The sequence below is a fragment of the Nymphaea colorata genome, chromosome 2 (genome assembly GCF_008831285.2).
Source record: "Nymphaea colorata isolate Beijing-Zhang1983 chromosome 2, ASM883128v2, whole genome shotgun sequence".
Taxonomy (NCBI): Eukaryota; Viridiplantae; Streptophyta; class Magnoliopsida; order Nymphaeales; family Nymphaeaceae; genus Nymphaea; species Nymphaea colorata.
Genome location: NC_045139.1, coordinates 35,850,237 through 35,921,794, shown reverse-complemented (window position 1 = coordinate 35,921,794; position 71,558 = coordinate 35,850,237). Strand labels below are relative to the sequence as shown.

The window sequence follows — 71,558 nt, the reverse complement described above, 5'->3', positions numbered from 1 at the left end:
CTGGTGTTTTTTTAAAAGACGTGTCTAATTGCCATTTTATACTGCTTACTTATTTTCCGCGTATTGTATGTGTTTTTTCAAAAAAAAAAAAAAAAACTCATTTTCTGTGACAATGCTGAAAACCTGAGGCCAGAAAACTGAAGTCAACCAATGCTGGAATGCATAATGGATTGGAGACAAAGTTGAAGATGCAGGGAATTGAGAAACAGGAGGAAGGATGAGCCTGTTTTATATTTACGTTTTTTTCCTTAAATGAGATCCTCCAAATTCAACAAGGTTGGACTCTTTTGAATTTGAATTGAGTCGAAAAAGGGACCAAATAAGGTTGGTCTGTGTAGGATGCACTCGGCATGGTCAATGCACAGCGGTGCCTGAGCTGGTCAATTGTTCATTGCATGATTTCCTAGTCCTGTAATACATTGAGGACATAGTCCATTTCATTATTGTGTATTGAACTTGCTTCTTATGTGAGGGGTCTTTTCTGTGCTGTGCAGGGAGTATATGTCGATGAACTGGAGCTTGACAACTCAGAAGATGAGTCTAAAATTTCAACCACCAGGAAAATTGAGGCAGAAAGAGGAGATATTAATGCATTATTGAAGCAGCAAAAGTACCTTTCTGGTTTAACCGATCATGCTCTTGGGAAGAATCAGCCCTTGATAATACTAAATCTAATGCATGAGAAGGATGTGTTGATGACCGCTGAAGTTAATGGCACGCAGAGGCTAGAACAGATCTGCCTACAAGCTCTTAGCATGCGGCCGATGACTGAAGGCATTTCAATCGACATAACAACCAATTGGGAAAGATGTGAAGATACATGTACTCCTAATATGCTGGGCAATAACAATAATTATGCTGCTGTCGCCAATTCTTTACAAGAATCTGATTTGCCTGAAATTGTAAGCCTATTATTTCATTGTTGAAGTTTGCTTGATGTTTTATCTGAAAACTATTTGGGTTTTTACTTATAAATTTTCTAAACATCGCCAAACATTGTCTGCATCACTTTTTTTACACTTTGAGAGTATTTTGTTGCTGGGAAGGGGATTAGTCTTTATAGTTCCAGCACACTGGTCCTATTAGTTTGTTGGGTGGTCTATTTTAATGAATTGATCCAACTAGGTGGAACAGCATATGAACATGTTATCCCAGTTGACTTGTTCTCCACTGAAGTGATACACCTACTTTGCTGATATTTTCTGCAAATATAGCAAGCCTTACATTCTAACATTTACATGTAGTCGATGTCAAAATAATATGTCTTCTCATGTGATATCAAACTGCTAGTGGATCAGCGAAAGACTTGAAAGGAGCATTTTCTCCTGATGGATTTGGTTCTCTTTCTGACCCGCTTGTCTTGCAAAATTTAGGTATCCTCAATCCAATCTCATTCCCATGGCATCAATAAGGTGATTGAATCCCTGCAAAAGAAGTTCCCTTCTGTGCCGAAGGTACACTTGCGAAGTAAGGTGAAGGAGATATCAGAATTTTCTGACAACCGCTGGCAGGTTGGATTCCGACTCCATATTTATGTTTTTTTTTCCTGCTAGATATATTAATAGGGGGCTTAGACATTGCTTTTGCTTACAGGTTAAGAAAGATATCTTGGATAAGCTTGGGTTATCAGCATCTCCAGGTATGATTTGTAAGCAATTGTCCCCCATTGGTATGCTAAAGCTTGGAGTATACTGAAACTTATCTGTCCCTTTTCACAGAAAAACATTTTATGAGATCAAAGGGAATTGCTACTTTTTTCAAGAAGCGATGTTTGCCACCAGAAGGTGAATTTGCAAATACCATGGGATCCCCTCTACAGCCGTGTGAAAAAACTAATACTGTGCTTGGAAACCCTCGCACTGTATCAGATGCACTGTGATGATTGCCATGCAGATTGCGTTTGGTTAGCCTTCTGCAAGTTTGTCTTTGTTGATTAATCTTTGTGCAAATTCGAGCATTACATGTACAGCCACTAATACTAGATGCTTTTTTGAGCAAAGCAAACCATCAGAGACCTCAACTGCTATCAATATAAGCTTCAAGAGGACTACTTTCCAATGTAATCATTTTTTGAGCCATGCTTTAGCTGGTATATGATATATATGATTTGGTTATCTCTTTTTTCCCCTGTTCATGAATAATGAAAAGATTTGAGCATTTCTGGAGCAATACTTCTTGAGGATTCTATTTTTTTCCTTTTTTGGCAACTTATCTGAAACTTAAGCACCATTAGCTAAATTCTACAGTTTTGCCGCATGGAGTATTTGGTACATTTGTGCTGCTATAATTACTACTCATTTTGGTGCCTTGCCGATGACTCCTTTAGAAACATTTTATGTGCCATTGGTGGTATCGTCCCATATCCATGTCGGCCATCTTTTGAACATTTTAAATTGAAAAAGAAAAGTTAAAAACAAATAAAAAGCTTGAAATGAAACGTAAAAAATGCTGCTTGTAGTTCAAACCCTTCGTTTAAACCAATGCCACGGTGTCCTGCAGTAACGCCTCTTCCTCCTTCCATGCAACAATGGCATCTTTTTTATATTTATGTTATTTTTTGTTGTTGATTTTATATATATGATTAATTAAAAATATATAACTATCGCCGTACCGATTGGTCAAAACGCCTGTTACTTTTTTAATTAAAATATGTAACTGTAAGAAACACGTAAGTTCTATCTTGCTGATCACTCTTCCCTTTCTATATGTGAATGTGTGTATTTTTGAAGAGACGACATCGAAAATTGTAAGAGTAGCCTTTTTCAGTGGGGTTCTTCCATACATAAGATATTATTTACTCACTGAATTCCATTCTCTCTTTTTTGAGTTCGATTATTTCAGGGAGCGGTGATCGCAATCTTGTTTTCACTTAAAATTCATTGTTTTGGCCTGAACCAAGAAAACACTAGGTTCTTTGGTTCAGGGTGAAGATAAATGTCAAGATTAAGGTGGGCATGCTTGGCTTGGAGACGTTAGATGTTGGTGGATGGATGCTTTTCCTTTAAGCCTTTTTTAAATCGAATAGAAAACTGATTATATCTGATTATATCTGCGCAAATGAGAGGTTGACAATATACCGCCCATAATAAAGGTTCGAGGGTTTAGCATTCTTTCTCTTTTCAGGGTTTTGGGCTGCGTTGAGGCTTGAGCGGATAGCTGGCTGCCGTCAGCTTTATGGAGCATTCTCACCATTTTGTGGCATAGGGCAATAGCAGATGGGAATTGACGCAAAGATGCACTGTCCATGTGTATACTGCCTCACCTAGCTATGCTATGCTCTTCGAGACACATTTGCAATTCTTTAACATCTTAATGAAAAGAAGAAAAAGATGAAACAAATAGTTAAAACTTAAAAGGAGGCGTTTGATTACCTTGGTTTTTAGATTGAACGGCATGTTTTTTGTTGATGCAGCCAAGGATTCCCACTAAAATCTACAGTTCATCAAACCAGAACCCATGTTTGAGATTCTCATTTTATGTTATTTTTGCACAAGCAAAGTGCCTGATTTAAAATTGGAGGGGGTAGAATTTGAGGTTTAATCTATAGGTACCAAATTAGGTAAACACATACAGACCCCCACCCCTTCTTTCCTGCGCAGGCGACAGCCTATATTTTACCTTCACAAACCCTATCTTGGGCGTGTTCAGGTAACATCAGCAGGTGCATTGGACTTCTCAGACTCATTTACTTGCATATGAGTACATGAATATCTTTGATTTGTTGTATAGTTTGCAGTGCCTTAGGGACCGTCCTACCAGGTTCTCTGTAACTTGTTCGCATTTAACAATGTGAAAATTGTTTTTTATATTACATATAAAGTTGATGGGAGCTCATAAAAGGGAATAATGACAGTCACATAAGCATGTGAATCCTGTTATAAATAAAGGAGAAAATGCATGACAACCAATTATAAACTTATAATTTAACAGTTTTACAAGGTATAAACCTATAACTCTTAAAGGGCCAATTGGAACAAAATAGGCGGACAGTCACGGTCAGAGAATAAGATGCCAGCAACGTAAGAGATGTAGAAATTAGAAATCATGCAAGCGATTAAGATGACCTAGGTATCACAGAGGAAAGCCAAATTGGCATATGTCAAACAAATACCATTGGTCATACTATTTGTTGGTGGGAGCTTCCTCTGCATTTGTGTAGCTGATAGTGTCTGCCAGTGTACGCCTTTCGGATGAGGTAGCAGTGATAACAGGCATCCACAAGTCGGAAGTGCTCTGTAGTAGAGTCTGAACATCTGGGTCTGCAGCCATGGCTGAAGAAATCATTGCGTCGACATGGTTCAACTTAGCAGACAAGTTATCCAGCTGCCTGGCTATCTCCAACTACAAAGTTTAAGGTAAAGAATGTTCAGTAGACTAAATTGACCTTAAAAGTTTTGCTAATAATTCTTAGCCATTGGATATGAATATTGTGCGCACTTCGTCAAGCTCAGCAGCTGATTTAGATGGCACTTTTGTAACCTCTTCACCAAGAGCTTCTATTTTGGCTCGTAGTTCAACTTCTTCTTGATTACTTTCTGCCTCCACCTGCAACGTAGATGGTCAAACCCATGTTACAAATAGTAGAAAAATCACAAAGCAACGTCTCGGACAGTTCAAAATACAAGAAGGCATCACCACCCCACATTTAGTAATAATAACTTACCAATTGAACCTGAGTTGCCAATCATTGCTCAAAGTCCTAATGGTTTAAATTAAACAAGTCAACTAATTTTTACTTTAGTTTCAAGATTCCAGTAATTAACAATCAACAAGCTTGGATTAAGCCTATAATGCCCCCAAATCTACAAGCTCCAATCTTCAGTGTTTGTGGCACAAGGTGTTACATGTATTTAGCATAACCTAAAAAAATCTTCTTGCACTTTTTTGGTTAAAAATTATAATATTACGAAAGAGAAAGCTAGAAATAAGTTATTAGGAATAGAGATTAAATATGAGTAAGAACAGGACACAAGGGAAAAATTATATTTCCTCACGTGCTAAGAGCAACAGAGACCATTCTGCAACTAGCTGGCAATATAAAAAATCTGCAAATCTGCAACAAGCAGCATAGAGGGCATCCCCCTTAGAGTTCACTCTCTAACAACTGTAAATGAATTGCATTAGTTGCAATAGCTGAAATGTATCTTCAACTACTGCCAGCCAGATCAAGGGAAATGGCTCATGTAACTCAATGAGGAGGAACATAAAAGGGGGAGACTACGCGAAGGAGAATAGTCTTTGAAAAAACAAGAGGCTGCTGGATGTATCTTTAGAGTCTTAGCTTACACACGGACCTTATGTGTGAGGTATATGAATAACATGGATAACCTTCCATTATGTCTCTTTTGTGTGAAATATCTGATTGTGTAGGATTCACAAAAATGATACATAAAAGGCAAATTCCCATCTAGAAGACAGTTTAAAAGGAAAAAGCAAGCTTAGATGAAATAGTCAACAAGACAGTCAAATCTGGACACAAGGTGCCCTCAGATAATTTAGATAGATGAGGCTCATTATCTGAATTAGACAATGTCCTTCCAAAAAAAAAAAAAAACTGCATACACTAATAAAGTTACTCAGATGTGCTATAACGATCTAATTTTCTATGAAGCATACAGAGAACGGGCAAGCTAATGGTTAGCAACTTTTCACAATGGTGAACTCGTTAGCCTTCACTTCTTTGTCATGGTGAATTGACGAAAAAATTAACACTGTGTGGCCTCCTTACAACCACGAATTCTTCAGCTCATATAAGAATTATTCGAGAGACACAATTTCTTATGCAAAGGCGCAGACATTTCAGTTTTCTGATCACTGCTTAGTCATGCAATGAACTCATGATAATTTGACATTGTATGACCCCATAAAAACGTGGATTCTTCCATGTGAACCATTCTGAGAGATTACCCAAATGCAGGAGAAGAACATCTGAAATTGCTGATACACTAATTGCTTAAACAAGCGACGCAATAACTCCACGAGCAAGGCATTCCAGATTTCCACAAACCAGATACATGTTCTCTTGTAATTGAAGACACGGACAATTATTTAAACACTTATATTAAATGACACGGCAGTATCACTCATTGGGGATTGTTGCTATTCCCAAGGATGACCCTAGGGATTAATTTCATCGATCAGCAGTTGCTAGGGTTCATGAGCCATCAATCAGCGGCTCCCTGAATACGCCAAACAATACCGAACGAATTTGAAGGACAAAGGAAACCAACTTCTAAGAATCCTAATATTTACCATTTAAATAATAGAAATTGAAGGATCATCAAAGTTTCTATCACTATCATCATCATTACACACACACAGAGAGAGAGAGAGAGAGAGAGAGAGAGAGAGAGAGAGAGAGAGAGAGACCTTCTGCAGGAGGTGTGTGAGAAGATCGAAGAATTGGTTTTTCTCTGCGCCTGCCATCGCTTGGAGGTCGGTTCAGAGAAAACAACGACGCCACGACCAGGGAACCTCTTTTCTCTGCCGTATGGACGTGGACGGGTAGAAGATTGGCGAGACCCATTTCCAATCCGTATCGGGCCAGACAGGGTTCGGGTTTTTCGCCACAGATCCGATCGAGTATTTAACTCAGACCCAAATCCGACCCAAACCCGAACGAATAGGGTTTTGTTGTGTTTCGAAATAAAATAAAAGAGATCTGACCCAAATTCCGGACCCGAGGTATGGTCGGATTTAATATATAGCTTCGGAATCTTTTTGTCCAAAAAGAGTTCCAAGAAAACCATATTTCTTTTAGGCACTCATCTTTAAGACGTTCTACGAAAGACTGCTCAACTTCCGAAACCAAACTAAATTGCTTTTAAAAAAATTGGACATGTAAAAAATAAATAAATTGTAGTTCGATCAAGAAATTAGATAAACTCGGATTTAAGAAACAATATTAAATTCAAACTTAAATAAATACCCGATCACATTTGGGTTCAGATAAGATTTAGTCTTAAGTGAATATCCTATATCTCTCATGCACACATTTTGAAAGTCCGGTCTTAACATGCAGTTCTGTTTCAATTTAAAAGTCGGATTCACATGCATACGTGAATTTAAAAATCGGATTTGGATTAAAATCCTAATTCATATCCAGATATAGCACAGTCTTTTTTATTCCTTTGTATTCAAATTCAAAATTTCAAGAACATATATGGTTAAGATTATATCCTATTTGGCATCTGTTCTAATATCAAATCAGATCTATTGACATCCGTGCCAGTAACTTTCTCCCTTCCTCTTTAAAGTGTTATGTTTTCATCTTGTTCATTTTGTTTTTTCCTTTATATATATATATATATATATATATATATATATATATGACTTATTTATGAGAGTTATTTCATCAATCGTGATGAATGATTGAGAGAAAAACAAAGAAAAAAAATATGAGCTAATACTAAATGATGAAAATACCCATCATTTTTTTTTTGTTTGTTTTCCTATTCACCGTCTATCACCATGAATCAAATGACCCTAAGTAGCAGGAGTCACCCTTGTCGTTGTTAAAAACACAAAGTCCAAAACATTAGTAATAATTTATGGTATAACAATGGTTTATAGTGCGTTTAGGACCGTTTTGGTGTTCTCAAGATGAGTTTTAAATATTTAGCCATCTAGCTATATGCTGATTTCAGTTCTTATATATATATATATACACACACACACCAAATTCATGATGAAAGCCAAAATATGAAAAATGAATGAAAATATGTGAAACAAGGGATAAATAAAATCGGATGTGTGGATAAAAATATGATTATATATGAGATGAAATGGCTATGATTGTTACTTTGTAAAACCTCATAAAGTCAAATTTAGATACCTGATGTTGATCTCAGTTTAGGGAATCTTGTAGATCTTTGCATTTTGCATGTATTGTATTTATGAAAAACAATGTCAATAATACTTGAAATTAAGTTCACAAATGTGTGTATGTGTGTGTGCATTATGTATATGAGTAAAAGAGAGAGCAAAAACTCCGAAACAAACTTTTTCATTAGAAGAGTTCCACAGTGCAGGTTGAGTACATCATGTAATAGAGCTAATATTCTATGTAGCTTGAATTTCCCTCCCTCATAACCCTGCTGTCACGTGTTCTAGAGCTAACGGCGAATCCACAGGTCCACGGAACATAAGGTGTTTGATTGAGTGAGCTAGAGAGTACTACGGCTCATTCTTTAGTTTCCACTCGAGGGTGCGCAGCTCGTTCCGGCTGCATTCGCATCGTCTACCGGCAAAGTGGTGGTGGACGGTGCTGTTCCAGAATTAAGCAGGTAATTTTCCAGGATCTGGCCAGTGGGGGAGCCACATGGTGATTGGTGTGGGCAACTGCCCACACCAGTCACTTAAAATTTCTTTATTTCTAAATGGGTATCTTTAAACGTTTATTCTTATATATATATATATATATATATATATATAAAGTGCCCAACCAATATGAGTAATTTTAAATGAGTGCCCCTCCAACCAAATTTTCTAGCTCCGTCACTGTATATGGCAGATTCTTATCTGTTCATTATACAATTCCAAGCTCAACAAAGTTTGAACAAAAAGTGAAACACCAAACTTCCCTTCATTCTTTTATTCTTTTGGACAATTTAAAGAGAGTGGAAGGCTTGTTCTTCCAAGTTAACTAATCAATTTACTTTCTAAGTTATCAAAGGCAGCCCAATGCCACCTTCTATCCTACAAAAATGAGTGAACGAAGGGCATGTTGGTAATTTTTGAAAAATGACTTTTTTGGTCTTTTAACTTTTTTCATTACCACTTTTGTCCTCACAAAAATTTATCCTTTTTACTGAACTAGGGTATTTTGGTCGTTATATGCTCTAGTGTGTAATTTCTTGTTTACCAAAAGGTGCATGTAACCAGCTTCCAATCTTTACTAGGGGCATGCAGGGTGACACCCTTAACGAGCTGTTGAACAGTCGTAACAAATTGTTACTAGTCAATTATTTTGCTTTAAAATTTTCGTTAGATTCATGAAACACTACGTTACAAGGTTCTACGAATGTACCTAAATATATGTAGGGTTTGCATTAAGTGGTGACCAGCTCGGCCGGGGGAATGGTCATGTAGGCTTTAATTTTACTATTTAAAATGTTTTCTTTTTTTAAAAAGTAACCTCATTGATATGATGATAATAATATGTTAATGCAAAACATATATTAAGTGGATGTTTTGTTAGGCCTTAATTGTGTTTTTATAATAAAAAAATTGAATAGTCCACATAGCATCAACATTTTGATAATAAAAAAATATACTTTTTTCATAAGAAAACTTGAATAAAAGCATGTTTTATATTAAAATAATTTTTATAAATACATTAAGATGTTTACATTTTAGTAAATTATTTTTTTAACCAGAAATTAAAGAGTCCTGTTTTTCTCTCTGACTTGGGTGTCTCGTTTCTACTAATCTCTCTCTCTCTCTCTCTTTATATATATATATATATATATATATATATATATATATATATATATATATATATATATATATATATATATATATATGACATTATTGACCTTTGACGATCACCAGCCCGTAGTCGTTTTGGTCTTTGTACAACTTAAAGGGCGATACGGTTCTCGGATCGATACTTTTGACTCGAATTAGGATGTGTGTTTATGCTCTTAGAATTGCTTAATGAATATAAGAGAAAAACAAAAATGTTCAAGAAGATTAGAAGAAAAAAGCAACATGCGGGCACGACCGCTACGTCGGGTTGGGCAGCCTGGGCCAACATCCCGGGTCAAATCTTATGCATCCGGTCCAAAACTCGGGTGCCCAGGGCCATGACTCCAAGCTATATATTCTGCTCTGGACCAGGTGACGTTATATATAGCCCGAGTTACTAGGTCGGGGTAGAATAAAGATTGTATGATTTATTGTATCCAATTTATCATATATTTACGCATTCAATTCAATCTCAATTCTCAGTTGGATTTTTTTTTGTTTTTCATGTAGGACTTTTTTGAAACTTGATCGGATATCTTAACCGAATGCAATCAATGTCCTTAGATATGTCAGTTGAGCATCTCAGAACATGAATAAAGAAATAAGTTTTTTTCGTTCAAAATCATTTGAGAAAAACTGGATGAGTCGGGGAAACATGTAGACGTTGATATGGTGAAGACGAGGGACATTGTATTTAAAGCACTAAGAGCTGTATTTAAACTAACCCTAATTAATATTCTGTTGTAAAATAAACATTCTTGGCCTGTAAAATGGGGTGCTAAGAGACAAGTTTCTCAATATCAAGTTCAGTTTTATTCTCTTTTCTTCAATGACAAGAAACTAGTGGACTAAAGGTAACTACTATTTTTGTAAACCAAGATGATTGCAAATGGAAAAGGTACTATTTGCATTAGTGATCACTTGCGGTCAATAGAAGCTGCGTGTGGACAAACAAGATGCATTTGGTTCTCTTATAAATGAACTATTTGGAGGAGTGTTTTTAAGAAGAACTTGCATCAAGTTATGCACATAAGATAGCATACTAAAAGTCCAAGTCCTAATAATATGGCCGTTTCCTCTTGTTAATAATATTTTATAATTTTTCTCTTCTTATTCCTAGGTTTTGCCTTTAGCCTCTCATCCTTTCATCTTTTCTCTTTTAGGGCTCTTTTCCTCACCCAATCAACTTTCTACACTTCTTGTTTTCTTTTTTTCCGACCTAATATTCATGTATGTTGGTTCTCCCTGACTTACCTTATTTCCTTTCATTCTATCCCATTGAGGTGAGTCTCGTTATGTCCCCTCTCTATCTCTTTCTCTCTCGCTAACTCAACTCCTGAAACCCTCCACCCCAAACCTCTTTGTCGAGGCACAGGTCTCTACAAAGCCTCCACTTCAAAGCTAAGGGTCGAGGAAACCCCCTGCAAAATTCCAGCAATGTTCGGGAGGCTGTCCGGCATGGGGATCACTTGCCAAAGAAGGGCAAGCCACCGTACCACCCAATTGCAAGCAGTTCCTATTCCTGAGAGACTTTGCATCTCATACGATCTTCCACTACCGAACCGAACAACACTTTTGTAACAGAGCACGATGTCGTATGGATGATTGTCTCAGCGTGCAAAGAATCTCTGACGCGTGCTAAGAATGGCATGGTGGTACCTTGATACGACCTTCTTTTCTCCTTTTTTCATGCGAGATGCAATTGATCTCTCCCTAAACCCTTATCTCCCGTCCGTCTTTACAAATATTACTGCATGTCGATTATTTGACGAATTTTTGCTCTGTTCTTTTTTTCGAAGACGTTGGAGCAAAAACTTATAATTGTTCATTAGTTTGTCATGGTAATACAAGCGATCTCATTTTTTTTTGTATTTCTACTCCATTGGATATTCTGCACAGGTGTTACTGGTTTTTTCTACTGTTTGGAGGGCATTGAGTTCTGCGCCAAAAAAGGATGAGGCACTGAGTGTGAACTTTTGTCGTACTAATCCTATCAATTCTGCGAGAGCTTTAGTTTTTTTATTAAAACTTATTGTTTGTTTTGTGTTAACGGATCTAGGTAATATTTGGTATACCTTTATTGTTGAATTTATGATTATGCTTTTAAAGCTCTTAGCTAAAATATTAAGTTATATGAAAGATATGAATGATAATATAAAAGAAAAGCACGGTCAACAACAAGAGCATGGTCAACATCAAGAGCAGAGTGAGCATGAAGAGCCTAAACCCCCAAACGAAGAATAAACTTGAATAAGAGGAAGAAGAGGATAAGCTATTTGGGAGGTTGTCTATCGTGAAGATCGTTCATCAAAGAAGAGCAAGCCACCACCACGGTACTACCCAATTGCAAGCTGGCCCTATCCTTGAGAGGCTTCGAGTCTAATATGCTCTTCCACTTTCGGACCGAACAATACTTTTGTAGCAGAGGACGATGCCGTATGAACAATTACCTAAACGTGCTAAGAATCTCTGACGCGTACTAAAAACGACATGGTATACCTTGATACGACCTCCTTTTCCTTTTTTTCCATGCGAGATGCAATTGCTCCCTCCCCAAACCCTTACCTTCCATCCGCCTTTATAAATATTATTGAATGTTTATTTTGTTTTTGCATTTCAGGTCATCATATCGATTATTTAGTGATTTTTTGCTATGTCCTTCTACAAGCCGCTGGAGCATAAACCTATAATTGTTCATCAGTTTCCCAGAGTAATACATCTGAACGTATTTTTTCTGTCTTTCTTTTCCATCAGGTATGTTGCACAGGTGTTACTGGTTTTTTCTACTGTTTGGAGGACATTGAGTTCTATGCCAAAAAGGTATGAGGCATTGAGTGTTAACTTTCATCGTTTATTGTTTTGTTTTGTGTTAACGGGTCTAGGTAATATTTGGTATACCTTTGTTGTTGAATTTATGAATGTGCTTTTATAGCACTTAGTTAAAATATATAAAAGATATGAAACATAATATGAAAAAAAAGCACGGTCAACATCAAGAAGGGCACAATGTACATCAAGAGTCTAAACCTTCAAGTGAAGAATTCAGTTATAGAAGAGGAATAAGAGGAAAAACTATCTACCGTGGATATCGCTCGGCGGAGAAGGGCAAGCCACCAAGGTACCACCCGATTGCAAGTAGTTCCTATCACTGAGAGGCTTCGAGTCTCATACGCTCTTCCCCTATCAGACTGTATGATACTTTTGTAGCAGAGCACGACGTCGCATTAATGATTGCCTAAGCTTGCTAAGAATCTTCGACGCGTGCGAAGAACGGCATGGTGGTACCTTGATACGACTACATTTTTCCTTTTTTTCATGCGAGATGCAATTGCTCCCTCCCCAAACCCTTACCTCCCTCCCGTCTATAAATATTACTGCATGTTTATTTTGTTTTTGCATTTCATATCATCATGTCGATTATTCGGTAATTTTTGCTATGTCCTTCTTTTCCACGCCACTCAAGCATAAGCCTATAATAGTTCATCAGTTTTTCAGCGTAATACATTTGATATCATTTTCTCTGTCTTTCTTCTTCATTGGGTATGCTGCACAAGTGTTACTGGTTTTTTCTACTGTTTGGAGGGTGTTGAGTTTTGCGCCAAAAAAGTATGAGGCACTGAGTGTAAATTTTTATCGTACTGATCATATCAATTCTGCAAGAGTTTTGGTTTTTCTAATAAAATTTATTGTTTTGTTTTGTGTTAATGAGTCTAGGTAATAATTGGTATACCTTTGTTGTTGAATTTATGACCGTACTTTTATAGCACTTAGCTAAAATATTAGAATATATGAAAGACATAGAACAAAATATGAAAGAAGAGCACCGTCAACATCAAGAGCACAATGCACATCAAGAGCCTAAACCCCTAAGTAAAGAATCCACCTGAAGAAGATGAATAAACAGATAAACTATCTACGGTGGAGATAGCTCACCGGAGAAGGGCAAGCCACCACCAAGGTACCACCCGATTGCAAGTAGTCCATATCCCTAAGAGACTTCGAGTTTCATATGCTCTTCTACTACTAGACCAGACGGTACTTTTGTAGCAAAGCACGATGCCGCATGAATGATTGCCTAAGCGTGCTAAGAACGGCGTGATGGTACCTTGATACAACATCATTTCCCATTTTTTCCATGCAAGATGCAATTGCTCCCTCCCCAAACCCTTACCTCTCTGCAATTGCTCCCTCCCCAAACCCTTACCTCTCATCCGCCTTTACAAATATTACTGCATATTTATTTTGTTTTTGCATTTCATGTCATCATGTCGATTATGCGGTGATTTTTTGTTATGTCCTTCTTCTCCAAGCCGCTCGAGTAGAAACCTATAATTGTTCATCAGTTTTTTAGAGTAATACATATAATCTCATTTTTTCTGTCTTTGTTCTCCATCGGGTATGCTACAAAGGTGTTAGTCGTTTTTTCTACTATTTGGAAGGTGTTGAGTTATGCACCAAAAAAGTATGAGACATTGAATGTGAACTTTTATCGTACTGATCATATCAATTATACTAGAACTTTGGTTTTTCTAATGAAATTTATTGTTTTGTTTTGTGTTAATGAGTCTAGTTAATAATTGGTATACATTTATTGTTGAATTTATGACTGTGCTTTTATAGGACTTAGCTAAAATATTAGAATATATGAAAGATATGGAAAATAATATCAAAGAAGAACACAGTCAACATCAAGAGTACAATGTACATCAAGAGCCTAAACCACAAGTGAAGAATCCACTTGAAGAAGATGAATAAAAGGAGAAACTATCTGCCGTGGATATCGCTTGGTGAAGAAGGGCAAGCCACCACCAAGGTACCACCCGATTGCAAATAGTCTCTATCCCTGAGAGGCTTCGAGTCTCATACGCTCTTCCACTATCGGGCCAAATGTAGTAAAACACGATGTCACATGAAGATTGCTTAAGTGTGCTAAGAATCTTTGACACGTACTAAGAACGGCGTAGTGGTACCTTGATACGACCTCATTTTCCCTTTTTTCCATGCGAGATGCAATTGCTCTATTCCAAACCCTTACCTTTCATGCGCCTTTAGAAATATTACTGTATGTTTATTTTGTTTTTGCATTTTATGTCATCATATCGATTATTCAGTGCTTTTTTGTTATGTCCTTATCCAAGCATCTCGAGCAGAAACCTATAATTGTTCATCATTTTCCCAAAGTAATACATTTGATACCATTTTTTCTGTCTTTGTTCTCCATCGGGTATGCTACACAGGTGTTACTGGTTTTTTCTATTGTTTGGAGACCGTTTAGTTTTGCGCCAAAAAAGTATGAGGCATTGAGTGTGAACTTTTATCGTACTGATCCTATTAATTTTATGAGAGCTTTGGTTTTTCTAATGAAATTTATTATTTTGTTTTGTATTAATGGGTCTATGTAATAATTGAATACCGTTGTTGTTGAATTTATGACTGTGCAAATATATGAAAAATATGAAACATAATATGAAGGAAGAGCATAGTCAATATCAAGAGCACAATATACATCAAGAGCTTAAACCCCCAAGTGAAGAATCTACTTGAAGAAGAGGAATAAGAGGATAAACTATCTGCCGTGGAGAACGCTCGCCGGAGAAAGGGCAAGCAACCACCAAGGTACCACCCGATTGCATGCAGTTCCTATCCTTGAGAGGCTTCGAGTCTCATACACACTTTTACTACTGGACTAGATCGTACTTTTTAGCAGAATACGATGCCGCATGAACGATTGCCTAACCGTGCTAAGAATCTCCAACGCATGTTATGAACGGTGTGGTGGTACCTTGATACAACCTCCTTTTTCATTTTTTCCATGTGAGATGAGATTTCTCTTTTCCCAAACCCTTACCTCCCGTCCGTTTTCATAAATATTACTGCACTCTTATTTTGTTTTTGCATTTCATCTTATAATGTGGATTATTCGACGAGTTTTTGATCTGTCATTTTTCTCCAAACCGTTGGAGCAAAAACTTATAATTGTTCATCAGTTTGCCATGATAATACATGTGACCTCATTTTTTCTGTCTTTCTATTCCATTGGATATGTTGCACCAGTATTACTGGTTTATTTCTATTGTTTGGAGGGTGTTGAGTTCTACGCCAAAAAAGGATGGGGCACTGAGTGTGAACTTTTGTCGTATTAATCCTATCAATTTTGCAAGTGCTTTGTTTTTTTAAATGAAATTTATTATTTTGTTTTGTATTAACAAGTGTAGGTAATAATTGGTATACCTTTGTTGTTGAATTTATGATTGTGCTTTTAAATCATTTAGCTAAAATATTAGAATATATAAAAGATATGGAAGATAATACAAAACAAAAAGAACACAGTAAACATCAAGAGCCTAAACCTCTAAGTGAAGAATCCACTTAAAGAAGAAGAAGAAAAAGGAGAAGGGGTTTATGTTTGCTTTCATTTTATTTTGTTTTTTTTATGTGATAGATTTTGTTGTTAATGAACTGACCTTTGTAATCTCTATCTCTCTTTTGATTCGTTTTGATCCGCTGTAATTACTGCATCTCACATAACATGGGCATGTTTTTAACGTTCAAGTGTAAGTTTTTATGTTTGCATGATATTTTTTAATATATCCGCCCACTTTATGATATGTACTAAAAGGAAACCCGACCCTTGGAAACCCGAAAAAGAGATTTGTCCTCGAAAGTTTCTTTCAAGAAATCAAACCTTGGCGTTGGTTTGCGCTCCCTCGCATGGGAAAATATGTCCGAGGAAAAGATTTACCAAGCGAGCTCGCCGGAGAGCCCACCTGAAGCGTGAAGAATTAATGTCTCTGTTGTTAGGATGAGCCACGGCGAAGCGTGTGGGCATCGTCATCTTCCTGTAGTGGTCAAAGATCACCATATCAAAAACGAATTTTAAATTAAAGGGAGGATTGTAAGTCCGGCAAGTTGACGTGACTAGCTTCACCGGTTCTTGAGCTGTCACAGTTTTAAATATGGACGTGCCTCACTTTCTCTCTCTAGTTGCAGAGCGCACCTCTCATCTTCATCGTGGTGGGGTTTAGATTTTTTCCCCTCTTTTAAAATTTTCAAGGACCACCTTTTCACCATAATGTCGCATCTAAGTCTTAGTAAATCGATCTTTTCCGGTCCACTTTGCTACTGTCGACTGTAAAATCACCACAACATTATTCGCCTTTTAAAATTGATCATGATTCTTCGTAGAAGACTTATCCCTGTTTCTTACGAGGTTGACATTGATGATTTTGATTATTTTTTTTTCCCGTTGATCGCAATTTACTAAAAACGCTCATGAGTAGGAGTAATTACTTGCGGCAAAGTTAGTTTTTTAACTTTTAAAAACCGAAAATTTTTACTCGATCCAAAAGGCATGATGTATATTCCGAATGATCTATTGATCCGCTAATAAACTTGCAGCTATAATAGAAATATGCAATCAATTTATGTGTGATGTATTTTAAATGGCAGGCGTGCTTTAAAACAAAATCGTATAATTGTTTCAAAAACACAAAAAACGCAAGAGCGATGACAGATATTAATTCAATAGCAGCTGATCTCTTTGCATGCATGCAGAAAAAAAATTATTTATTTTATTTTATTTTAATTTTCTTATTAATAATCTAAAATTTAAGAAAGGGTCGGCTTACATTGTTAATAAAGTCACTATAACGAGTTCCTATCATGAACCGTCGCTAATGCCAACAGCCAAAAATTAAAATACTCATTGAAAGGTTGGAGATCAACTTTCCAGCCTATTCAATTGAATTGTAGATAATGGGCAAAAGAAATTACTATATTCATGTTAAAAAAAACTCGTAAACTATTTAAGAATAACCTAAAATGAAATAAACTTTGAAAACTAAAACAAAAAAAAACTGTGTGAAACATTTAGAAATAAATCAAATCAATTTTCCTGCAATTCTATTTTAATGAGTCGATTGAGATTGCGAGCCTTTCTCTCTCAAACAAAGTCACCATTCTCTCTAACATGCCAACTTACCAAAAATGACACTTTCTATATTATGTGGTTAACATGGGAATACATGTTCTCACATTTCATTAGAGGAATATTTTGATAATTTTACATGATGAAATTTTTTCTAAACTGCAATTTTAGTTTTATCTCGTATCTAATTTTTTATTTTTTTTAATAAAAGAGTCGACAAGGAATTCATTAACAAAATTGGATGACAAGTAGTCATTAAGAAACTTAAAAAAAAGGTAAAAACCAAAGAAATAAAGTAAACAAAGAAACTATAGAACACATATGAAATCTAATGTAGGTTACTAGAGAGAGAAAGATTAGTACATCATATGAGAGAGAGAGAGGTTGAGAGAGAGAGAGAGAAAGAAACCCATGTGTCCCTGCTAGAACAGAATGCGTGCATTTGGTGACAGACAAATGAAGGGAGGCAAGATCACGTGCAATTCTCCCAGTAAAAGGATGGCAGCTCATGCGACATGTTTCATAAATCACATAGTATAAATCCTCTCCTTTATATTATTATGGCCCCCATTACTGCCTAACGGCTATATTCCCCACCTATTTATCCCTCCCTCCTCCTCATAAACATTCCATTCTCTTAACGTTCATTTTCTCCTCCACCATCACCATTGCCAACAGCGCCACTCTTTCCTCGCTCTTCTCTAATGGCGGCCTCCACAGTACAGCACGTCGCCAAGCCCTCGTCCGACCAACTTCTTCGGAAGTTCGCCGACATGGAGCCGGACAAACCGAGACGCAGGAAGAAAGCCAGGCCCGTTCGAGACGAGCCGCACAACTCCTCCATTGCCGTGCCAGAACGGCGATCACTTCTTCCGGTGGCGAACCCCAAGACTGGGACCTTGAGGCAGTTCAAGGCTAAGAAACCGGATTTGAGATACCAGATGCGGAACCGGTTCCTTCTGGGATTGGTTAAGAAGGTATGAATTTCACGACTCGGATTTTAGTTGAGCGAATCGGATGAGTTCTTAACCAATTCCACTGTCTGTAATATATGTAATGGACTAAGCTAAAATTCGTAGCCATATATATACCGAAAAGATTTTCCAGTCTTCTCAAAAGCTTACATTTAGATCAACATGAGTTACATGACATGTTAAAAGAAGGAGGATGCGATATTTTCATAAATCAACGTATAAATCAGGATACTAGCATTATACGTCCAGAAATTAAATATTGGCGTCCCCCGAGATTAATTATTAGTCGACTTTTGAAAACTTATTTAATATGCGCCTATTTGCAAGTCAGCAGGTCATATCTTCATACTTGTAGACATAAATGCTCATAATTGATACGCTCATTATATATGTACACGCACAGCATAAAACGTAGTCAAATTTTCTCCAAATACACTTCAGCAGGAATTTTTCTTTTCTAGATGAGAAATTTTCACTTTATATGCAAGTTTACTTATGTTAAGAAGTTGAGTGGAGAAAATTAGATCGGGGAGAAAAAATTGCAATTTCTTTAAAGGAGATAAAAAAGAAAATACATAACATATCATTGAATGCTATTTACTGAATGTTGAATAAGTCAAGGTGATTATTATCTAAAACTCAAATATTTATTTACATCATTCGATTAGCTTTTTGACATTTTGTGCTGATTCACAACCGAGTCAGCTGATTCAATGAATCAGTTATATATATATATATATATGAAAAGTTTCTACAGAGTCGTGGGATCCCATGATACACATCGGTATTTATGAACAGACCCACCGACTCATATTTTTCAATAGTGAATATATTATAGTGCTCTGTTTCAAGACACAGACACTTCATGTGGTTAGTTTGATGCCATGTTATTAGAATCGGTCTGATTCGAACAATTCAAATTGAATTTGTCGATTTCCTAGCTCTATCCAAGAGCACCACAAATCGTTTTCAACTATTTCTTAATATGTTTTACGGGTTATATTTTCATTTATTTTTAAATGAATTTTAAACATTTTTTGTTGATTCACCGAATCTGCAGCTCAGGTAATTTGATTCCAAAACACTGTTTTTGATGAACAAACCTGCATATCAGAGATTGAGGTAGAGTAGTGCATTACACTTGATTGTACTTAATCTTTTTTTATGTGCATTCAAGTGGAATACACTCTACCTCAAACCCTCAGCAGCGAATTTTTGTTCAACAAACTAAAGAAAAAGAAAGAAGAATAATGTTTTTTCAGTGTCTTTCTATGTTGAACAAACATGATTTTCTTTTTTCTATTCCATGTTCTTGAAACATGTAAACCATATCTATGCGGCTAGTATCTTAACAAATTTAACTACATAGTGCATTACAAAAGAGTGCACAATTAACTACATAAACGTCAGGAGATTGATGAATTTAATATCTAAAAAACAAACAAATTTAACCTTTAATCCTGGAAATAGCATGAAAGTTTGAAGGAAACAAATAGAAGATGGATTAATAACAAGCGACTATCACAATTTTTTTTCTGACTTTCGTTTTTTCATGTAAAATTCGACCCTACAACAATCTAAAACCAAAACTCACAAAGCTAGATCTCTAAATTGGTTCCCCTGCACAAAGTTATGCATGGAACAAAATCCTGAACGGATTGACGTAATGGTTGGTGTAAAGGCTGGTAGATAGCCATTCTCAGTTTCAAATCCCCGAACCATCAACTCTATGTGCTGTAAAAGGAACAGAGGCAAGTTCAAACGCAACAGAGGCAACATTCAAAGGCACTAAAAACAAGCCCTATACCCTAAAGGGACAAAGGATGGGGGCTTCGGGCTAGGGTGGTGGACTCCCCTGCTAACCCCAAAAAAATGGGAGAAGAAGACTTGTCTACCATGTGGAGATGGTCATTTTAAGTTAGCTTGCACATAATCAATGTTTGTGGCTGTCCATATCCTCATGACTACCATTCTAACGAAACTTTTACATGATCCCAGACATGGAATCACACCATGGAAAGAGCTACCAAGATGCTGCTGGAGAAGCACTGCAACAGGCATGTTCGACTTAGAAATGAAGCTGTTTGATGGTTGAAAGCAAGGGAATCATCATCACAGGGCAGATAGATTACCACTCATCTTGACAAATGACTCTACATGTGGTGGTGTAGCACCATAAAGGCTTCTTTGTTTTAAGCATTTGGATTTCTTAAAACCAACAAACATGTCTTTTTTTTTCCTGTTGAATTAAAGGTGGACCATCCACAGCCAAACCTTCGTAGGAAAATCAACAACACCAAGAGATAGGCCTAACATCAGGGTCTTCAAATTGACACCACATTTTCCTCTTAACACTTGGTCACCACCTGCAGTGGTTGACAACTACATGTACTCAGTTACCATTTTTCCTGTTTTTGCTCATTCATTTTTCAATAAATCAATAAAATTGGAGAAATTATGAGGAGATTCAAACTTTAGGATAGAGCATATATATGTGATTTTTTGGTGAATCCATATTTCCATTGATCTCATGAGAAATCCCGTTCTTGGAGAAAGAAGTGAACAATCTTCTAATGCAACCTGGCTGGGGTTTAGAGTCCCCCCAAATAAGCGGAAAACCTTGTGGTGCTTTGAAATGCTTTCTTTCATCATAAAAATACTGTCTTCTTGGATTATGGTAAAAAATGGAGGATTTTAAGAAAAAGGAATGCCATGAAATTGTTTAATATTCCTCTCAAGGCTATATAGTCCTGAATTGTGGACACTGAAGCAACAATGAGTCAAAAAATACAAAAATAGCAGATAGACTGTGCAAGCTAACACTCAATCAGATGCTTTATCCGAGACACTCAACCCAAAATTCATGATTAGAACACAGTTTGCAGTATCCGTTCTTGGTTCTTGTGGACTTATATTCGTCTGTAACGGGCAGGCTGAGCCTCATGGCAAAAACACACACACAGACATTCACACACTGGCACAGAGAGAGAGAGAGGGTGGGAGATAGAAGTCTTAAAACCAAGAAGTCAATCACATAACATATGTGCAGAGAAGTTGCAAAACGTGGCAGTTCATTTTATTATCAAAAGTCAAAGTCCTAAGCAACGGGGGGACGCCAGCACCTGGGTCCTGCAATATTTGTTCGCCCATGCCAGACCTCGCACTTGGGACGGACTTGAATAACCATTTGCAAGAATGGCAGAACCTGAAAGTCATGAAACGTAGAAATGAACGTTCGAATGAATGAGAAAACAGAAAGCATTTGCAGTAGATATACCAACTCCCAAAGCGTCCACAGAGCTGGTTTATTAACTTATTCAACCTTGGACAGTTCAGGATCAGTTGAAATGCGTCTCAGTAATACAAGGAATCACTACATTTCATGGCGAACTAGGAACTTAACGCTCATGCTTCCCCAGAGCAATACACGTTTGAAACTATACGTCTCTCTCCTTAAGCAGTTTGATGCTGCTGCTGCTCTCTCTCCTTTTTCTCACTAACACACAAATACACGCAAAGTCATGTTTACATCATTAGATGTTCAAACAGTGTGTGGCAGAATAAATTGGCCGGTACCATTTATGCGGTTGTATGGAGTTAATGGGCTACGGTGTACAGATGTGTAGTCCCCGTCATAAGAGCACGAGAATGTTCTGCCAATACATATGGTCAACATGGCAGGTTTGCTTGCTACCTTTCGATACGCAGGTAAAACATTAGGCAGCTGCTTCATTGAACGTTGTCTGAAGCTATGCTCGAGAATGTATAAATTCTTGAATATAATTAAAACACCATGCTGTTTTCTTTCTTTCTCAAAAGAAAAAGATGAAAAAGAAAAAACAAAACATCATGATATATGAGGCAGAAATTAGAAGAGAAACACAAATATCTAGTTTGCCAACATGCTGATGGGCATAGGTCCACATGTTATTCTCTACTGGCCTAGTCATTCTCCCTGGATGTGGATGTCGGCCATCGAACTCGTGGGACTCTATATTAGAGTATCTGAAATTCAAAGCAGATACCAATATGGGCCAGAAAAGAGCATTCGCTGGGTTAGGGGGCTCAAATTTGACACCAAGGTGAAAAAGGTCAAGGGTTCAACACCCAGCGTGGGTGCTCCTTTGGCATAAATAGATAGACCTAATCCCATTTTGCATATTTATTTATTATAAAAAACAGCTACCAAAATGGTAAACTAGAGAGGAACAGATGCTAGAGCCAAAATTAAAAGTACATAGAAACCAAAGGAAAGTAACAATGTAGTATCATTGATTAGTTAGAAAACTAAAAAGAAGCAGCTAGACTAATAGGTTCAGCTATCAGACTGCCACGGATGCAAAAAGGGTCTTTGCAGGTTCTTTGTCTAGGTGTTACGAGAGAAATTGGAGAAGAGAATCGATCTATTGCACTTGCTCTAATCCCATGTCAATAAGGGATTACAGTCAATAAATGAAATTACAAAAAAGTCCTCAAATAAAACAAAATTATTAAAGATGCCCCACAAGACCTAAGAATATAAAATAAGCACAATTACTAAATATGTACAAACTACTCCCTCACGACAACAACTCTGAACAGTGAGTATACTTTTGGTGGAAGATCCTATGGGAAAGTGTCCAGTGTCCTATCCTCATGTCAGCCCAAAATAGCATGCTTTCAGAAAAATATAAGTCTATGATTCAAAAGAAGTTTGTAAAAATGAAATGGAATATTCAGTATAGGTACCAATGCTAATTACCTCGTGGTGAAATTGTTATGAGAAACCTAAACACAGTAAAGAGGCAACAACAAGGTGCTGCTGTTTGTTGATTTCACACATTAATTAGCTGATGATAAAGAAAACAGCCATCAAACCTTAATCATGAAAAGGTCCAAACCTAATAAATTAATATTGAAACAAATATGTGGCAAATCAAGCCTTTCTGGAAAAAAGGCCAAGGTGCCTGTCGATCTCAATCTCCAAGTGCCTTAAAAGCTTTTGTTCCCCAAACAGATTACTAACAGGATGACACAATGAAAGAGCACTGCAATCAGAAAAATGGTGGGAATAGCAAGATGTTTCAATTATCATCAAAAGGACATCATACATAAAAAGGGAGTTGCTAAAATAGGGGAAAGCACAAATTTTGCATCTCCCACATGTTTCTTTTGATCATAGAGAACTCCAAGCAAAGAGTCAACACAGCAAGGAGATCTTAAAAGCAGAGTGCTCACATGATTTCAAACAGAATGTATGGGAAAACATCCACGTGAATCTCTCAACAAACTCAGGAAATCTAAGCTGCTAAACTGGCTTTGAAGGAATTGCAGATAACAGTTAAACCTGACACAGGCAGCATCTAAGAGCACACAAGGAAGAAACCCATCACAAGCCAATTACCAGAGAACACCAACGAACGTTAACGATAGCAAGAAGACCAAATAGAAATAAAATCATCTTGATCAGTTCGTCAGTGCTCCCGGTAATAGGAATCTTACAAGATTTCTGTTGGGGAACGTGTGTGCTATCTATTCATCCTGCAACCCTGACTGCAACCCTGACATGATTACACAATCAAACAGTCAAGATACTCGCTTCTATTGACTCTCGGAAGCAGTCTGTTCCATAGATCATAAACAACCAGCAGCCACATTTGGGATAAGAAATATCCAAGCATTTTCATTTCTCTGTTTTCCCCCAAGCGATCTCAGTGCCAACAGAGTCAAACTTCAGAATCTCAGAAACCATCTCAAATCTAACTTCCTCTATCTAATCAACGACAAAAAATCAACAATTGTAACGGTTCACATCTAGCAATGAAATCTTCGCCAACTTCTCCGCTTTCAACCACAATGTCCACCGAGACAAACCAATTGTTATACGTAAATGGATAAATCGAAAGAAATATGCAATTGCCCAAAAGATAAAAAGGAAAAGAAGACCAAATAGAAATAAAATCTAATTGTAAAACGAAAAATGGAGATAAAATAAAGGAGTGACAAGAAAAAGGGAATACGGGGTACCTGGCTGAAACGAACTCTCTACTTCTCTTCATCCTTCTTCTTCGAGGAAGCCGGAGGAACGTAGAGAAGGGAAGCCACCATGGCCGCCGGGAAGACGACAAAGCGGGCCACGCTGGCTAGCCTGGCCAACAAGGGCTCTCCTCTCATGATCGACATCTCCTTCTCTCCCTCTCTCCTTCGCAAAGACCCTAGTCGCGAACAAGCGAAGCACCTCATAAACGAGGCTTTACCATTATAAAGTAGGATTAGAAAGTCAGTCATTATAATACGGCAACGGTTCGCAGTATTTTTAACATAGTTGCAGAAAACAAATGTTTTCAAAAGAAAAAAATAGAAAAAGATCATTTTATACTTAAAAAATTGATCAGTTGAACAAAACTGCATCAATGTTAAATACAGCTAAATGCTAGTTCAACAAATACAATCGCCTTTTATACCACCACTAAGAAACTTAAGAAACTTTGGCTACCAATCTTCATTAAGGCATTTAGATTTTAAAATTACCTTTGACTGTAGTTCCTTGCTAAAAATCTCCTTAGAGCAGGGCATGGTTTATTTACAAAATTCTACCAAACGGATCATCAGGATCCTTCGATAAACCAAACCACCAAACTAATTGCATAACAAGGAAGCGACGATCACATTTACAACTGCTTCAATTATTATAAAATGCATAATGATTTCATATATGCTACCAGTTGAAAATAAGAGAATCCATGAATAGAGAACTTATAGTATATTTACAATTAACGCACATGTAAAAGTGCTAACTAAGTTCATAGATTTTTCTAAGCATAGACATAGACATGGGGGGAGCAGGTTTTGAGGAAAACTAGGTTTCTTAAAAATTAAAAATCCAGTTTCCTGTCACCCCAAGAATGGGGTTTGTGAAGCAAAACGAGGTTTTGCATTTCAAAACCCCATTTTGAGGTGTCATCCAAACACGGCGTAACTTTTTGGAAAAAGATGGAAAAACGAGAAAAACTTAAAAAAAATGCGTTCTTTGATGTTTTTGGTTCCTTTTTTGTATTTTCTATTACTGCATTCTTTTTGCACATTTTGCATTTTACTTTTTGGAGTTTTCTTTTCACTTTTTTAAAAACTAGGCAAATTTTTTTTCGATAAAAACAAGTTTGCACCATATTATTCCTGAAAAAAATCTTGCCGTTTAAAATACATAAAAGTTAGTTGTCATTATGAATTTGAACAAGAATTCATGGTTTTTTCAACGATAGTTTCTAATTTTTATCCATCTGTCATACAACAACAGCATAAAATTATTATATACATGTAATTAAGGAAGCATATCAGCCTTTCATTTTTTTTAAGATTGGTGGTCGTAGAAAAAGAAGGAGAAGAAAGCAGTTGACCCTCCTGCCAATTGCCTGGAAAAGAACGATGGTACTTGCTCTGTGTGAAAATCTGTAGAATCGTAAAAACTTGGAGTCCCACTTCTCAAGATTGGAATAAGGGTTTAAGCTCAGGTCTTGATAAGATCCAAAGCGTTCTGGATCCGATAATTCAATTCAATAAATAAGGGCTGAAATCCACATTAATACACACAAATTCTGTAAATAAATTGGATGGTTCTGCTCGAAAATACTTCCAAACCCAAGTTAGTAAAATATAAGTCAGAATCCATATTTTATTGCTGCATACATATCCTTTTGTTAAGGAACAGAAGACTATTTCCATGCACAAAGAATGTTTGATTTAAAATCAAAACACAAGAAACTACAGAATTTTGAAATGAGTGAAACAAGAAATTAGTTATTAATCCCATGACAGATGGCCTAGATTAGCAGCTCTAAATTGGAGAAATAAAGTCAATCAGAATGGGCCAAAAATAATGACCCATGGGTTCATATGAAGATAAATACCATTTAAATCATTTTGAGAGGAAGGATTACTATAACTTGATCTTCAGCAAGTCGGACGTAATTGCCGTTAATCCAAGGTTAAGATGATAACCATGTTGATTAAGAAGATGAATTCTAAGACTAGGCTGATACCAATCTAAGTTAGTCAACCTGAATAAAAAAAGAATAACTTATATGTGTGTATTTATGTTACACACTATCGATCTCTCTGCCTTTACATAGTCAACTGAATCTGATCAAATCTGTAGTTGGGATCCTTCTTTCAATCTATACTGGATCTGAATTATCTGGAACCTCAAAACTCATTGACATCTGAGCCCATCAAACAAACCCCAAAAGGAAGGCATAGCGCCAAGTTAGCTGCAATGATGTATCTAAATAGGCCAAACCATGTCGGACCAGGATCAATATTCAACTACTAAGTCTCCTTGAACAGACCAGGACGTGCGGTTTGGACCTATATTAGATTCAAGTTCAAACAGAGAATAGTATTAAAATGAAGCCAATCTGCCTCTTAGTCGTGCACGAAATATAGGTTCAGGCATTTTCTTATACCAGATCCGATATCACAATACAAGGCTCAAATCTTGTGTCCAAATCAACCAAATTGGATCTCATGTCCAACTTTAGATCCAGACCAATTGAGGAAGAGTCTACTCTCCTCCTTTTCTCTAAACCCTATCAACGAACGGTATGTTCAACACATAAAATCTACTTTGCCGAACAAGAAGGGTTATGATCGTTACCATGATTCACATGGCACAAAGTGAAACTGCCTCAACTCTGTCACCTTTAGGCAAAAAACGGCCGATAACTATGCTGTTAAAAAAAAAAAAAGTCACTGATGTGCAAGTTGAAATGCCGAAAAAATGACAACTCAAAACACCGAAAATAAACCCTGTACCTTACAAGGGCACTAAGGGTTAAGTGGGAGCTTTAGCTTTTATCTAGGCAATACATCTCACCCACTCACAAAAAAAAAACACTTTTTTCGGTTTAAGAGCTACTCGCTCACATGAAAAGAACACTTTTTTATGTTTACCTTAATTTCATGAAGCACAAAGAGGGCTCATCCAGAGAGGTCTTTGGGAACTCATGGATAAATTTCACCCTTCTAAGAGTGAAGATTTCTCAAACAAAACATAAAAGCATGTAAATCCTTAGAACGATACAAGAGTGAACTTCAAATTCATATGCTCCACATGTGAATCTTTGGCGCACCGTTAATATTTACAGATGAGAAAATTTATGGACGTCATGTTCATGGCAGCCACTAAGAGATGAATGGTTAGCACCAATATGAAATTAAGCAAACATTCACCACGTTGCAGTCCCATCAGATCGTGTTCTAGCATCAACGTCATGTTCTCAGATACGCCTCGGAGAAAGCTGCAAACCATCATGCCAACAAATTTGGTGCCATGACTACATTTCACGCGGAAAATTTCCACAAACAAAACTGAGGTTATGATTATATCGACTTCACACAGGCAAAACATTAGCAGACATGAAATAATGAATACGTACTCCTAATCCCAGCGGAATTGTAATAGATTGAGAAGAAAATATTTCGTTTCCTAATCTAAGTGGATTTATAATCTTATAATGGATTGAGGAGAAAACACCATCCGTTACACATGCAACAGCAACGAGTCAGACATCAGTAGTGATAATTTTCCCAAGAGTAAATCTTGACACTGAATGTAAGGACACCTTTTTCCCAAGCATCCATGGAAAAAAGCCTTCGGACACGGTGCCCAAGAAGGCAAGTTTGCAGAAAACCAGCAGACCCATTTTCTCCAACTCGTGCTCGACATGGTATTGCCTTAGCACCAATTCCATCGGTAGAAATCACTACCATACGGACATTGATCCAAGAAATGCAATGCATTCTGTATCATTTTTTAAAATCTCTGCTATACAGACATTGATTCAAGAGTTTCTATGTATTCTGTTTCATTTTTAAGGTAGACCTAGTAAGGCATACATCGTTAGACCCTTCACACAAAAGTTCAAAATACATACGTCCTTCCACTGGCGAATAGATCTTACCATGCTCCCAAAGCACTGAACGTATGCACAATGCATTGATAGCAATCCAGTCCTTGCCTATGTTTATACAAAAAGAAAAAACGTACCTAATTCGTTACCGGTGAATGAAGTTACATTAACCACATAAATTGCAAAATATTGCACATCTGCCATGGATCCAGACCCTAGCCAAACTGCTGAGGAAGGCTGTCTTTTCCTGTATATGGACATGAGTGTGCATGAGAGAGAGAGAGAGAGAGGGAGAGGGAGAGAGAGATATGTATGAATGGAAGAGAAGTTTCATCTATCAGAAACTAAAGATGCATCCGACCGATTCTACAACCTATGTTCCTTTTGTCAACTCAGCTTGATAAATGATAAGGTGCATGACAAGATTAATATAAGGCAGAAAGGAGAAATCCAATTTAGGAATAAGATACTGTAAAAAATGATTATATAAAATGAACGGTAGGATCTCCAAAAAATGAAACTTGGTGAACAAGAAAAATAAGACATGTCACTCCCATCTCTATTAGCCTCCACCAATATCATCCCCTTAGCTACATAGTTTATGGGAATAAAAACAAAAAGTTAAGGCTGGTAATGTACACATAAGAACTAGCAACTACATTGGTAAGATGAGTTAACAAGAAAAGAAAAAGTGTCCACTTACACGAGCAAAAATGTACAGATACCCACTACAAGCAGATGGACCAAATTCTGCTTTATGCGTGAGGAGCAAAAAGAAGGGTTTGGTAATGGGAACCCCTGCTGTTAGAGTTGCTACTAGCACCGACCCTTCCCTGGGGAGGGAATGCCAGAGGGGGAAATCCTCTTCTTTCAGTGAGTAATTCACTTGAGCCGCTGATCTGGCAAAATAATTAAATCCCCCTGTTAAAAGAATACACTAAAAGCATCACAAAGGATCCCAACAAGGATAGTGCAAATAGAAACATAGCAAAACATCCTAGCATACTACATGTTCAAATAATCATCACCACCTATTAAACATAGATGTTAACAAAATACATAATAAAACTCCACCACAGTACACAGGTATGAGCACCAGAACAAGTATACGGCAATAAAAATTGCCAGGAAGAAACAGGATTACTGTAATAAATAAATAAGCATCCAAGTACACACAGATCCTTGTCAACAAACTTTTGACATTTACTTAAAAAAAGAGAAACAAAGGAAAATGAAAAAAAAGACATTTGAAAAATAACACCAAAATGAAAATATAGATGCCTTTAATATCTTTCCAGAAAAAGTGTTGTTTAATATATTTTAAATTTTCTGATATTTCTTTAACATTTTAACAACTGTTTTTAGTATTTATTAATGTTTGTGTAAGAAACATAGTAGAAAACCCAAAGTTTTATCTCTCTCAATAATATATATATATATATATATATAGAGGACTAGTTTCATCTGGTCTCATTTTGGAACTGGATTGTCCAGTGCCCTTCTCAATCTCTCTCTCTTCCTCTTTTCTTTCCCCCTCTCATTTCTCCCTCCCCATCTCGTCCCACTAATCCTCTCTCTCCATTAAATGAGGGAGGGGGAGAGGGTATGTTGACGTTGGGAAGAAAGGGGGAGAGAGAAACGAGAGAGGGAAAGGACTAGTGAGAGAAGCAAAGAGAGAGTTTGCATGTGGGGTGGAAAATCTGGTCCCAAATGGCACAGTATTTCCTCAATACGCACACAAAAGATATCAAAAGCTCTAGGTGCAACGTAAGTAACAAGTCGAGTTTAAGCTTAGGCATGACTAGGCACATTAAGTGGACCTCAAAAAACAAATAAAATTCAACAAATAAACTAAGGAAAACCTTCATTGTATCAAAAAATAAGGGGGGAGAGGGGGTGGGGAAGCACAGTGGATAAATAAGATAAGAAAGGAAATGAAGGAAAACAAACAAAAGAAGAACTTAGGGAAAGAAAACAAATTAAGAAAAAATAAAATAAAATTCTCCCCTCCCAATTCTTCTATCTTCCCAGTCATTCCTGGTTGATCCTTCTTCCCCCAACTGCCTGGACAATCAGACATCCATGGAGAGGGCAAAAAACTCGGGTTTAGTTTAGGTCTTTTTCAATTTTGTCGTTCATGTACCAGTAGAAGATTTGGCAGCCACCACAGCCCCAGGAGTTGAATACCCCATTCAAGATTATTTTTATTTTTTTTTAATTTTAAGATGCCTGCTGTTGCACCAGGATCTGCTGTGCTAGGTTCTAAAGCATGAGCCGAATAATAATGAGTGCTAAAGGATCAATGGGTCCATGGCTAAATCAGGAAAGGTGAAAAGAACCAATATCAGGGAATGATAGAAAATGAAACCATGAGCTCAAGAAGTTGAGGCAACTATTACATCAAATAATATTAAGCATGTTTCTCATCTTTTCTCCAAAAGAGACCCTTATGAGCCTCTAAAATGTCTCAGGTCATGACAGGTGACCTAGATGGCCTTATACATGTCACCAGCTATCAGGAAAGTCTGCCTGGTTCTCTGCACCCAGTATTGGTGTAGCAGCTATATTTTGGTTCAACCATAGCTCCTCCAAAAAATCTATTGATTCTCTCCCAATTGGTTGGATCATAGGTGTTCCATGGAGGGTGAATCATAGGCCTATTACTGCATTTCTAGGGCCCAGTATATGATATCAAAGCAAAAATTTATCCACTCATTGATTGATGATGACTTAAGACCATTTGAAGGGTTTCTTTAACAGAGGAAAAAGAAAAAAGGAAAATGAAGAACAATATTTAGGCTATTAAAAAGCCTAGGCTGTTCAATGTATAGAACTCCTACAGGCCTCTTTTTTCTACTCTCCTCTACCTCCCCAACCATTGGGGAGGGGGGGGGGGGGGAGAGAGAGAGAGAGAGAGAGAGGAAGTTCTGGACATAGGACGGCTTAGGTTATGTCCCTTGGTGTCCACAAAATATGGAGTCACCATATATAATATATATATATATATATGTGTGTGTGTGTATGATAGATTTCCAAAATAGCACCAGAGTCAATCAACCTGAAGCAGAAAGAAAGAGAATGAAGCAGTATGTGGTAATGTGTCAGTCATGACATGATTAATCACTTCTATGATACATAACATGTGTATGCAATGAAATAATGTTCATGTAGATCTGGGATCGGTATGTGTGTGTGAGAGATAAGGGTGTCGAAAATTTGGAGGTACGTTTGGACAGGATCTAGGTCAGACATAGTTCAGATCCATTTCCACTTATTTTTCTCTTTGGTTTTTAAAAGATTAAAGTAGAACTACATCTGGCATTGTCAAGATTGTTTACAGCTTCTACATTCAAAATAGGATAAAAAAAATTTACAGCTTCTACATTCAAAATAGAATAAAAAAAATGATGTTTTAATTTAGAAAGTTTTGTATCTATATTTTGTGGAAATGTGCTTTTGTGTGTTCATGTGTACATTGCATGTGTACCTCACCTACATGACGGTTTGTGCGAAGACTGCGAAGAACTGCACCTAACACGTGCCAACTGATTCCAAGAGAAGAATCACGAGTTATTCTTAGCTATTGAAGCCACCTACAACAAACTATCACTCTCAGTGACCAAGGAACCAATACAATGTTAAAACTAATGAACAAGCAATCAACTAAAAAGAAAAGTGCACATATAACGAATTTTCAGCATGTTGAACTTCTAAAAACCAACCAAATTGCCAAAAAAATATCTACAATAAAAAATCTCTATGGTGGCACTCTTTCATCACCTTGTTAGCAGAAGATATGACTCAATAACATCACACTAAAGAGACATATCTGACATGATTGTACATTTGTACAACCATATGCTAGTGTAGACAAGTGGTGCACTAAAAGATGGACAGGCACGCTAACTTGATGCCACTGTCTTTGGTTACTGAAATAACTACCTATACCCTTCTCCGCATATTTAAAATAAACTGAAACTGCACAAAGGCCACGAAAGAACAATGTGATAACTTTTCCATTTAAGTAATAAAAGTGCATACCTATGTACTTGGGGGGAGGAGGGCTGATCAGGTGACTGAGCAGGTGAGCCACCCTTAGATAGGCCATGCCGTTGCTCATACAAGCCTGGTGTCATGCCTCCATCACGGATCTGTGTTGCCTCGTTAACACTTCCAAAAGGACCTGGCCCCAAGGAGCCAAACTCAAGTTGCTCCTGAGACTGAGCAAAGCCAAGACCATGCTCATAGGGGTACAACATTACAACCGATGGAACACTGGGACCTGTTCCACTCAAAGTCGTCCCAACTGCATTAGAATTGGCAGCCTGAAGAGGGTACATACTGTATGCTATATTGCCTGTGCCATGAACAGGATCAGTGGAAGTAGAGGGTCCATTTTGTGTCCGAATAGCCGTAAAAGCTTCATGTCGGTATGAATCCCATGTTCGATCTCCTCTGGAATCAGGTCCACCAGGACGTTCAGACCTTGAATGTGGCTTATCAGACTGGCTGCGGGCCTCATATTTGTTGTGGTTTCTCCAAGAGCCACGTGATTTTGAGTTGACACTCCAACCTCTGTCACTGTCCCCTTGATCATTTTTGTCAAAGTTGTAGCCTCCTCGGTGACTCCGACTGTTTGCTGATTGCCTGTCTCTGAATGCAGCTGGTTTCTGGAAAAAATCACCAGTTACAGATTTTCATTAATCAATTATTTTTAATTTCTTAGTCCTTGATGCTAAGGCAGAGACCAGCTTACACTTTAAGGAGCATAGAAGAAAATACCCTAACGGAAGAGTAAATATGTAAGGGTCAATGAAAACATTGGGTCCGAGACAGGATGAGAGAGATGGTGTGTGCTCCCTATGAACGAAAGTATACTTCAAAATTTATAAATTTATAGTTAAATCATGGTAGCCAAGGTTTCTCACCTTGATGCTATGGTCGGGCAATTAATTTCCAGAAGCTACACCCAGAGAAACCATGTTTGAATCACTAGACTAACTACAGGACCTTGGATTATGGGCGGTCTGGAAATTAACTTATTATGAATAATCTCTAGACCCGTCCAGGATAAATCCCAAAAGGAAAAAAACTCAATTCAAAAATACAGAAACTGTGTCAATGTGCCAAGGAGAAGTAAAAATTATCCATAAAGGAAAAAAAAAGGAGAAAGTGTTAACTCTTAAGTCGGACTTTATAAGTGCCTAACCCTTCAGAAGTCCTTCAGTTTCATGAAGCCAGGTGGACTTGATGATGGCCAAGCAACAGTGGCATCATAACTGAAAGAAACATATCACAAGTATATGAAGACTGAAGATCAACAGTATGCAGGACTTACAGGATTTGGTAAATAAGTCCCTGTGCCACCCCGATATCTTGGCATCTCCTCATTGTAGTACTGATAAATTCCAGAAGGTCTGCTAGACCCTGGTTGCAAAGGAGTAACAGGCACAAAACGTGGCCCATAACCCATGACCTGCGTGAAAAGACCCATGTTTACTCCAGATAATGGTCTTCCTGGTCCATCCAATGGAAAATGTCCTTGGAGATAAACAGGTGGCACAATCAATTGTGGTGAATAAATTATTGGTGGGTGATTACGAGCACTCTGACATATTCGCCCATATTGCAGATTCTGCCAATGGCTTATAAAATCACTGTGCAGAATATCCACATTGAGCTCTGCCCTTGGCTCCATGGCAGGAATATCTATAGAACTTGGGTTCCCAAAAGCCTCAGGCTGCTCCAGATTCTCTGGAGCATCAAAGTTGGAAGCAGTAGCACTATGCTCTGACAAGTTTGCATGACCATTCTCCAGGCTATCATCTCTATCAAACTGCCTAGGTGAACCTCCAGAACTCCCTGCATCAGGTGGGAAATTATAGAGCGGAAGCATTGTCACAAAAGGAACTGGAGGCCCTGTAGGGTAGAAAGTAATTTGCCGAGAACCAGAACCAACAAGCATTGGCCCAGGTATCATGGGATCTGATCCACTGGAACCAGCTTCATAACCAACAGGCAATGAAGAAGGGACTGCAGAAGCAGGTCCCCCATCCCTTGATGATTTCATATGCCGATCCTTGTTCTCCATTTTCTCCATTTCGTCTACCAGTGATATATCATTTTCATATTGCCAACTGACCTTGGATTTGTCAGGTGTAGCAGGTACCACTCCAGGAATTCCTTTTCTTCCCCGCTTGTCTCTGGCAGATTTGGGCAGCTTAGAAGAATTCACCTCATTCAGTGCAAAAGATTTCATGCTTGCAGACTTATCTGATGTGTGGATATCATTGCCCCTGATGTTCTGTAGTTTTTGAGGTTGACCCCTGACTGAATTATTACTAGAACCACCAAATCGTGAAGATGACCCAAATTCCGTACCACTAGAGGAAGCATTTTCATTTTCATGCCAAAATGCAGCATCACTATCATCCTGGTTTGATTCAGTCAAAGTGGAATTTTCATTGCTAGAATCAATAACCTCCTCTTGACTGGAAGCCAACCTAAGCCCAGAAAAATAACGTGATAGTTGAGGAGGAACAAGACCAGGAGGGAATTGCATGCCAGAACCCCAAGCAGGGTCAATCATAGGCATCATTCCACCTAAATTTCGTTGTGAATAGCCGAAGATGGAAGATTGCAATGAAACAGGTAAATGTGAAGATGTTAAACTCATGGGTCCAGGAAATACATGTGCTCTAGGAGCTCCAATCATGTTAACTAAATCTTGCTCTTCCTGATGTGAGTGTTCTTGCACTCCGCTGCCATCACTGTGAGCATAATTACTTACTGTTTCTGACAAATTAGGAGCAATACTAACATCCAAACTTTGCTGTGAACTGCTGTGTCTAAGATCATTGGAAGAAGCCTGGCAAGATGCAGATGCTTCAGATGGCATGTTCTTCCTTTTATTGCTGTAGTCAGGCCTCGCACCAACATGGTGGTTCTGTCCAATATCCACGGCCTTGTTACCCCGCCGTCCTCTAGTGGATGCTTCACTGGATGTCTCAGTGAGTTCTGGGCTAGAACTTGTCCTTGCAAACTGATGTCTAACTTGGGCTTCTTGATTATTAAGGGAGTAATTTGGCTTCAAAACTTTCTGAGTCTTGTCCAAACTTACAGTTTGAGTACCATAATTCTTCTGGCTTAGACTGTGATAAGCTCCAGAACTACTATTTATCCTTGCTGTGTTCTCTGATGAAGGATTATGAATGCATGCAGCACCCTCAGAAGGAGAAACATTGCCAATCCCCACAAGCCCATCATTAACTCCTTTTTTCTTTGTTGTTGAGTGGTATCCTAGTTTATCAGATCCATCTGAGGGCCCCATGTTTGGAGGTTTCAACTGCCAAAGTTCTGGACCTGGCGCATCTGGACGATGCCTGCCACCATGCCTCTCCCAAGTGTTCAAGAAGAACTGATTGACCTCAGCAATTAGGTTATCCTTGGGACACTCAAGTAACCTTGCTAGCTTCTTAGCACCAAATGCAAAGGCACTTCGTATCCTAAAGAAATTACCTGTCAACCATAAAGTCATACCGGGCAATTCACAAGTTACATTACATTTCATTGTTGGTTCTCAATTATGATTCATTATTTTTCCAGCTCCATCACAAAAATGCGACTTGACAAACAATCACATGGCAGTTCCAAGTTATTAAGAAATAGTGACTACAGGGTACAAGAAAATTATGTGCCCCAGAGGTATGAATTTTTCGGAGGAAAGAAGCATTGCATTTGCAGCATAACCAAAAATGCTGTGAATAACCAGGTGATGTCATTCATTATTGTCAAAACATTAATACGGACAAAAAAAAAAACTTGTTCAAAAAGTTAAGTCCAGTAGTAGTTTGCAGTTTGGACTCTGGAGGTTACAGTCCAAGTAAATTGAGCCTCAAACTTTGGGAAGATGAAGAAGAAGAAATTGATGAGTATGTGCAAAAATATAAGATGAAGAACTGAATACTCTAGATCTAATCACTTCTTAAAAACATAAGCACTTCACATGAACAGGAGCTTCAATGCACCATATGCTTACTTACACACTGGGTGATAACATGTTCAATAACTTACAGGTTTTGTGTTACTGTCTCAAGATTTACTTAAAAGGAACATTCAGCAAATTCTCAATATTTCATGCAAATCAGTTCAGTTCCAGCTAATGATTCACATTCCCTGCTTACATGTTCTAATGACATAAATAACATGCACGTAACATACAAAAAGTAGGTTTTTATACCACAATTCATATGGGACTGTTGAGAATTGTTCTACAGAATGTTGCCAATAAGTTCTTTAGTTTTAAAATTTTGGACCTCAGAGACTAGATCTTAGCCCATGTTGAAAACCAGATGAGAGTCTGTTGTTGCATTAGCACCTTTTAACTGAACTTTAGAACTGAAGCTACTAAAATCATCACGAAGCCAGATTCTCCATGGCCTGATTAATTCAATTCACAATACATACAATTTCATGAGATAAGTAAAACCAACACCTCCTTAAGATAGTCTTTTGCTAACTTCTCCTGGTCTACAATCTCACTTTAAAAAGATATAACAGTTTTAAAAAAACCAATGAGAATAAAAACGCGAAGAAAGGAACCAACAGCAAAAATCCAAACAGTCATGCTCCTAAAATTCAGCAATCCTAGCAAACAGTAAAAAAAACAAATAAAAGGTCAAGATAATGAGGAACAATGCTAAAGGACACAAGGTTCAACGAAACTAGCAGATCACCCACACCTTTACTGACACTTCGTCCTAAATTGTTATTTGTACGTAATGGATCAATGATGTTGAAATGCTTTGACACAAAAGGTTGCCCTTGATTTTCCTGAACTCCAGGGTAAACAGCATATATTGAACTACAAGCATCGAGAAAGGGCTTGCTGAGTAATAACTCTCCACCATCATTCCGAGGAGGGTCAGCTGCAAAATATTTCAAATGTATGAATATGGGCCTCCAGATACAATTTATTCAAAAAAACTTAGGGGTGGAAAAAGATGATTCACCACTTACCAGTTATGTCAGGAAGCTGACTAATTGGGACAGGACCCCAGAGACTGACACAAAAATTTTCCCAATCAAAGTTACTAAAGAACTCCAAGAAGCGATAAAGAACCTAAAGCAGTTGTAAGGAAAATCATTCAGCCACATTATTAGTAATAAAGCATCTAGTACATACACAGCTGCAGAAACACAGGCAATTTTAATTACCTCCAAGGGCCCAGTAAAGGAATTGTTAAACACATGAAAGATATACAGAACCAGAGTCTCTAAAGCATATGTAGAAATCAGCCCATGGTGGGCCCCCAGTATACGGCTCTCATAGTAACACCAAGCCTTTATCAATATGATACTGCGCTTGAATAAATGATTTTGATTTATCAACTGGTCAACCTACAAATAATAGAAAATTCAATCTCACTACCAATACTAACATAACAAATTCATTTAATGCATCTCCTTACTGTCAACTTCAAAGTTTCACTTTCATGTAAATCACAGATTAACAAAGTCTCACCTCCTCAAGAAAACAAAGTGTACATAACCCACCAAGCTGGTTAAAAGATATATCTACCACAATGTTTTCGACTAGGCACTTGATTATCTTCACCTAAGGAAAGGGCAGAAAGAAAACGGAAGTAAGCATTTAAAAGATAGATACTCTTCAAATATATATATACGCATACATGGATGTACATATGATGAATCCAAAATGAATAGTTTGAGAACCAAATACAACCATAGACAGCAAGAGACCATGGGGCATGCATAAGTACCTAAGCTTGTTCTGCTGATGAATGATTTCTTAAAATTAAACATGAAAACACATGATATTTGCATGCATGTGTTAGTCTATGTGTCTTTTTATCATAATAACAAATACTCGGGCATTTATTGGAAGGTTTGTATCCTCAACTATTCATGCAGAAGTTTGTTTTCCTTGGAAAAATCTTCAATTCAAAAACTTAAATACATAAAAAAGGTAACAGAAAATTATGAAATTATGAGTTATCCACAATATTTTTCACAGAAACATCAATATAGGCTTAAAATAATTATTAAAATTTAAAGAAGCAAAACAATTGTCTAAAAATATATTTAAAATGGTTTTAAAAAATTCGCAAAAGAATTGTAATATGTTCATGCGACGAAGAAATTGGTGTTATTTTCAAAATATCGTGCCAAATTCATCTTTTCTAATATTAATACATGCTAACATTTGTGACTACAATATATACGGGTTTTAAGAATTTGAACAAAAAAAAATACAAGCATTAGTATGCAACACCATAAGCCATCCGATCAACATGGTTGGATCACTCACACATGGACACATGTATGGAAACTGAATAATCTAACTACCATTGACTTTCTTAAAAAATTGTTTTACAAGTGTTCATTTGTTGGCCATCCAATCATGTTCATCATTTGACACATGGTGATCCTACACTGTTAGCTCTTGACTAACAAGCTCTTCTCGACACACCCACACCCACACCAACACCCACACAGAAGCCCAGCTTCAAGAACGACTATCTCCATTAGGGTTTTAATCCCTAGCATTGCATCCTATTTATATGTGTATGAGTATGCTTCGGGTGGGTTGTTACCCTGCTCCACTAAGCCCTCCGACCTGACTCCACTGATTATAACCTACACTGTAAAACATAACATGGAATGCAACATAAAGTTAAAATAAAGGAAATAAGAACTTATCAGACTTGGAGCCTAACATATACATACATTATATATATATATATATATATATATATATATATATATATATATATATATATATATATATATATATATAGAGAGAGAGAGAGAGAGAGAGAGAGAGAGAAGACACAAAGACTCAACAATGAGTCGAGCAGAGAGTAACTTTATATTATATATACATATTATATATATGTGTGTGTGTGTGTGTGTGTGTGTGTGTATAAGGCCTGAACTCCTTAAAAAGTATGAATTTCTTTAGTAAGATCATGTAAACTGAGCAGAGAGTAAAAGCTGTACCAGTAGATTAGGAACTATTATATGACTGACCAAACAAAAATGTTAAGCAAAGGGAGAAACCAGTGAAACTGAAGCTGAATAAAGCACATCAAGGGAAAGGCATGAAAAACTTTCTAAGGTCCTGAAACAAATGAAGGAAAATGGCAGCATCTAAGACCGGTCAATAAATGTGGGGCACAAAACAAAGCTTACTTCTGCTTGAATGTATTGAACTTCCTTTACATGGAACTCTGCATCCTCTCTCTTTTCCTCATTCTCAAGCATATCCCGAACATCATTTGCCCATGTGTCTTTTACATGCTGGTTCTTACTGAAGGCTGTCAAATCAATATCACCGTCAGGCAAATAGGTCTTCAGAGGAACAGATCCGAAGGTGAAGACCTGTACATTATAAAAATGTTAGAGATGCTCCTTAGGGGGCCCAACATAAATCCAATAAATATGATATATAAAGTACCTCCAGAACAAGCCAATGCTATATGGACAACCAAACAATCAAATGTGAGTGAAGATACAGAAGAAAACAATATCCATAAAGTAGCTTTGCTTTGGTCAGTTCATGCTGATGATAATTTGAAATCCTGTTCAGCAGCTGCAAATCCCTCTATTTTCATCGATATCCATGTCTTATAACTGCATGGGATATTATAGAGTATTCGCACATTCTAGGCCCAGAATGGCTAAAAGTCTGGACCACACATTTAGCCTAATTCAAGTCTACTAATCAAAATATCAAATTGACTTACACAAAAACAATCATCTTTGTAGCTCCAGACCAGAATGTTTCAGTTCATGCTCCTACCTATTATCTGGACATACTGTTTACAACCCTCTTCCCACCAAATCACCATTTGAAAGGAACGAAAATTTTAATCTTCCCAATCTAAATGGGAGAAAATTGGATACTTGATAAGAATGACAGAAAGCATCCCTTATGTTCCATAATAAGCTAAAATTTAAGATATGAGTTACAGACTAGGCAGTTGCTTCAACAGGTTTCCTGCAGAAATTACAAGTGATACCAGATAAAGAGTACTGCAGATGCCACAAACTTATTCTTTGAAACTGTTCATGAACGGCATGCACCAAGGCACTAAAGCCAACTGCTATACACTGAGAATATCATAGAATGAGCATCCCATGCATCTGACCGTTTCTTTAGGAGAAAAAAAAAAGGCCAGCTATTTTTGACAAATTGCAAACAGCTCATGGACACTTCTCATCCTAAGGCCCATTACCCAACTGTATGCAAAATCCTATAGGTTTCTATGCTTGCATATATATTTGTGAAGAAACCTATTGATGTTGTGATAGAATAGATTGCTACGGGCTTGAGGAAACCTTGGAAGCACATGAGTACATGTAACAGGCTAACAGCCTAAAGACACAGAAAAATAATTAAAAAAAGAATATGAAAAGTGTTTAATAACAGGATAAAATTAGAAAGTAATTATTTTGAAGTTTGAACACTGCAAGTTAATTGCTCATATTAGGTTTGAGAATAAATATTATATTTTTTTCAAAACAGCACTAGTTCTTGAATACTAGATAAGTACATAGTACACCATATGAGCATCCCTGTCCCTGAGGATACATGACATTTCCTAATGTGTATTTGCAATCACACAAAGATTTCTGTTCACAGAATTATCTTCTCACACATAATAAAGTTTAATGACCCCTCAGAGAATTTGGTAAAGTAGATTAATAATGAAAATCACTCCCAAAACATATGCAAGATAACAGATCTAGCTACTGCTGATCGTATTTATAGAAACTAAATATATCCCTCAATCATATATGCATATGCAAATGTACCCATATACAAGTCAATGCACAGTATGCACAGATTCATGTGTCCATCCACATTGATGCAACATCATTCGGTTCATAATCACATTGCATTGAACCAATGCTGGGGCACAATCAACTTCTTAACTTTCAGACATATGAAGTTGCTCACCACACCAATTTAACAACCATGCCCACAATGTATGCCACAGGAAGACAGTATTGCAACTTGCCAAATGTGTGGACAAACTTCCCGAACAAGCGTCCACAATGATTGATTTCTTATGGATAATAGAGACAATTTGGGTATGTTTCTATTTATACTCTATTTTTTCATTGCTTCCGTCCAAAGAGAGACAAAAACATTCATAGATAAAAACCATATCATAGTTGCATAGACTTGAGCATATACCTGACAAGAAAAACACTTCATGATCAGCTGCTGCACATAATTGGCAACTGCATTCCTTCGTTCTTCAGAAGGTTGGTTTGGCTGGATACATGCAATCAATTCTGCAGTTCTCTCTTCTGCTTTTAACCATCTTTCACTGTTCAGTTTTCTTGTTACTCTTGCTGCAACATTTGGTAAAAGGCCATTGGGCAAAAGGCCGTCTGATTGTGCCCAGCTTTCATTGTCGCCCATGCAACTTCCTGCAACTAAACGATTCTATCTATCTGTCTCCCTCTAAAGAGAGAGCACTCCCCAAATCCCTCGAATAGCTAGAAAAGATATGCGCCACAATGAAGGGGAAAATGACCACCATAAGATTTTCCGACAGGAACCCGTTTTTTCCTGAACCTGCAACAAAGCTCAACAACTTCCGGGCCGTCACTCAAAAGTACTCATATTGTGCTTCCCCCTTACGGGAATCAATCAGAATGGGTGCTAGAACAATGCAAAGTCTGCAGCGAAAGTTCATTAATCTAAAACAGTGGTTAGAGCTCCACTCCAAGCCAACAGGAGAGGACGACGAGTTTAGCCCGATTTCTCTTCAAAAACTGGGTCGATGAAACGAATTACAGAAACCAAAGGTCACAAATTCCCAAAAACGATGTGCGATTCTTGAAACCAAACTACCTGCAAGCATAAATAACACAACTAGATTACTCAAACGGTTGAGAAAACTGAAGTACCAAAATTTAGGTCAAGCGACCAAAAAGAATCAGAAAAACGTCAACAAAATGTCATAAAATCAAACTCAACAACCACCCCTTTGGTCTCCCCTTAGTTCATTAAAAAGGAAGGCAAACATCTAAACTCTCTAACGATCAATGTCTACGCATGCATTAAAACCAGACTCAATTCGACATCTAAACCCCCAATCAACCGAACAACATACGCTGAGAAATACAATGAGGACGACAGCCATCAAAGACGCAAGACATACAGAAACTACGAAAACCAATAGGAAGTATCAGACTAAAAGCCCCAAAAATGAATTGATGGAGAACACATCAAGTCCGAGAGACACCACCAACCAGAACCGAACCCTAATCCTCACAAAAACTCCAACAACCGCCGAGCAAATGAAAATGGGCACCTCTAAATATTCATCAACACGCGTCCAGAAGCAGCGCCAAACACACTCGCAGGAGCAGAGATCAGTCGAAGGAACGACAGCCCATTTAAGATCGACACCGCCAGTCAGGAAAATACAAATAAAATCGAGGTAAAATGGCAGAAAAACCTCTGCACCAAAAGGCTCACCTTTGCTTCTTCTTCTCTAAGGAGGGGGGATTGATGAGAATAAAAAATATATATATGGGGTTTCGGTGGCGAATGGATTTCTATATTAGTGGTTATTCAAGAACCCCTCAATGTTCCTCTCTCTCTCTCTGTCCTCCTTTTCCCCTTTTTCTGTCTGTAGTCTTCTTGGTTGCGTCGTGGATGAAGATGGACGAAAATCAAACGCAAGAGGGCAATGACACAAGATAATGGGGGACGTCAGAGGTTTTTAAAAATTTATTTTGGATTGGGGTCTATTTTGGTACTTTCTATTTCTTCTAAAGCTGCTGGATGTTTCTGAAATGTTTGTTTGAGCAGGGTGCCCTGGAATCTTGACTTGGTAGAAGTCTGGAGGTTTTTAAAAAATTGATTTTGGGTAGGGATCTATTTTGGTATTTTCTTTTTTGTTTTTACATTTTCTAAAGCTGCTAAATGTCTTTTGCAATGTTTGCTTTGTCCCAGGGTGTACTTTGGAATTTTCATTTAGTAGAAGTCTGGGGGTTTTTAAAAATTGATTTTAGGTTGGGGTCTATTCTGGTTACATTTTCTAAAGTTGCTAGATGTTTTCTGAAAAGCTTGTCAGGGCGGACTTTGTTATCTTGACTTGATAGAAATCTGGAGGTTTCTAAAAACAGTTTTTGGATTGGGGTCTATTCTGGTATTTTTTATATTTTACATTTTCTAAAGCTGCTAGATGTTTGTTGAAAAGCTTGTTCTGAGACAGGGTGTACTTTGGAATCTTGACATGGTAGAAGTATGGAGGTTTCTAAAAAATTATTTTTGGGTAGGGGTCTATTCCGGTATTTTTTTATTTTACCTTTCTAATGCTGGTAGACGTTTTCTGAAAATCTTGTTTTGAGAGAGGGTGTAATTTGGAATCTTCACTTGATAGAGGTCTGGAGGTTTTTGAAGTTTGATTTTGGATTGGGGTCTATTTTGGCATTTTCCATTTGATGTTTTCTAAAGCTGGTGGATGTTTTTAGAAAAGTTTGTTTTGAGCCAGGGTGTGCTTTAGAATCTTGACTTAATAGAGGTCTGGATACTTCTTGGCTTTCCTGATTCTCACTGGTGGTCCACTTAATTTTGAGCCAGAAATGATGAAGGGTAGAGCTAAGATAGGTAGACTTTGAGGATCTTTGTTTTAAAAAAAAAAAAAGATAGTGTTTGAATGACATTCCAAAACGGATTTTTTGAGACAAAACAACTCTTTATCTCGGGCTTTTTAGAGTGTTTGGATGACATCAAAACTGTGATTTTTTGAAAATCTTTTTGAAAAATGAATCTGGTTTTCAGAAAATAATTGAACAACATGGTACCTTTAAGTTATTCGCAAAAAAAATTTAGTTTTAGGTGTGTCACCCAAACACAGAAACCAATTTTTAAAACATAATTAAAAACCCTGTTTTATAAAACAATTTTTTTCGAAACAGTTTTTTTATGAGGGTGTCATCCAAACATGTCCTGATTTTTTATTTGAAAACATCGTTTTTAGACCTATTTTTTTGCTCGTAAATCAGAAAAGAACTAAATCTTTTGTAATTTTTGCATTTTTAAGTAACATGAAAACCAAAAAATTGTTAACTGACACTCCAAAAAAATTGATCAAGTGATAAAGGTAATAATTAAAAAAAAGAATTGCAGCTAATTTTTTTGCGAGCAAAAAATAATTTTAGGGTCTCATTCAACAGTTTCCATACAAAGTGTAGCCAGATCTAAACATTGCCTTGACTTTACATGTATTCGATTTTCAGTTTTAGTTGCAGTCATGTAAATTGTGATTGAACACAATACTTCGTTGGGTCAAATATTAACCAGCGGATCTGATTATTGGTCCAGATATTTGACTTGCTAACCAGCCCTTTGCAAATCGGGTCGGAAAGATGCTATTTGAGTCCAAATTCATTTCAGCTGCCCAAATCTAACATATAATTAGGGATGTCAATGGATCATATTTGAATTTAATATACTTCAAATACATCCACTTTTTCATATATTTACATATTTGGATTAGAATGAAGAAAAATCTTATCAGAATCTGAAATGCGTTTCACAATCTGAATATGATATGAATCCACTTGTTACATTCATATCTGAATCCAAATCCGAATTTTGGGACGAATCCGGCCGATTTTCAACATGGAAGAACATTAGATATATGATGTTTATTTAAAACTAAATCCTATCTGAATCTGTGTCCAATCAGATGTCATTTCTTAAATCTAAATCTGATCCGATTTCTTAAACAAATATTAATTTTTTTATTCATTTTTTCGGAATGCTTTGGTCGGATACCCAATTCAAATTAGATATATTGGTATCCGGTTGGACATGGATTTGATTTTTTTTTTTCTAGTTGAATCTGCTGACTAACTTAAGGTCCGAAGCTTATTCGGAAATGAAACTCAAATGCGAAATTGATTTGGATCCATGCTTGTTTTCATGCTCCAAACTCAACTCAAATGCAAAATTGCTACACAATTTCAAATAGATTGGTAATAAGGCTTTCTTATTGAAGGTAAGTCTTGACCACAACACCAGCCTCCTTAAACTTTGCTGAATAAAATAATATAAAATGAATAAACAAAAAAAAAAGTTTGAAAAAGTTGTCTAAGGTGTGAATCTCATGAAAATTGATCCTTTAGAATAAAGGTCATATCTAATTTATTCTTCACCTTTTAGAGCCAGATGTGAGGAAAACAAAGACCCAACTAGTTGGGAATAGCATTTTCCTATTACTTATTTTTCAAAATATTTAGCAAAGCTAAGAAAGGGATATTCTATTCCTGCCAACTCAACCACCTAAACTTTTTCCATGGAAAGTATAGGTGAGACAAACAGTTTCTCTTTTTAGTCAAGGAAAGATGGAAAATAAGAATCTTAAAAAAAAAAACTCAAACACTAAAAATAACGAGCTTATGCAAAAGCCACAGGATTTTGAAATTAGCAAGTATGAGGCCTGTAATAGGTGATAATTAATCACCAAATCTTGCTGATCTATCTAAAAGGATGTGCATGTTTTACAACATACTATAGTTCATATAAACTTTATTTATGATTTTGTGGCTCTTAATTAAGAAAGCAGATATGTTTACGACTATGACTACTTGGAGTTCTCTGTCAAAATTGTACAGTTTCTACCCAAATGCATTACTTTCATAGAAGACTGCTTTTTTGGATGCTTTTATATATTGAAATTAGCCGACAGTGAGCATGAAACGTCGCCAAATGGTTAAATATTTAAAATTTATTAATAAAAAACCATAAGCCATCACTATAGTATAAACCATGGCTAATGCTAATTTAACGTGGTGCTTTCTATAATAATTTTAAAATTTTTAAACGTTGTAACATCCGGCTGCCAACTGATTTCAACACTCCTCTCTCTCTCTCTCTCTCTCTCTCTCTATATATATATATATATATATATATATATATATATATATATCCTGAAAAATGTGATTCACTTTAAAAAGAGTAACGAAAGAATGTTTGTGTCCAAGTACCTTACCTTAAATTGCTTAAATCGAGTTACATGTCAAGTGAAATGTGGGACCTCTTTTCATTGTTTCACTAAAAGTGTTTTAGAAGACAAAATTATTCTTTTTAAGAACATAGTGTATGCTAAAATATTACCAACTAAAATATTACCAACAAAGGGCTCAGAGTTATCTAAAAGTGATGATATTTGTAAGGTAGGACTAGGCATTGGGCCGGGTCTGGCCCAGCTGGGCCTGCCAAAGCCCAACACCACTGGAAAAAGTCGGCCTTGCTGATCCTTGCCAGCTGGTAGGGCCTGGCCAGGCTGGTACAGGCAGCCTAGGCTCGGCCTGCCGGTGATATTTTTGTAAAAAAAAAAAAAAAAAGAAGCAGCAGCGCCGCCTCACGGCGGTTTCTGCTTAGAAACCAAACCATTCGGCAACTATTGTGAGGTTTCTATCATTAGAAACTCTGGGTGGGATCGAGGGATTGACACTAGAAGCCCTCTAAACCCTTGGACAGCGGTCCTCTAGGAAAGCTGGTTGTATGCATCTGTGCATGATGCAAAGGTGTATAGGCCTATGTGAATGACATCTATCTCAAGGAGTGGACTATGTGCATCCTGAAAGTGAGTCAGGAGACACACAAAGGTATATAGGCCTATGTGCATGATACCTACCTCAAGGAGTGGACTATGGGCATCCTGAAAGTGAGTCAGAGACCACATGTCATGCATATGGAGCTGTGCACGGTACACCCCTGTGCATGTAACTGTCTCTCATGCTATCGCATCAAGTTCTTTTCAACAACCATTTCTACACATTCTTATACTCGGTGCTCCACCGATGACAAATTTGCTCCCTCTAAAACACCGTATGCATCACTCAGTATAGTACTAAGTATAGTTATAATTTCTCACTTGTTATCTTTGTCCTTAAATACACTCCATTCTTAGGTTGAGGGAAATAGCGTTGCTGGTCAGGTTAAGGGTTTTGAAAAGGTAGGTCTCTAGTTTTAATAGCTTTATGTGTCTACGTCTTTAAGTGATAGAGTGTGGTACCTAAGTTGAACGGTGCAGCGCTGCCATTGCTGATACCGATGCCACCTAAAACTTCAGAATTATATATATATATATATATAATTCTTTATATAAAATGTCTCGCCAATTAAATGTGCAAGAACCTGTGATTGATTCGAGAATTTCGATTAACTATCGCCAAAAGATCTCATTTATTCGCCAAGTTGAGCATCAACAGTAGTCATCCTCGCAATTGGGGCTCCTAGTTGTGTAGGATCTGTAGCTTTAACATGATTAGTTACCGACTTGAGTTTGAGCAGCTCAGGTTATCCTAGAACTTAATCATTTACAGTTTCTACCTGGGATTAACCTTTTTTGGATTAATTTCTCTTTATTGTTAATCTGGGATAGTTCCCAAGCATTCGTTGGACTCTAAAGCTGTGTTTGCTTCACTGCCGATCTCACATCTGCAGTGATCTTAGATCCATATATTTAAGGTCAGATTCCACACCCTGCCCTCAGCCTTAAATCCATGATTTTTTAACATGCAGTGTGAATTTAAGATCCGGGCGGCTAAGATCTGCAGTTTGTTTAAGTTGAAGATCTTACAAAGCACACCTTTTAGTGCTGCCTCGGATTTGAGATCCGAAGCTATCAAACACTACCTAAGGTTGCGTTTGATTGCTTTGGATTTTAGATCTAGCACAGATTTTAGAAAGAAGTGAGGTTTTAAAAGCCCATGTTTGATGCATTTCTTCAATCTTCACTCTCTCCTCCCCTCCCTACCTTCATGTATGGAAATCCACAGTTGAAGTCAGAAACTCCCTCCCCAAGTTGAGATCCATGGATTTTTAACATTCTCATAGATTTGAAACCTGTGGTCCTCAAATTTACACTGTGATAAACGCCATATTTACGCAGCAAATCCAACCTTGAATCTGAGATCTGAAGTTATCAAACACAACTTAAGGACATGTTTGATAACTTTAGATTTCAAATCCAAGGCTACCTTAAATTTTAAAAACTAAAACCATGTATCTTCTTTTCCGACTATAAATCTATGGTTTTCACAAGGTAACACCTATGTCACCGTGGTATGTCAGGTCAACCCGTGTACCCATACTGGTATGGCAGTACCAGTAGGCCGGTACATGGTGGTATGTTTGGATATGGTTCTGGGTCGAAGTCAGATCCAAACCAAAAAAGAAAACCCGGCGCACATTGACAAAAACGCCATACCCGTACCCATTTTCTCCTACCCAATGGTGCGGCAAGGATAAAGTCCATGAAATTATGTCCACTGTAACGAAAATATTCCTTCGACATAAAAAAAAATGTTACATTCTCTCTAAGAACAGTAATCAGATGAAGCTTACCTATTGCGGTTCACATCCATGGAAATTAAGTCATACTAAGAATACAAACATTTTAATATGGGAGTCAAAATATTAAACTCTACTAAACTATTTTAAGAATGTACAACTTAGTTTATTATACTTTATGCCAATTTTGACTTATAGGCCACCTGTTACCTATTGCGGTTCACATCCATGTAAATTAAGTCTTATTAAAAACAAGCACATTTTTAATATGGGTGTCAAAATATTAAACTCTACTAAACTATTTTAAGAATATACAACTTAATTTATCATACTTTATGCCAATTTTGATTTGTAGGCCACCTGAGCATGCTAATGCTGCAACAGTAGCCAAAACATGTGACTGCACAATTTCTTTAAGTTGCAGTCTTTTCTTATATACATGTGTAAGTGTTTATGTGAAGAGAGTGCTTGCATGATGTCTCGAAAGGCATAGCGCAAATGGGTGGACTTGGAGGCACATTGAAAGGCCGGCCCGACCCGATAAAAGGTCGGGCTCGGGTTGACCCAACACCCGAAACCCGGTCTACAGCCCGGCCTGACACATAGAACATGAGCTCATACCCGGCTCGGGCCCAACCCGATTAGATTAAAAAATTATATATTTAATATAAAATAATAAATAAATAAAATTAATCACAATAAATTATATAAAAAATCAATAAAATATTCTCAAACTGAACTGGGCATATCAGGCCCACCCAAGCCAGCCAGATAACCAGTGCCCTTTTTTCGGGCCCGAGTCGAGTAGGGTATGGGTACCCAGCCTTCATTGAAGGTGCGTCGCAAATTTGAAACCCGTTATGCTTTTTGGACCATAAAGGGGGTGAGTTCTATGTGCAAGTTGAATCACACAACGATCTCACTGCTTGGCACCGTGGTAGCCCTAGATTCTAAGGGCAAGAGAAAGGAAGGGGGATTCGACTCTCACTTGGGTGGTAGGATAACCCTATTGTTCATAGGAGAGTACATGATGGTGATAACTTTTCAGAACAAATCCAAACCCAACCTTCCAAATCCAATAAAAATCAACCCATCTTTAGCCCTTTGAGTATGAGTTGTAGATACTCACTTTTGGTTACCGCCTTGGCCTTGGGGTGTTTTCTGGTGGTGGGTTGTAATCCAATGTAAGGGGCAGAGACAAGGGGGCGCTACATGGGTCCTGGCTCCACCTCAATTTTTTTCTTTAAAAAAATTTACACGTAAATTTTAGAAAATTTTACTTTGTCTTATATAAAAGTTTTGAAAAATGATAATCCTTCAAATGTTCTTAAGAAGGTCTTATTATTTAAACTTTATATATGGTAGGTTGTGATGGGAGTGTTTGTCCACTTGGCACTTATTATTTTTCCTAAATTTTTAAAAATGTTCGCTATCCTAAGATTAGTGGATCCTAAAAAACCTGTCTCAAAGTAAAACTAGAGAGGTATCAGCTTACATTTGAATCTTATTGTACTCATTTTCAGCATGTATAATATAGTTTATTTTTCGTGAAAGCAATGATAACCGGCAGGGGCCATGTTCCCCCCTCAAAATTTTGGATAACAAAGCTTTATATGTAATTTTACAAAAAAAATTATTTAACCTATATAGAAAATCTTAAAAATTATATTTTGACCCCTGTTAATATTTTGAAACTATAGTTCGACCCCTCCAACAAGAAATTTGTAGATCAGCATAGGTTCACAGCACATTGTCCTTGATTTGGTAATTCAACTTATGAAAAACAAGTGGCAGAATCCTAGTGTGGTTTTTTTGACCTAAAAACTTTGCTGCAAATTTACAGGACTGTGATTTACTACCCACTTCTTTCTACATCATTAACATTATTTGTTTGATCCAATAAGCACATAAGCTAAAAAAACCTTTCATGTTCAAATCAAGTTGGTGAATGCTTCTTTTTCAACAAGCGTCTAAACTTGAATCACAATTTGCCAAAGTCATCATTCAAAGAACTTTCTATATTTGAAATTGCATAGTAGAAACTAGAGAAAAACCAACAAGCCTTTATAGAGAAACCAAGTAAAGAAGTAGGCAGATAATTAGTTTAACGTGTGAAAAAGCTGAACTACTAAATCCAGCTAGAAGCAAAAATTAGAAACAGAGAAGTGAAATTAACCAACCTCGAGCGCCTCAAATCCATCATTTTATAACATGCATAATTGTATTTTTTTTTTTTTGCAATTCCATAGCGTATAATTCTTTGAACAAGGAAATGTGAATAATAGTGTTTGATGAAATGAGAATTGCATTATCAAAAGAACTTTTGATTCCGGAATCGTAGGCTCATTCTTGAATCAAAATTCCAGAATTATGATTCTACCCTAAGAGTGAAATTATGAATTTCAAAATTTTATAATTTTTCATCTTGTTTTAGGGCACATGCCATAACGGCTTTAATTCATTAATTCTAGAATTCTAATTCATGTTGTATCAAACACATCATTTTTAGTTCTGCAACCAAAGTTATGGGCAATCAAACACAAAAAGAAACTAGCAGCCGAATTTTCATTCCAATTCCGGTTTGAGGTGAAATTTACCAGGCCCACCCCATTCCTCACAATAGGTCAGAAGTCGGTCTTAATGGGCCCAAGTGAAGATGGCTTTGAAATAGATTCATGAAACACTTTTAATCATTGAGGTGGGTTTATGAAACACTGTTGGAATGTTCATTTAATCAAACACTCCGTTAAGCATCCACGCGAATTAACCGCTCCCAAAAACCACTGTTATTTGCTCGACAGCTCAATTTCTTGCAACTTTTAATATCGAACCGCCTTCCTTCCGCTGCGCTTCAATCTCTAATGTTGTCCACCTTGTTTGGATTTCTGCCTTTCTGCTAATCATCCTGACCCCCAAGGAACTGATATGTGATGAAGCTTTTGGTACAAAAAAGGGTTGTGCAAGTTAGGTTTGGCCTTTAAAATAGTAGTTCCTTCAAGATCAACTTCACCTAGAACATGACTTTTTCCTGTTTGAATGCTACAAATCTCATTTCTTAAGTTTGATATGTGATGAGGCTTTTGGTACAAAAAAGGGTTGTGCAAGTTAGGTTTGGCCTTTAAACTAGTGGTTCCTTCAAGATCAACTTCACCTAGAACATGACTTTTTCCTGTTTGAATGCTACAAATCTCATTTCTTAAGGACTTTTAAGCTGAAAACTAGACAATCTCAAATCTTATAATTGGTGCTGTCTTTTGTCAATCTGGAGTACTTATCAAGACTCTTCTTCCACCATTGATAAAAACTATCAGCTGCCGGAGAATGACGGTTGGAATTTCCCTTTTCAGACGACGCTCACCAGCTCCTTTCGCGACCAACTGACGGCTAGAAAAAAAAAAAAAGAAGTTTCAAGGAGGGAAAAAAGAGAGAAGGAGAATGTGCAGGAGCAAAGCTAGGGGGCAGGGAGGGGCCATGGCCCCGCTTCAGATTTTTGAAAACCAAATTTACTACCTGAATTTTGAAAACTTTTCATTTGGCCCTAGTAAAATTTTTGAAAATTATTGTTTAACTCATGTAAAGTGTTTGAAAATACCGTTGTAACTACAAATAAAAATTCCTAACTCCATCCCTGTAAACGTGGTAGAGAACCCATGCGACAATAGGTTGCCCGGAAACTTGCCGGCTTCCATTTGCAAAAGGAGTCCCCCAAGGTGGTCCAAAACTCCAAAACCAAGTTGTTATTGGAAAACTATCATATATAAAGAGAATTTATGTTTTCAACCATGAAAAATTTATACCAACTTTTCCTCAACAAATATAGATCATAAAGAAGTATGGGAAGTTGAGTTGCGAAAATTGCAAAGACATTCACATCAAAAAGTTCTTGAAAGATTTGAAATAAGCTGCGATGGGTTGATTCTTGCACGGACACATGCATTTTTCTAGATATAGCATGTCTATACATTAGGTAAAGTAAAGAGTAAGCGAACCCCGAGGGGGCTGGTGCAATGGTAGGAAGTTAGATCATGTTTAGAAACCCTAGTGAATCAACTCTCTATTCTGCAAATGGAGGGTCAACGACGCGCAGTGAGGGCAGCACCCCGAGGCTCGGGGTTAGGTCGGACATTCAGCTCTTTTTGGGTATCTTCTTGTTCACCTAGACTTAAAGAGCAAGCATTGTGGAAAGATCGGAATACTGCAGAAAGTGGATAGTTAAAGTAGGCAGTCTCAATCGCGACATGTTCAATAAACTTTGGGATAGGGACGCTGTATCTAAGGTATTGGGCAAAGGGACAGCCGGAATTCGTTCTCTTTACACTTCTGTCATGGTATTGACATTGAACCTAATTATCTGCGAGTAACTTGCTGTCTAACGGCCGGAATCAACCTACAGTGTTACTATTCAGCAAACTATTTGAATCTTGCTTAATTTGCTTTCAGATGTTTTGCATTTTAACCTTTTGCCTTCATAGTTACTCATGATGAAGCATTCATAGTAAAAGAAAAATTTAAGCTTGCACATTTTGCAATTAAGAGATCCGCTGACCTTAGAACAAATTTAGGCCTTACCTGTGCATGAATTGAATTTGCCTACTTCTTTAACTATCCATCTTCCCATGTTGTGCCATAAATCCTTTTGAATAAAAAAAAGAATATTCTTATGAAAAGGCACACTTAAGGTACCAAACCCATGGTTATAAAAGCATTTTATGGGGTGTTTGGTGATAGGAATGCTAACACAGTATTTCATGAATATGGTTGGGTCAAATTCATAAAACATCATAATGCAGTGTTCTACAAAACTTCTCAATTTTTAGGATATATTTATAGAACACTGTGTTAGTGTTACAGTTGCCAAACCCCTTAAATAAGCACAACCTTGAACTGTTAGAGAAGGTCTCTAGTTCATCAAACTAATCTTGGAATCAGAGACCTAATTCTTCCAACCTTTTCTATATATAGTATATAGATAGAGGTAAAATTCTCTTTCTAGATGAATTTCATCTTACTACTCAAAAGAGAGTTGAAGCTCTTAGGTGTCCAAACCTATTATCTGCTTTTGGTACATTGGGATACTGGTCCTACAATGCTTCAACTTGCACGTTAGTGACTTCCCATTTACAGTAGAAGAACTGACGTTTTAGATATTCAAAACAGAAACTGGCGGTCTACCAATGCTTATCGATCCTTACCTTTATGCCAACCCCTAAAGAGTATGGAAAGTCAAACCATACGAAGGAATGAACAGTAACCTAATCCTCCATTGCCGATGCTGTCGGCGCCATTGATTAACCATAGCTCCAACGGCTATAAGGTGCTCTCTCTCAACTAGATTTTTAAAAGTAATTTTAAATTCCTAACTTGCATGTCATTTAGGACTCTGATACGAGACGGAATCCCATTTTCACCGAGTCAATACTGCATTTGGAAAATATGCCAATTCGCCTTGATAACTAATTACCATATATTGACAATATGAAATAGGAAAACCCATGTCCTTGTTCGATTTATGGTCATATGGGAGAGAGTTTTTCCGGTGAACTCCGGCTAGGGTTTCGGCTTCCGACTTTATTTTTTTAATAAAAATTTGCGGACTATGTACAACGAGAGGGTTTTTAAATGAATGGTCAACATATTAAATTTTGGCACATACAATGAAACAGTAACTTTAGAATTTATATTTGAAAAAGGAAGATCCTGCTTTCGTGGTTATTTTTGCCATACATGACTAAAATCAGCAGAATGTTAGTTTTGTAGAAAAGTTCTGGCTTCGGAAAAACGATGAGGCAGATCTTTTGATCTGCTGAATATTATAAATAGCCAGACATATATACCCAAGAGTCACAACTCTGTTTCTCTCTCTACATCTCTCCCTCCTTGTTTGCACAGCCCCTCTCCTGGCTCTCCATAATTCTCTCCCTCATGGCTGTCAACGGTCATGTTGAACAGGCAGATAATGGCGATTTCTCTGTTCAAGTTAGAAGAAGGGAATTGGTCCCTGCAGATTCACCATTGCCAGAGTCATGGCTTCCTTTATCAAATCTAGACTTGCTTCTGCCTCCCGTTTATCCCACCTTCTTCTTTGTCTATGAAAAGCCAATTGACATCCACCTTAAGTTTCAGTCCATGATCAGCGCTCTGAAGAAAGCCTTGTCAAAGATGCTCATTCCTTGCTTCCCGCTAGCTGGGGAGGTGGTCACTAGCCCAACAGGTGAACCGGAGATCCACTGCAACAACAATGGCGTCGAGTTCATTGAAGCTTATGCAGATATCGAGCTCCGGAACCTCGACCTTCACCATCCCGATGCTTCCGTCGCCGGAAAGCTGGTGCCCAAGAGGCCAACAGCAGTTCTGTGCCTTCAGGTGAACGCGAGCCCGAACAAAAATTTAATTCCGGGAGGGCCTTGACAAGTTTTAAGAGGGTTGATCTGCAGGGACATTAAAAAAAAAAAAAATTCAAAACAAAAAACTCATTGTAAATTTTAAATTTTCTTGAAATCTGACGGACACTGGTGCCCCTTAACCTTTACAGTGAGCTATTGCTTGTAGGTGAAGCCGACTAATCCTTTTGCCTCATTTTTTTAGTTCAATTCACATTTCACCTAATTTTCATCTCTTCACGTTTTTCTTTTCCAACTGTTGCTTCCACAATAAAAATCTTAAAGGAACAAGGAACTTGAAATCCAGTTCTATCTTGTACACACACATATATATATATATATATTCAAGATAGAACTGAATTTCAACCCTAACAGCTGCCCAATGATATCCATTGGATTTGATTCACTAACAGCCTCCTGATAAAATCCACCGGGCAGCTGCCTTTCATGAACAAGACTTAATGAATATATATATATATATATATTCAAGATTGGCCATACCCTCACTCGTGTGCAAATTATATGTTTGGAGCCTTACAAATTTTCACACATAAATTGGTTGCACTTAGTTTTCCAGATGTGGTTAACAATATCATAGTGCATGCACGGCTAATCTGGAGCAGGTTACTGAGCTCAAGTGCGGAGGAACGGTTCTCTCTTGCACTCTGGATCACAGAGTCTCAGACGGCTACTCCGCCAAGATGTTTTTAGATGCTTGGGCAGAGATGACCACATCCGGCACCATATCCGCAGCCCCAACTTTCCGACGCTCCCTTCTTAGCCCGCGCCGGCTGGGATTGCCGGACAAGTCTCTCAATGATCTATACAGGGTTGCACCACCAGCACTGCCCTACACACCCCGAGCACACGAATACGCAGGCAGGATTTACTACATGAAGGCGGAAGCCATGGCCTCTCTCCAAGCTCTTGCTGGCAGCAGCCATGGCACTAAGAGGACCAAGTTTGAAGCATTCAGCGGCTGCATGTGGAAGGCAATGGCAAAGAGTGCTGGAGATGGGGAAACTTGCAAGATGGGAGTGATTATAGATGGACGGTCGCGATTGGTAGATGATGTGAGATCAATGGATACAATGGCTAGATATTATGGAAATGTGTTGTCACTCCCTTATAGTGAATCAGAAGCCAAGGAGTTAACTTGTAACCCCTTGAGTTGGGTAGCTGACCAAGTACATGATTTTCTTGAGTCTAGAGTCACCACAGATCATTTTCTAGGGTTAGTGGATTGGGTGGAAGCCCATAAACCACATCAACTCATGACTAGCTTAGTGTACAAAGGCACTATGGAGGGACCATCGTTTGCAGTCTCCAATGGGAGGGTTTTCCAACCCAGCAGGCTAGATTTTGGCTGGGGAAAGCCAATCCTTGGGTCTTGTTATTTCCCATGGGGCGTGGACTCGGGCTATGTTATGTTAATGCCGAGCCCCGTCGGGGACGGAGATTGGGTTGTTTACATGCATCTCTTCAACCACCAACTCAACATGGTGGAAGCTGAGCTTTGTGATATATTAGAGCCACTCAAGTTAGCCAATCTCATGAGCTCCAGTTCACCTATCTGCCGTGGCGGAGCTACATTTTAGCTGGTGTAAATGTACAACCACGGTTGTTCTATATATATTTTTTATGTGATTGTTCTTAGACTTGTTTTCTACCTATATATGTATATATATTTATGTGATTGTGCTTAGATGTATTCAAAATGTACAACCATGAGATTGCATGTTATTGAGTTTGGAAAAATGCCAGGGAAATATAATTAGTTGAAAAAATTAGGAATATGTTGAACTGTTCTTGTTTCGGACGACTGAGTTTCCAATTAAATCAAAATTTTATTAAGATTGTTCTTGGCAGAAAAATGAATTGCTTGAGAAGATCTACAGGGGAGGAAAAGTTTTGGTTTTGATAGTTCAGTTATCTGCACCAAATTTTACCTCCTCGGTTGGACTAGGTGAGACCATGCATAACAAAAAAAAACACATTTTTTTTTGAAAAAAATATATTAAAAATTTTAAAAATGAGAGCCGAAAAATACAGAAATTCCAACCTTGGCATTGGTGGATATTAAAAAAAAGGGTGGATTTACCGACCAGTGGAAAAAAATCGACAAAATAGAAACAAACATTCGTATAACTTTTACTGTTATCTAAGAAAGTAGTTGGTGAAGAAAATGTCAGTGAAAACTATGACAGATGCGTGGAAGACGTTGGTAAAACGGCTATTACCGACATTTAAGAATGAGGTATAGATGAAAGGAGAACTTGTACCGACGTGTGGAGAGTACGTCGGCAATGTGTTGCTGGAAAACGCACATACCAAAAGCAGCTGTAAAATTTCAATATAAAAATAATCATTTTTTTGCGAGCCTGTGCAGGCAATTGCCCACACCTCCCTCCGCCCCCGCCGCCACTGTTGTCCTCGTTCTCCACTAGCAAATAGCTTGACAAAGGCACAAGAAGTGCAGACGCTTGAAAATGCGTAAGCCTCTATTTGTATGCAGTCACGTTTTCAAGTTCATAAGATCGGATCAAGAGTTCATTACATATAGTAGGACTCAGCCGGCTGTCCTTGTTAATTTTCTCATTCTTTTTCGTTTTGTTCTATGACCTCTATTAGGTCATGCTCTTGTTCTATTGATTATCAGTGTTTTAGGTTGCTACCTTTGTGTCTTGCATGTCAATATATTCGATCATATATTTCCAAAAAATTGATATGAAAAAAAAGTTCGATATCCGATTAAAAAATCAGGTCTGATTCAAATTTAAGAAATGACATCCGATCATATTCAAATTCGGGTGTACATAAATATGGATTCAAATCATCTAATATTCTTACATTTTGAAAATCGAATGGATCTGGCTCCAAATTCGGATATCAGATTTGGATATAAATGTAAGAATCAGATTCAGATTGGATTAGTATTGTGAAAGCGATTTAGATTTGGATATGACATTTTTTCATTTGTATTCAAATCCACAAATCCAAATTCAAAACCAAACATGTGAATACATCCCTACTTGCACCTATTTAGAATAGGTTTTAATTGTTCAAATTTCTAGTTTTCGTAAGTAGGAAATCTTCAGTGTAAGACAACATGTTGACAGGCCAGTGAAAAGGAGTAAGAGCCAGATACACTATCACCAATGTGGAGGGTTCATCAACTATGTTTTTTAATTAAGTCCCATATGTTTTTCATATAATTTAAATAAAAAGTTCAATCATTGAAAGTTAATAGAAAACAAACCACTAACTTAACGCTAGCTTAAACTCCAAGGAGATTGGTCCAATGGATGGAGCAGGGGTAACAAGTAGCCAAGTCTTCATTTCCAGTTTTTGTGACATCAACTCCCTGTACAGCAAAAAAAAGATGTACAAATATGCAAGTTGAAGTATCGCGAAGGAGTCACATCGAAACAATAAAGCATGTCTGGTATTTTGGGGAGATGGAAAAAGGGTGTGAGCTTTGACTCTCAAATATGTATGAATGGTATGATGAAATACTCATTCTACTTATTTATAATTGATCCTCAGCTTAGCTCAGAGTTAATTTTCATAAAAGAAGACACTCTCAATCTGTTTAAACTCAAAAAACATCACTATCACTTTCCTATGTGGCCACTAGGGGTGAACACGAGCGAGCCGAGTCGAGCTCGAGTTCAGCCAGCTCGAGCTCGGCTTGGCTACTAAATCTTCGAGCTCGAACTCGGCTCGAGCTTGTCCAAAGCAACTCCAGCTCGGCTTGGCAGAATTTGTCGAGCTCGAAGTCGACAAACTAGGCTCAACTGAATCCTGCTTCCCCTTGAAATCATGGAGATCTACCACCGGTCCACCCCCACCACTCTCTTCACCACTGCCAACACCAACCATTGGCATTTTCACATGATTCTCCCCCACCCACAATCCACCTTAAGCCCTGCAATGGTTAAGGGGCTCTCGCTCAAGCTAGGGTTTCTAAAACCCTCGCAACCCACATTTGGGCAAATACCCTCGCCCGATCCAGGGAGTGAGGGAAACCCTCGCTTGGGCAAAACCCTCGCCCAAGAGAGGGTTTCAGAAAGCCTCCTTTGGCAAAACGAGAGAGACCGTGAGATCAGAGAGGGAGAGAGAGAAGGGGAGAGTAGAAGAGAGTAGAGGGATAAGAGCAGCCGAGAGCAAGAGGGTGTATACCTTAATGTTGATGTTGAAGAATCGGTGGCCGGTGGGGGCTTATGAGAATGAAGGAGAAAACCAGTGAAGAGAGAGGTGAGAAAACAACAAATAAAAAAAAAGCGAAGGAGAAGAACAAGAAAGAGGGAAGAAGAAGAAGAAAGAGCAGGGAGAGAACGCAGGGGATGAAGCGTGGAAGAAGAAGAAGAAAGAGGGGAGAGAGAATGCACGGGATGAAATGAAACGTAAAACGAAAAAATCAAAATAAGTATTGCTTTTGCTCGAGCCGAGTCTAGCTGGCTCGACTAAAAAAACAAGTCGAAAAATGAGCTCGAGCTCGACTCGATAAAAAAATGAGTCGAAAAAATGAGCTCGAGCTCGGCTCGTTTATTGAAATAATCGGCTCGAACTCGATTTCGAGTCGAGTTTAAACGAGCCGAGCTCGAGTTGCTCGGCTCGTTGTTCACCCTTAGGGCCCGTTTGATGGGCGGTTGAAATCCATCGGAGGAGGAGAAATTGGTACGGGCGAGTGAAATTTCACCCGTCCGATTGAAATCCCGTCAAACGGGATGAAATTCCACCCGTTTAACCCAAAAGGGAGCGGGTGGAATTCCACCCGCTCGAAAGTCCGAGCTCCTGTTTCGGGCGCTCGACCTCCCTCCTCAGCGCACGACCTCCTTCGGCAGCTCACATCGCACCGCAGCTCCTCCTCCCTCGAGCCTTCTCACATCACACCAGAGTGGAAGGAGGTTGCACCGTCGCCGCTGCCTCTCCGCTCCACCGCCGGTACGCTTTTTCCCTTTCTCCCTCTGATTCCCTCCCTTTCTTCCCTCCCTTTCTCTGATGCCCTACTGCTCTCTCCTTCCTCTCCTCTGTCGCTCTCTCCTTCCTCTTCTACCGCATGCCTGATCGCTCGCCGTGCACGGCCACCACTCTGCCTCCAGCCATCGCCGTGGTTCTTCAAATTAGGGCTGTTGGGATGTGAAATTGGACGGGGAGGAGTGGCTGGCCAAGAGACAACTGGAGAAGGGCTTGAAGGTTTTGGGTCCAGAGGTGGTCGATCCCTATGAACTCCTGGTTTTTTTCCCTTTCTGCCTTTTCTTCCTGTTTAGTTTTCTTTTTAATTGGGGAGGGAGGGGGGTATTTGATTATCGTACACATGTATACATTTTTTTATTGAAGATTGGAAGATTAAACGTGAGTTTCTATTGAAGAAAAAGGTTCGTCTTCCCATATCCATTTGATTTTCAGTTGTTCTTTGGGAGGTTTGAGACAGCCGTGTCTTTTCCTGTCATCTTCTGCTAAATCAAATGAGCTCTATCGGTGGTCTTACATTATCTTTGCAAGTTTAGCAGTTGCTCAACAATGGGTTGTAAAACTTTGTTCCTGTAGCCTTTCTTGTGGTACTTGAACAATTCTTGTGTACTGTCTCCCTGTCCTTTGTTTGATGCATAAGCTGAGCATGGGAAGGCTCATGACCAGATTGTTTCAACTAAAAACGTCTGAAGCTACGTCAAATGGGTACAGGGTTAACCAAGGTGCAGGTACCAGAAGTTGGGTTTTCTCTTTTCAACCAGAAGTTGGGTATTCTCCTTTCAGAAACGTAGCATGCAGAGATACTGGAACCAGGCCATCGTCATCCCCCTGCCAGAGGTGAACAGAAGCTTCACCGTTAGGAAATGGGTTATCTAGATCCATAGGATTAACTTCCCAGCTTCCGAATCCAATATTCATATCTTGATGGATAGAAACATAGGCACCTTGCTGTCTACTATACCCCTGAAAATTCATACCAGAAAGGAAACAACAAACAATGTGTGAGGGAGAAAAAGAGGTGCCATCTACATAAAAGAAATAGGATTTCAGAACAGAGGAGATGACCATCAGATAACTAATACTGACAACATACGGAACCAACAACTCAACAATTGTGCATCAAAGTTGTAGAAAGATATATGTCAGATATGCGGATTATTGCAATCTAATAAGCAGAAAAGCACAAGGATCAATGTTCCTAATTGCAGAATGTATGGACCTAGAGAGAAAAGCACTAGCATGAACTCCTTCTGCATGCATCTATGTCTGTTATGCCTAGTTTCCTCTGGAATAGCTCACTAGAAGAACATGACGAATCTGCCAGGATTCAATTGAGTTAGTGTCATGAATTTTCTGTAAGAAGAATGGGTACAATAGGAAGGAAGAACAAATTTGCACTTTTATGCACAGAGAATGAGAGTCAGGAGTTGAAATAACTCAAGGGAACTGGCATGACTGCAAAGGTCCAAAGCTTATAATAGCTGATACAAATGTTACAATGCTTTTGAAACAGAAACACCACTAATAAAAAAAAATTAAAACTTCTTATGCTGCCCTTCGTGATGCATTAAATAATCCTTTGTTGTGGAAAATGAGCAAGCTTCTTACTGGGCATGTATGTTTCTTAAATGTTCCTTATCTATCACTTCAGCATTAGACTTCTACACTTGGGTTGAATCAGAGGGAGGTTTCTCCCACACTGACATCACTTGCAGAGAGATGGCCTACGTGTTGGCAAAAGCGAACTGCTTGAAGAAGCTGTGGCGATTTCTTCACGAAATGAGCAAAAGGGGTGTCCCAAACGAGCTGGTGAAGACGAATACTATAAATGCTGTCATCAAGGTGCTGGGGGAGGAAGGCCTGGTGAAGGAAGCGTTGATGGCATTCTACATAATGAAGCAATTCTGGTGCAAACCAGATGTGGTTGCATACAACACTGTGATTGCAGCACTATGCAGACTAGGAGACTTCAAGAAGGTCACATTCAAAATGGGAGTTCCTGGGTCTAGATGTTCGCCTGATGTCTGCCTATGCTAGGCTCTCTTTGTGGCCTTTGTTAATATTTTCAGTTGTATTTTGTATATTGTTGGTTCGATAGTAGTTTTTATTGATATAGCAACTGCTACGCCATGTTTGAGTTTCACTGTTCTTCTTAAGTTGTAGTCAATGTTCCACACAGAAGCTCTGATAATTTGATTTGAGAAATTCACTTCAAGTGATAGAAATGCTGAGAAAATGTGTCTGTTTCTGACTTTTTAGAGGATCCCATTGATGGCATATTGGCATTACATCATCAGTAAGCTGATTATTTCTGTTTCTGACTAATCGATAGAGCACTTTATAACCAACTATAAAAATTGTAGTTCACATTCAATAGGAAGATATCTTCCAATTTCTTTCCACGTCAAAGTGGGGAGGAAAAGAAAAACAACAACTACTAAATGTTATGAAAAAAGTCTCTTCATTTTTCTATCTTGTCCATCAAACAAGATTAAATTTACCAGGTTAAATTTTTCCTGTGCATCAAACAGACCCTCAGATTGGAAGAGGGAAAAATTTCATCCTGTACCATGGTAAATTTTTCTGGAAAAATTTAGAGGATGAAATTTCTCCTCTTCCAATCTGAGGCTCTGTTTGATGCACAGGAAGAATTTAACATGGTAAATTTAATCTTGTTTGATGCACAAGGTAGAAAAATGAAGAGACTTTTTTAGAATTGTTAGTACTTTTTTGTTTTCTTCTCTTCCCCAATTTGATGTGGGAAGAAATTGAAACATGATCTTTCAAAACTACGACTAAAGTTGTATTAACTTAATTCCAAAATTCAAAATAATCCAATGTCATGTTGCAAAGCAGGTCTGAACTTCTAATATACTCAACAAAATGTTTCCCTCATCAAGATAATAGCAGGAATGAAAATCAACACCAAGCTGCTGTCAACAAAACAAGAGATCTATCGATTTCTTGTATCAATAGCAGATCTACTAAAAGATCTATCGATTTTGTCAAATTATATGTTGGTAGCGGCTGAATCTGGTTTTCACAGGAAGAGAGAGTCAAATCATGGATAAACAATTGAGTAGACGACTTCAGCCCATTCAAACTTACCAAACAAGTGATCCATGGAAACAGATAGGAATATAAGCATTACCATTATTGTTCCCTGTTGTTCTATAGAAAAATGCGAGAAACAAAAAACAACACGAATCAAAATTCCAAAGATACAAGAAATTAACAGAAAAGGGACGAGATTAAAGTTAGCTCAGCCGGGAGACAAGAAGGCACGAGCGTTGGAGGGCAGAGGGGAAGATTGGCTTTAAATGGGAAGGAGGGCAGATGGGAGCGTTGCTGCATTGGAGGGCAGAGGGGAAGATGGGCTTCAAATGGGAAGGAGGGCAGATGGGAGCGTTGCTGCGTTGGAGGACAGAGGGGAAAATGGGCTTCAAATGGGAAAGAGGGCAGATGAGAGCGTTGCTGCGTTGGAGGGCAGAGAGGAAGATGGGCTTCAAATGGGAAGGAGGGCAGATGAGAGCGTTGGAGCGCAGAGCAGAGCTTGGATCGTGAGAGCGAGGAAGACGAGGGTTGCCGTCGACTGGAGGAAGGGTTGGCGTCAAAAGGATTGCGAGGTCGTCGAGGGTGCCGTCGACTGGAGAGGAGATGAGTGAAAGAAACGAGGGAAGAAAAAAATGGAGCGGGTGACCGCTCGAAAGTCCGACCTCATAGCTCGGACTTTCGAGCGGGTGAAATTTCAGCCGGTCAAAAGAAGAGAAACTGGTGAAGTTTTACGACGTTTGATAAGTCGTGGGATGGGTGGGTGAAATTTCATCCACCCGTACACATTTCACCTGTTTCTCCCTTTTTACCCGGGCAATCAAACGGGCCCTTAGTGGCGACAATGTAAAAGAGGAAGATGATGTAAAAGAAAAAAAATTGCTGATGGATGTGTTTAGAAAAAATAGGGAGTAAGAACGGCGGAAGAGGATGAATTAAGATTGCCTTTGCATTAATTGTTGGTCCAATAATTTTGGAATTCCAAAATTAAAATTCTTACTTTTTATGTAACGGGAATAGTGTTTTCAAACCAAAAATTTTGATTTCATTTTATTATAAACTTATTCTTCAATCAAAATTCAAGAATTGTTAGTGGGTAGAATTATAACTCCAAAATTTTAATTTTTTAAATGTTTTTCTTTAAAGCAGATGTCATAATGGTTTTAATTAATCAATTCTAGAATTTTCATTCTTATTTTATCAACCACAGCATTTTTCATTCTAGTATCAAAATTGCAAACTGTAAAAGACAAAGAAAAACTACAATTGAAATTTTCATTACAATTCAAGTTTGAGGTGGAATTTTGTATCTTGAACTTTAATTCTAGAATTAAAATTCAATGTCAGCGAACCCCCTTAAGCAATATAATGGGCATAAACAAAACGAGATCTCTCATCTCCTTAGGCATTTTTCCAAGACAGGCAGAAATTAAGTAAGTTTTTTTGTTTGTTTTGGAAGATGGGACATTGCATTAGAAAACATAATCAATAAAAAGTTGCGCTTCTATACACAAGCGACCACTTCAGTGCATAGGCAGTGATATGAAAACAAATTTCCTGACCCGAGTGGCTACTCTCAAACATTTTGAAAGATAGGTGTGTTTTTGAAAAGAGCCAAATGTTAGACGTCTTCTACTAATTGTTTGAAAAATGATAATATGTTTTTGGTTGTTAAAAGTATGATTAAGTGGTTCACGTGCAATAGACAAATTTATCATCTTCTAGTAGGCACTTAATAAATTATTTAAAAAGAAGTACTCCACCACTCAACTTTTACAAGTTAATTAATAGGCACAGGGATAGAGCAGGTCCTGCCTACATTTTTTTAAAAATTAACATGTAAATTAAAAAATTTCTTTTATCATATATAAAAATTTTGAAAATTGATATTTTGGTCTTTATCAAAATTTTAAACCTATAATTCGTCCCTCCCTCTTCATAAAAAATTCTTGGCTCCGCCTTTGAATAGACACTCGCTTTTGAGAGAAACTATCAAGAAATGCTCAATGATAAAAAATCATTATTTTCTATTTACAATAACAAGGGCCACATATAAGTTGGTGTGGACAGTTGTAGATTTTTATTTTTTTATTTTTATATTAACATCTTTTAATATTTACTTTGTTATATGTAAGTGCCTGAAAACCTAAGAATCAGTGCCCATTTAAGAATCTTTTCTGCTACGTAACTCAATCATATCCACAGCCATAACTGAATGAAACTCACCATCACGACAGGGGGCAGAGGGAAGGGGGGCTGTGTGGGGCTTGGGCTCTTCTTCAAATTTTAAAAACTTTAAAAAATTTATACTAAATCTAAAAAATTTTAGTTTAATATATATATGAAATGAAAAAATTTTTATTTCGGCCTCTGTTAAAATTTTGAAACTATATTTTAGTTCTTCAATCAAAAATTTCTGACAAGTTTGTCACTGTAAAACCCCCTTGGGGAGAGTTCAATAAAACATTTCAGCTTTTTTTTTCCAAGAAAACTTTTCGACGTTTGTGGGAGGAGAAAAACTGTGCACTGGCTCGTACTAGGCTGGCTTGTTACTGGATTCAACATGTGACCCAACTGCCCTAACAAGATGAGATATGAAAAGAAAACCATTTGATTAAGAAATTGGGTTCGTTTGATTTAGGTTTAAGAAATGATATTCTATTGGGTTCATATTTAAATAAATATACGATCTGATTCAGATTTGTACCACGTTTAGTTTTAGATAAATGTCCTATATCCAATGCCTATACAAGTTTAAAGTTGAATCAGATTTGGATTGAGATTTGACTTCAAATATGGTATTTGCATGTACCAGTAGAACTAGTTGGATCGCTTTTCATTTGAATTCAAATCGAATTTCCAATCTGAATATGTAAAAATCCTAAAAAGCAGATATGATTAAGAGTACATCATCCACATCAAATCGAATCCCATCAGCATCCCTATTCATAACTCGACTATAAAGTTGTGCTAGATCAATTATTTGAGGGTGTGTTTGTCGTAAGCCTAAGAAGATCAATTCAAATTTTTAATTGAAATGAAATATTTTCTATGAAATGCTGGAGAAAATTATGAAAAATGTTTCAGTCATTAAGGTAATATTTGTTTCACCACCGATTTGAGATTCCTAAGATCTCACATCCACATATTTAAGGTTGGATCGTCTGACCTTAAATCCATGGTTTTTAACACGTAGCATGGATTTACTGACACTTAAACTGAGGATCTTCCAAAACACACTTTTTTTTTATGCAACTCTTCGAATCTTAAGTTTTTCTTAGAAAGAAGGAGGCCGATGACGACATCAGTTAAAAAAAAAAAAAAGAAAAACTAGATTTCACGACTTCGGCATTGGGTTTTCTCCTTCGAGGCTTTGGTAATTCTATGGAGCATGGACACCAACTTCTCAATTTTCTTTCGTTTTTACATTAAAAAAAATTAATATTTTTAAGTATGAAAACCTGTGAATCAGTACCCTACAAAACATTTTTCTATCTTCACCACCACCGGCTCCGCCACAGCAGGGCGACTAATGCACAAAGAAACAGTAATTTGCAGATGACGAACTGCCCAATGAAATGAATTCAATTCGCAATAAATGTTCATTCCATACCACTGCTACTTTTCATCTCTGATATGAAATCCTTACCTGTGGACCGGGTTTAAAAATAAATAAATAAAATCTACAAGTATAGTCTGAACTTTGTCCTGCACAAACCGTAACTTCGTCTGCCCACTGGCTAAGGCTGTGCACTGGCACGTACTACGCTGGCTCCTTACTGGGTAGGTCAGTATCCGATTTGGATTCAATATTTGATTGAACTAGTCAATATCTGATTTGGATTCAGTACTTCATCGAACTGCTTGAAGAAGAATAGATATGAAAAGAAAAAACATTTGATTAAGAAACTGGATTCGATTAATTCGGATTTAAGGAATGATTAATACGATCGCATTCAGATTTGTACCAGGTTTAGTTTTAGATAAATATTTTATGTCAATAGAGGCCTGACGGTTGAATTTTATCCTAGCTCCAATCTCTTCTCTGGAAATCCGTTGTAGCCTAGAGAGAGAAATTCAAAATTTTAATCAAAAGTAAATTATTTTTCATCAAACATTGGGGAGAATTTTCTGCTTGTTGGAATAGAAACGGGAATTGACATTTCAGAATCTTCATCGCACCTAGGGGCGGGTTCCAGTTTTTTTCGTCACAGGGACTAAACTATAGTTTCAAAATTTTAGTAGGAGCAAAAATATATATTTTTTTTAAAATTTTAATGTGGCTTAAACTAAAATTTTTAAAATTTATGTACAATTTTTTAAATATTTAGAAATTTGAGGAGGGGCCAATGCCCATGCCTCCATCCCTGATCTTGCATCAAGTCTCAACCCTGACATTTTGTTAACTCAACTTCCTCTCGGTACTTTTGTTCATTATCAAGCTTGCGAGTCTGGAACCTGTTCCAAGTGAGTGGGAAAAAACCTTACCACTCAGGTGAGCGACCGAACCCCCTCCTCTTCTGCCCATTTGTGGGGTCTAAAATTGTATCGGGATCTAAATGAACTTACAGTTATTCTCTTCAATTTAAGAATTCAAGAATAGCATTTGTCACCGTTTATAGAGCAATTAAGTAGCACTAGCAGTAACGACTAGAGGCCCACTAGTCTGATAAGCTATGCTATGCTCTTCAAGGCTTCTATCGACTATTCACTCATTGAACGTATGTAAGCTGCAAAAAACACGAGGGTTTAGGTAAACTAGCCAGCGAAGCAGGGGTGGAGGCAAAGTAAGGCTCGATGAGCCCTTTCACCTCAATTTTTGTTTAAATTTACATATAAAATTTAAAAGTTTTTACTTGATTTTATATAAAAATTTTGAAAAAATGATTTTTTTACCCTAATCAAAATTTAGTAATTTTAATTTGGCTTCCCTCATAAAAAATTTGTGACTCCACCCTTGCAGCTAAGCTTGAAACTTTTGGCCGCCCGGAGAAGATCCTTCAAGTCAATGGCTGAACAGTGCCAATATGTAAACAAGGAAATGCTATGAATCAGTATGTGGGTTTGTGGGGGCAACTGCCCATAGAAACCCACACTTTTGTTAGATGACTCACACCAACCCCTTTGTCAAGCGCCCAAAATGAAAAAAAAAAACAGGAAATATCTTGTTGATTCCCAGACGACCAATTTGACCTCCAGTCGGTCGTCGCCTCCTGTTCTGACCGGTGGGTGGCGTCAAAATATGTGCGTTTATTCCCATTTAGAAAACGAGGTCTAGCCAGGTTATTCAGAAGAATATTCTTTGATCATTGAAACCTGACCCCTACAAATAAAGAGAAAGGGCTAGCCAGGTTTTCCAGTTTCATTCTTCATTTCCAAAGAAGAAACTGATGCACAACGAGTCGAGCCCAAGCTTGACTTGTTTAATAAACAAGTGGAGCTGGAGTAATAAACGAGTTGAATTTGAGTTACACGAAATCGACTCGTTTAAAACTCGACTCTACTTGTGTCTTCTATGTTTGTTAATCTTTAAGAGTTTGTTGGTAATTTTTGATGAGTTTTATATGAATCTTTTGTTGATGAGTTTTACTGACCAGTTAGCTGACTTCGATTGTTAATATAAGTGTTCATTTAGTACCAATGCTACTTGTCATCTCTGCTCTGAAGCCCATCGAATTAAAGAGACATATGTATAATGAAACGTCCATTTCACAAGCATGGACAAAGAATTTTTGGATTATGAGATCCGGTTTACGAGACCTAACCGAGTTCAAACGTGCTTATATATTTATGTACGGGAACTCCATCCCGTGAACCTGACTTGGTTGCACAATTGAAAACCGAGCCCAGTTCATATTTAATTGTGCTAGCTCGGCTCAGACTCAGAAGTCACGAATGGTCCATGGCTTTTTCTATACACATGACGTAGCTAGCTAGTGAGGTAAAACAGAGCTGCATCAATTGCTGGTTGAACAAATGGTCCGTGGCTTTATTGCTTTTAATATGAGCTGCTATATATATATATATACATATACCGGTTCATTAGCAACTAAACAATGGATCACCGAGTCAGTGCTTTGCTTTGGCTAGGACCGTTGCTGATTATGAGAATATGGTATTGAAGTTTTAACTTTGTCCTCATTCACGCGATTTATACACTTTAGGTAATGCACGATTCGGCATTATACTGGGAAAAGAAAAGCAAAGAGTCGGCACAACTTGCAAAACAGGAAAATGGCACCAAGCCTATGGGCCATGAGGGCCGTTGTATTTTGAAAAATCAGCAGGCAAAAAAGACCCGAATATGCTGATATCAGATGCATTATTCAAACAACAACTTCAAATTCCAAAGGCTGGCATAGGCCGAACCAGACTTTTCATAAGAGTTGATTATATTTTTTAAGATTTTTATAGAAACCAAAATAAGGTTTTTAAGACTGAAAATTAGTAAACATTTACCCGGGACCGTCACTTAGGATTGAGCTGAAATTTGATTTTTACAACACTCACTTTCACCAAGTCCGTGTGACTATCTAAGAATATTTTGCATGTGGAAAATATACTGATCAGTTTCACCATGGCTCCATGCACTGAGCTACCCAGTTGCTTAAATTGATGGCTTTGGAGGTCCTACATGCTTGTTCAATTAATTGGTCATGATATGGTGAAAATTGTACTTAAACAAACAAATGTCTTTGCACATAAAGCATGATCTATGTGACAATTGGGCCAAAGTATGTTATATGTTATCTCATAAGAGGGGAGAGATTGAACATACAACTAAGGGTAGAACAAAAAATTTTTCATGAGGGGGTCAAATAAAAGTTTTAAAATATCATTTTTCAAAATTTTTATATAAAATAAGTAAAATTTTCTAAAATTTACATGTAAATTTAAAAAAAATTAAGGTAGGGCCAAGTCCCATGCGAGCCCCCTTGACTCTGTCCCTACATACAACTACAATCTATTTTTATCTTATATATGCTTTAATCTGATAATGAAGTTGCATTCAAATTGATAATGAAGTTGAATTCGAATTGAGTTTTAACATGTGAGTTTGAGTAGTCAAAGATTGAGCTAGCATTATAAATATGCAGACGTGTACTATGCCCGAGCATCACAACCCCTCTCTATTGTAGAGAGTCATCACCGACTCTCTTGAAAGAGTCTAGATGACTCAAGAGGCTCGTAGCCTCTTTCTTTTGCAAGGGCGGTGGATTAAGACTGTGGATGTCATGATTATCAAAAATAATAAAGAAAAAAAAATGTAGAAGTCGGTGGAAGCATCCCCACCGACTTCCTCTCCCTATAAATAATAAATATGGATGATGGGTATGTAAGTGATGTGTGTAAAAAATTGTGAGTTGAGTATGTGTGAAAAAAAAGAGTGTTTTGAGTGGGTGTGCTCACTTCGTGAGCTGCTTGGGTGGTACGAGTGCAGCAAGGTGTGTAAGTGGGGTAGCTCATTACATGAGCTAGTGAGGTGAGTCTTTTTTAGACTATTGGTGTTTATGTAATATTTTATTATTAAAAATAGCAATTTCATTTTGTGAATTTTGTTGGTGTTGTTATTAAGTTGTTATTAAGTATACTCTGCCAAAGTTATTATTGAGTATCATTTTGGATGTCGAGACTCTTCTGCGTGTTCATGTAATATTTTATTATTAAAAATAGCAAGTTGTTATTAAGTTGTTATTAAGTATACTCTGCCAAAGTTATTATTGAGTATTATTTTGGAGGTCGAGACTCTGGATTTTTTTTCACATCAATTCAAGTCTCAACATCTATCTCTCTCTCTCTCTCTCTGTCTGTCGACTGTCTCTCTCTCATGGCTGTCAACGATAATGTTGATGCAGCAGATAATGGCGAGTTCGATGTCGAAGTTAGGAGAAAGGAATTAGTCACTGCAGATTCACCATTGCCCGAGTCATGGTTTCCTTTATCAAATCTAGACTTGCTGCTGCCTCCCCTTTATCCTAGCCTCTTCTTTGTCTATGAAAAGCCGATTGACGTCCACCTTAAGTTTCAGTCCATGATCAGCGCTCTGAAGAAAGCCTTGTCAAAGCTGCTCATTCCTTACTTCCCGCTAGCTGGGGAGGTGGTCACTAGCCCAACAGGTGAACCGGAGATCCACTGCAACAACAATGGCGTCGAGTTCATTGAAGCTTATGCAGATATCGAGCTCCGGAACCTCGACCTTCACCATCCATATGCTTCCGTCGCCAGAAAGCTGGTGCCCAGAAGTGCATCCGCAGTTCTCTGCCGGAAGGTAAAGTCTGTGGCAGCACCGGATCGAAAAAAAAAGATCTTAGGAATATCTTTCACAAATTTTAGTGGGGCAGATCTTTCTTTACTCATTTAATATGAAAGGATCTTTTCAAAAAATTCAACGTAGACTTTAAACTTTCAGGAATGTCTTGCTTCGCCGCCACCGCTTAGTTCTGGCCCCTTGGATGAAGCCGATCGTTAACATTTTCATCTCAATTATAGTTCAAATATTCATTGGTAGAAGTACATAAGAGCCTTTGCCAAATGAGA

The 71,558-nt window shown here is 37.7% G+C and overlaps 5 protein-coding genes and 2 long non-coding RNA genes across 16 annotated transcripts in view; 4 read left to right on the top strand and 3 right to left on the bottom strand.

Annotated features, from left to right (window-relative positions):
* The window catches only part of LOC116248989 (chromatin assembly factor 1 subunit FAS1), a 7,831-nt gene extending 5,708 nt beyond the window's left edge, over nt 1-2,123 (top strand). For both annotated transcript variants that reach the window (XM_031622063.2, XM_031622064.2), the window contains exons 10-13: nt 495-902; nt 1,374-1,511; nt 1,594-1,639; nt 1,719-2,123. In XM_031622063.2, the coding sequence (XP_031477923.1) occupies nt 495-902; nt 1,374-1,511; nt 1,594-1,639; nt 1,719-1,879 (753 nt within the window). In that variant the 3' untranslated portion in view covers nt 1,880-2,123. The remainder of the gene's footprint in view (nt 1-494; nt 903-1,373; nt 1,512-1,593; nt 1,640-1,718) is intronic.
* A 1,775-nt stretch (nt 2,124-3,898) lies between these two features.
* On the bottom strand, nt 3,899-6,501 carry LOC116248334 (uncharacterized). The gene is made up of 3 exons (XM_031621071.2): nt 6,370-6,501; nt 4,438-4,545; nt 3,899-4,341 (listed from the first exon to the last, which is right to left on the bottom strand). The coding sequence occupies exons 1-3, from the start codon at nt 6,424-6,426 to the stop codon at nt 4,123-4,125; spliced, it is 384 nt and encodes a 127-aa protein (XP_031476931.1). The 5' UTR covers nt 6,427-6,501; the 3' UTR covers nt 3,899-4,122.
* An 11,514-nt stretch (nt 6,502-18,015) lies between these two features.
* Nucleotides 18,016-20,841, top strand: LOC116248707 (uncharacterized). The gene is made up of 2 exons (XM_031621654.2): nt 18,016-18,372; nt 20,368-20,841. The coding sequence occupies exons 1-2, from the start codon at nt 18,100-18,102 to the stop codon at nt 20,455-20,457; spliced, it is 363 nt and encodes a 120-aa protein (XP_031477514.1). The 5' UTR covers nt 18,016-18,099; the 3' UTR covers nt 20,458-20,841.
* A 540-nt stretch (nt 20,842-21,381) lies between these two features.
* On the bottom strand, nt 21,382-25,314 carry LOC126409731 (uncharacterized). Its single transcript, XR_007572362.1, has 2 exons — nt 24,376-25,314; nt 21,382-21,574 (listed from the first exon to the last, which is right to left on the bottom strand). It is a non-coding gene; the product is annotated as an uncharacterized LOC126409731 (long non-coding RNA).
* A 2,053-nt stretch (nt 25,315-27,367) lies between these two features.
* LOC116248290 (uncharacterized) lies at nt 27,368-42,968 on the bottom strand. 9 transcript variants are annotated; one of them, XM_050075860.1, is made up of 12 exons: nt 42,778-42,968; nt 41,482-42,147; nt 39,471-39,659; nt 37,780-37,872; nt 37,473-37,655; nt 37,275-37,377; nt 36,998-37,183; nt 33,595-35,774; nt 32,298-32,926; nt 28,960-29,155; nt 28,394-28,503; nt 27,368-27,644 (listed from the first exon to the last, which is right to left on the bottom strand). In XM_050075860.1, the coding sequence occupies exons 2-11, from the start codon at nt 41,710-41,712 to the stop codon at nt 28,423-28,425; spliced, it is 4,071 nt and encodes a 1,356-aa protein (XP_049931817.1). In that variant the 5' UTR covers nt 41,713-42,147; nt 42,778-42,968; the 3' UTR covers nt 27,368-27,644; nt 28,394-28,422. The 9 variants fall into 9 exon arrangements, 5 of the variants coding, with proteins under 5 accessions (XP_049931817.1, XP_049931818.1, XP_049931819.1 ...); XM_050075861.1 differs by lacking the exon at nt 42,778-42,968 and adding an exon at nt 42,611-42,771; XM_050075862.1 differs by lacking the exon at nt 27,368-27,644 and having other exon boundaries at nt 27,767-28,503.
* Nucleotides 42,969-54,472: 11,504 nt separating this feature from the next.
* Nucleotides 54,473-56,648, top strand: LOC116248667 (coniferyl alcohol acyltransferase-like). The gene is made up of 2 exons (XM_031621589.2): nt 54,473-54,975; nt 55,616-56,648. Exons 1-2 carry the CDS (start codon nt 54,535-54,537, stop codon nt 56,588-56,590), a joined length of 1,416 nt encoding a protein of 471 aa, XP_031477449.1. The 5' UTR covers nt 54,473-54,534; the 3' UTR covers nt 56,591-56,648.
* Nucleotides 56,649-59,787: 3,139 nt separating this feature from the next.
* Nucleotides 59,788-62,192, top strand: LOC126409817 (uncharacterized). The gene is made up of 3 exons (XR_007572601.1): nt 59,788-59,939; nt 60,098-60,206; nt 61,685-62,192. It is a non-coding gene; the product is annotated as an uncharacterized LOC126409817 (long non-coding RNA).
* The last annotated feature ends 9,366 nt before the right edge of the window (nt 62,193-71,558 follow it).

Excerpts from the sequence above, each read along its gene's own strand:
- LOC116248334 (XM_031621071.2), bottom strand. The coding sequence starts at position 6,426 with ATGGCAGGCGCAGAGAAAAACCAATTCTTCGATCTTCTCACACACCTC. Across the intron at positions 4,546-6,369 it reads TCACACACCTCCTGCAGAAG|GTGGAGGCAGAAAGTAATCA; the intron begins GTCTCTCTCTCT and ends TCTACGTTGCAG. Across the intron at positions 4,342-4,437 it reads CAGCTGCTGAGCTTGACGAA|TTGGAGATAGCCAGGCAGCT; the intron begins GTGCGCACAATA and ends TAAACTTTGTAG.
- LOC116248707 (XM_031621654.2), top strand. The coding sequence starts at position 18,100 with ATGGCGGCCTCCACAGTACAGCACGTCGCCAAGCCCTCGTCCGACCAA. Across the intron at positions 18,373-20,367 it reads TTCTGGGATTGGTTAAGAAG|ACATGGAATCACACCATGGA; the intron begins GTATGAATTTCA and ends ACATGATCCCAG.
- LOC116248290 (XM_050075860.1), bottom strand. The coding sequence starts at position 41,712 with ATGGGCGACAATGAAAGCTGGGCACAATCAGACGGCCTTTTGCCCAAT. Across the intron at positions 37,656-37,779 it reads CACTTTGTTTTCTTGAGGAG|GTTGACCAGTTGATAAATCA; the intron begins GTGAGACTTTGT and ends TATTATTTGTAG. Across the intron at positions 37,184-37,274 it reads TCAGCTTCCTGACATAACTG|CTGACCCTCCTCGGAATGAT; the intron begins GTAAGTGGTGAA and ends AATATTTTGCAG.
- LOC116248667 (XM_031621589.2), top strand. The coding sequence starts at position 54,535 with ATGGCTGTCAACGGTCATGTTGAACAGGCAGATAATGGCGATTTCTCT. Across the intron at positions 54,976-55,615 it reads CAGCAGTTCTGTGCCTTCAG|GTTACTGAGCTCAAGTGCGG; the intron begins GTGAACGCGAGC and ends AATCTGGAGCAG.